Here is a 72,089-nt window from a genome sequence, read left to right on the forward strand (position 1 = left end):
CAACCAAAACGACTCCTGGATCTTTGCTCTCGCAATACTGCTGAGCAGCACCTTTGTGTACAACAGCATGGGGACCATCAACCAGCAGGCCATGGACCAGCTGCAGTATCCTTTTTGTGGTCAAGAACGGCATCAAAATCAGAGGGAGACCTGTTAAAAAACAAGCTATGTGAATGTGAATCCTGGTGAATCAAGCACAAAAAGAGAAAATGTAAAAAAATAATTCAAGGGCAAAAGAAAGATCCTAATTGCCTACTGAAGAATTGACTCTTGGGTTAGAAACAAAGGTTTTGAATATGTGGGACTAATGTGGGATGAGGGGCACTGTTCTTTTACACCAGTTTTCCTTAGTTTGCTACTCAGCTATGTGACAGAAATGACAGATCGAATACGGGCAAAATCTTCACCTGGTGCAAATGAGATTGAGGATTCTGCTGACTTCATACGCTTCTTTCCAGATTTTGTGTGGACACTGAGGGACTTTTCCCTAGACTTGGAAGCAAATGGACAACGCATCACAGCGGATGAGTACCTGGAGAATTCACTCAAACTTAGGAAAGGTGAAGGGGACTTAGAATTGGTTATTGGGAAGGACAAGACACTAGCAACTACCACTTTTTAAATTTTTTTCTACTTAGTTTTCCAATATTTATAGTTTTCTACTTCTCCTCAGCTGTATATTACTAAAAATTAATGCCTGCTTGTTTAGTACCTGAATTAGTAGATTTGACATTGAATTGTCTTTTTTCTCATTCTAAGAATAAGCTTCGCTTTTTTTTCAGCTCTCCCTGTGCTATGATACAATGAATTTTATGTCCCTGCTTAGGGCTTGTGATGCTGTAATTAGCCAATGAATATGAAGAAGAGTGGGCATTTATTTAAAGAAAATAGATTAGGCCAAGATGGAGGGATAGATACACTTCACTTCCTTGCACAACCAAAAGAAGGATAAACAACCAATTTAAAAAACAGAAAACAACCAGAACTGCCAGAAAATTGAACTGTATGGAAGTCCAACAACCAAGGAGTTAAAGAAGTATTCATCCAGACTGGTAGGAGGGGGCAGAGATGAGCACCCAGCAGAGAGGGACGTGCTGCAAAGCAGCAGCTGGTGGACCATGATATCCCACATACACGTGCAGATAAGCCAGGAGAAACAACTGGGGAGTGAGACAGACCACACAACCCATGGTTCCAGGGTCAGAAACTATAAGCCTCAAAACCTCTGACTGTAAAAACCTATGGGAGTTCCAATGGTGGGAGAAACTGTTAATCTCAAGGGGGGTCCATTTGAGGGGCCCACAGGATCCTAGAATGTACACAAGCCCACCCACCCAATGATCAGCACCTGAAAGGGCCCAATCTGTTTGTGGAAATCGAGGAAAGTGACTGAAAGCAGGGTGAGAGCCAAGCAAGCAACATTATTCCTTCTCTGACCCTTTCCCCACAGACAGCTCCGCAATGCAGCAAAGAAGGTTGCCTGGCCCTGGTGAATACCTAAGATTCTGCCCTTTACAATGTAACAGGTGCACAGAGACAAAGAAATATGGCCCAAATAAAAGAATAGATCAAAACTTCAGAAAAACAACTAAGCAATGAAAAGACAGCCAACCTATCAGATGCAGAGTTCAAAACACTGGTAATTAGGATATTTGCAGAAATGACTGAGTACAGCCACAAAATAAAGGAAGAAGTGAAGGCTATACAAAGTGAAATAAAGCAAAATATGTCAGGAATCAACAGTGAAGGGAAGGAAACTGAATTCAAATCAACAATTTGGAGCAGAAAGAAGAAATAAACATTCAACCAGAACAGAACGAAGAAACAAGAATTCAAAAAAATGAGGACAGGCTTAGGAACCTCTGGGACAACTTTAAATTGTTTCAACATCTGAATCATATGGATGCCAGAAGGAGAAGAGGAAGAAAAAGAAATTGAAAACTTTTTTTGAAAAAATTAATGAAGCAAAACTTCCCCAATCTGGCGAAGGAACTAGACATGCAAGTCCAGTAAGCTCAGAGAGTTCAAAAGAAGTTGGATCCAAGGAGAAACATACCAAGACACATCACAATTAAATTACCCAAGATTAAGGATAAGGAGAGAATCCTAGAAGCAGCAAGAGATAAGGAGACAGTTATCCACAAAGGAGTTCCCATCAGACTGTCAGCTGATTTCTCACAAGAGACCTTACAGACAAGAATGGGCTGGAAAGAAGTATTTGAAGTCATGAAAGGCAAGGACCTACATCCAAGATTACTCTATCCACCAAATCTACCATTTAAAATGGAAGGGCAGATAAAGTGCTTCCCAGATAAGGTCAAGTTAAAGGAGTTCATCATCACCAAGCCCTATTATATAAAATGTTAAAGGGACTCATCTAAGAAAAAGAATATCAAAACTATGAACTGTAAAATGACAAAAAAACTCACAACTATCAAGAACTGAACCTAAAAACAAAAACAAACTAAGCAAACAACTAGAACAGGAACAGAATCACAGAAATGGAGATCACATGGAGGGTTATCAGTGGGGAGGGGATGGGGAGAGAATGGGGGGAAAGGTACAGGGAATAAGAAGCATAAATGGTAGGTACAAAATAGACAGGGGGAGGTTAATAATAGTATGGGAAATGGAGAAGCCAAAGAACTTATATGGATGACCCATGGACATAAACTAAGGGGGAGGGGATGCTAGAAGGAGGGGGTACAGGGAGAGGGTGCAGAGCAGAGGGAGATAAAGGGGAGGAATAAAATGGGACAACTCTAATAGCATAATCAGTAAAATATACTAAAAAAGAGAAAACAGATTAAAGCATAACAGTGAACTAGTCCAGTGGTTGGCAAACTATGGCCACAGGCAAATGATGGATAATACAGCCTTCCAGCTGTCTCATAAGTGAGTTTTATTGGATTAATGCTATGCCCATTCATTTGTAGATTATCTATGGCTGCTTTCATGCTCTAATAGCCAAATTAAGTACTTGGAAAACAGACCTTCTGACTTTCAAAGCTTGATATATTTACTGTTTGGTCCTTTATAGATAAAGTTCCCAAGACCCTATATTAAGCAAAGTCCTTTTTTGTCCTTTTCCAGTTGACGATCAAAAGGATAAAGATTTTAATTTTCCTCGACTCTGTATCCGGAAGTTCTTCCCACAGAAGAAATGCTTTACTTTTGATCGGCCCACTCACGGGAAGAATCTAGGCCAGCTTGAGACCCTACATGATGATGAGCTAGACTCCGACTTCGTGCAAAAAGCTACAGTCTTCTGCTCCTACATCTTCAACAGTTCCAAAGTTAAAACACTTCCAGGAGGCATCAAGGTCAATGGACCTCGTGAGTCCTCTTCCTAGTCTTTACTCTCACTGTTAGGACCAAAGGAAGGTGAAATAACATCCACCTAGTGTCATCTGTGAAAAATGCAAATCTACTACTACTTCTGTGGTACATTCTAGATGACACAACATTTCTAATAGATTTTATTAGTCAAATTTCTTGGGTGAGAAAAGATAGGAAAGGACAAAGAAAGAAGATCTATTGCTTAAAATTGCCCTAGTAAACTGGACCTGTACTATCCTTAGCTACCTGCACTAAGGTAGCTAATGGACAAATATGGCTATCTAAATTTAAATGTAGATTAATTTAAGTTAAAGAAAATTAGAAGTTCTGATTACACAGCTATTTTCAAGGGCTCATACCTACAAAGGGCTAGTGCCTACACTATTGGACAGCACGTATAGAACACACCCATCATCACAGAAAGTTCTCTTGGACAGTGTTCTATTAGAATAAATAACATGAAGGACTCCTTTTTAATTGTTTCACAAATAACAATTTTACAATTGCTTGCCACGGACCAGGACTGATGATAGGGACATAAATGAGAGAGATACATTTCCTGTCCTAATGGTGCTTGGCGATAAAGTACATGTACTCAATAAACACACATCTATAGTATCCAGAACAGAGGTTCTCACCCTTTGATATGTATTCATATCACACAAGGATCTTGCCAGAGGAGGGTCTAATTCAGTTGATCTGGGGCAGAGGCTGAGAGTAGGCATTTCTAACAAGCTTCCAGGTGATGCTGAGGTCACTGATGCTATGAAGCAAACAAGTGGCAAAAGATTATCATCAGATTTACACAGAAGAGACTGATTCCTCACCCCAACTACAGTCAACATTATCATTTGTTCTCTTTTGCAGGACTGGAGAATCTGGTGCTGACCTACATCAATGCCATCAGCAGTGGGGGTCTGCCCTGCATGGAGAACGCGGTCCTGGCCTTGGCCCAGATAGAAAACTCAGCCGCAGTGAAAAAGGCCATTGCCCTCTATGATGAGCAGATGGCCCAGAAGGTGCAGCTGCCCACGGAAACCGTCCAGGAGCTGCTGGCCCTGCACAGGGCCAGTGAGAAAGAGGCCATTAAAGTCTTCATGAAGAACTCATTCAAGGATGTGGACCATTTATTCCAAATGGAATTAGTGGTAATTTTTTTCATTATATTTATATGGATTAGGATCTCAGAAAGTGAAATATTAGTAGAAAATAAAATGGGTTATTGTTATGAGACGGAATTTTTACTAGACTTTAAAATGATAAGAACCACTATTGTTATTATTATGACAAGAACCAATTTTATTATGATTGACTCAAAGTTTTGAAACTTTTTTTCATTCAAAAACTGATATTCTTTCTCGACTTTAATTAAGTGCATAGAGGTAACAATCAGAGCTCCTAATCAAATTACATACTTGCTGATATCAGACTGATTTAATGTTATAGCCAAAAGCAAAGGAATATGTAGTCTTAGTTATCTTAAGCAGGCTTATATTGAGCCACATTTCTTCCATATGCAATCATTGGTCCAATTTGAAAAGCAGAAGTTTATTTCTAAAGGTGTATTTGTAGGACTACAGAGCCTAGTGCTGACCTATGTCAATACCATCAGCTGTGGGAATTTGCCCTGCGGTCCTGGCCTTGGCGCAGATGAAGAATGCAGATGCAGTGCAAAAGGCCATGGCCCATGTTGATCAGCAGATGCATAGCATAAATGCTAACATAAGGATAGCAATCTCTGCCATAAACTTTACCTCCAGGGAGAAAGGAACTTCACTAGAAACACAAGATCAAGAGGATGTGGTCCTGTGAGTTTCATAGGGGCACAGACTTTATTTTTGAGAAGCTTTTCCAAAAATTCTGAGGTCAAGCTAACATCTTCTCTCCATTATTTCTACTTCCTACTTTCACATTAAAGGCCCAGCTAGAAAAAAAGGAAGAAGACATTTGTACACAGAATATGAAAGCATCATCAGATCGTTGCTCAGCTTTACTTAAGGATATCTTCAATCCTCTGGAAGAAGATATAAAACAGGGGATTTATTCTAAACCAGGAGGATATCATCTTTTTATCCGGAAGAGGCAGGAGCTAGAAAAACAATACCGTCAGGAACCCAGGAAGGGAATACAGGTAACCAACACTTATCTCTCTGTCTGTTGCTCCCCTCAACCCCACACTTCCCTCCCTCCACTCCCCCTCCACCTCCTTTTCTTAGATCTGCTTTCTCCACAGTGGGTTCATTCCCCAGCAAGCTCACCCCATATTGGACCACAGCACTAACAGCTCCAAAATTAGAGCCCTCACTCAAAGAACAGAGACTCTCCATCCATATTTATCAGTCTCTTAAAAAGGAATCTGCTTTGTAGAGTACAATGCTTGGGCAACCTGGAGCATGTGCATCATGACCACCAGACACACCAGGGCCAAGGGAAGCAATTCCCAGAGGAAAAGATGGTAGGCAAATAGGAATAGGTGCTTACAGATATTTCCTATTACTAGCTCCATTTTCTTTGGGTCTTAGAGTGAGGAAATTCTTCGGACATACTTGGAGTCCAAGGAGGCTGTGACTGAAACAATTCTACAGATAGACCAGACTCTCACAGAGAAGGAAAAAGGAGATTGAAGGTGAGGAGCAAGAGACTAGATAGCCTCGAAAGCTTTTAAAATTTCAAATAATTTGGCTGGGTGAACCTGGGGTCTTTAAACAATAGTGAAATGAGCAAAGATGCCTCTCACTAGCTGAAGTGAGCTCTGACTATGGCAGATGCAGCCAGGAGCAACAGCAACAGGTAAGTGTGCAGAGAAAAAAAAGCAACATGGTCACCCATGAGCTTTTTTTCTTCCTTTCCTCCTGACAGAGCAACGTATGAAAGCTGAATCTGCAGAGGCTGCAAAAAAAATGTTGGAGGAGATGCAGATAAAGAATCAGCAGATGATGGAGCAGAAAGAAAAGAGGTATGAGGAGATTCTGCAACAAGTGACTGAGAAGGCGGACAAGGAGAAGGCCCAGTTAATGGCAGAACGAGACAGAGTTCTCAATCTTAAACTTCAGGTATTGAATTGCTTCACCTCGAGGTTTCTCTTCTTGTTTTCTCTCCACTCTCCCTGATCTCTTTGAGTGGCTGTTAGACCATGAAGCCTAGAAGGACCTTTCTTACCCACTTATATTTTTCAATCCTATCTGTCTGCCTGTCCTGGGCCTGCCTATGTCTGGTTATTAAAAATTGTATTTGAATTTATATCACGTCTAGTCATTTATCAGTATAGTCTTCAATCAATGGTAGCTATTATCTGCTAGGCATTATAAAAAATGTCTTATCTGTATCTTTTCTTTAATATTATATGAAGCAAGAACTCTATCCCATGACTTAGGAGAAGAAATAGGGTTCAGAAAGGAGTAAATAACTTTTATAGGGTCACACAGCTTGGTAAGATATTCAAATCCCCTTCACTGTTCGAAGGAATCCACAATGACTGTTTTTCTGTCACATGTGGTATGACTTTAATTCTAAGAGAAGCTGTGAGCAGAAAGACTCCTGAACTCTCACACTGGCATCAGTCTGTCACTCCTGACTCTTTCCTCGGCCCTACTCCCAGTCTGTGTGATGAGCGATGTGCAGGAAGCCCATATGGACAGTTTCCGGCCTGGATTCCCTTATTTATATTCTGCTACCTTTGCCCCCAGTCTGTGAGGCCTAAATCCAATTCACTGATCTAAAATTCAGACACTCCATTTGATTTTAAGAATTTGTGTGTATTATATGTGTGTATATAAAAGTCTCCCTGTGTATGTGTGTATAAAAGTGTTTAATGCATAGGTAAGATTTGAAAACAAACATATGATTAAGATTGCCCACAAATGTATAGAATTAATGGGATAAAAGACCAAGACTTGTAATTGAAGCTTATCAATATATCAGAAAGTATAAGCCAAAAATCTTTCTTAGCTAAAGGAGGCTCAGAAAAAGTAATCATGAGGCTAGGATGCCCAAGAGAAAGTATAATAAAAATTAATGGAGAAAAGTTCAAGAAGAAATTAAATTCTAAAAAAATCTGTGAATGTGGAAAATAGATAGAAGTTAGGGATTTACTTACTGCTACACTTTATTCATGATTTGTCCTTTTTAGGAACAAGCCCGGTTTCTGAATGAAGGATTCAAACAGGAGAGTGAAAAACTTCATAAAGAAATACAGTATCTCCAGAATGACATGAGAAGGAAGAGATGTATCATAAGCTAAAGACTTAAGGAATAGAGCTTTCCTGTTCACTCTTTGCCGAAGGCATAACTCAAGCAGTTTTAGAATTTGGAAAAATGTCGCTATGTGGCAGGAAAAGAAAACCCCATAAAAAGCTTCTATGCTCTGCAGCTTCTTTGATAAGCAGTGCTCTCTGTAACACCTGCAAAATTTCACAATGCCTTTTGTTTTGATGTGACAGGACGTAGCTGAACAAAAGCTATTTTTAGGTAGGAGCTGGCCAGTGGCCTTTCCTAGGATAATGGCTTGTTATCTCAAGGCCAAAGCATTAACCTTCACTTCTGCTTCTGTATGCTTGCTTTAGCAATTGCTTCCCCCCTCCCTTTTTGCCTTGTAGCAAGTATTTATAGGAAACTCCAGCTTAAACTCTTTGCTCAGAGAATTTGTGTGGTTAACCCCTCTGAGCCCGTGCGTAATAAAGGATCGTGCTTCGCCATCTCCCCGCGTGTGAGTAATTTTTTCCGCAACAACTGCACTTGAGAAAAAGTGACCTTTCTTTAAGCTGATTAAAAAGAATCTACAAAAAACCCTTCACCTAACGTATTTAGTGATGAAAAACTGAATGCTTTGCCCTTAACTCAGGAACAAAGCAAGAATGTCTAGTCTCTCCAGTCCAGTTAAACATTATACTAAAAGGGTTAGTACAATATGGGAGAAAAAGGGATAAAGGCATATAGATCAGAAAAGATAAAATAAAGCTGTCTTTATTCGCAGGCATTATGATTATCCATATAGAAAAATATCAAGGAATCTAAAAATGAAAAATAAAACCTCTTGGAACAAATGAGTGAGTTTAACAAGGTTGTAAGACAAAAGACAAGGTTGTAACACAAAAAACAATTTTCAACTGTATTTCTATATAAAAGAAATGACCAATTGGAAACCAACATTTAAAAAACAATATCACTTACAATGGTTGTTTTTTAAAAAATGAAATAGATAGAAATCTAACAACACATGCACAGGATCTCTGCGCTGGAAACCATTCTAAGACCAAGAGATTGTGGATTCAAACATGACCCATCATGAATCTCCTTAAATTCCAACTCCCTTGCAGTTTTTATGATGTTCCTTTTACTCGTTGTAGAAGAGAAGATTTAAGAACCTTCTTTATAGAGTTAGCCCTAACAAAGCATGTGCCCAATATTCATTAAGTTCCACTGAGCACTAAAAATATGTCCATTATGTGTGTTAGACTTTTATCTAAATAGAAAGAGGAAAAAATATGGCCCAGAACTCAGAGTGCTACATAATATACCTACTACACACACACACACATACACACACACAAACACACATACACACAAGCACATCCCACCTGTCCCACCGAGAGTTCTTTGACAGACAGGATTTCATAGAACGCAAGACAGTCAAACTTACCCAGTTTTTATTGCGATTTTTTTCCCACCTAACTTCAAAACAGAGTCCCTAGAGAATTAGATGACCCTGTGGGAAAAGCAGTAATTGCTTAGGCTATAAGGATCATTCATTCAAAAAATATTCATTGAGGATCTACTACATACTCTCCCAAGGAGTGAGAACATAGTTGTAGTCCCTCTCTTAAGGAAATATTCTACGGTGAATTCAGAGATTAAACAAATAAGTACAGAAAACTAAATTCCCAAGAAATTGAGGGGAGAGGATTTCTGATTTGGAAGGAGTTGATCTACTCCCCTTACCCCAAGATATCTCAGAGGCCTCCTTAGTATGTTTTTAACCATATTCCCCTTAGCAGACAGTTAGTTAAAAAAGAAAAGAAAAGAAATTAAGTTGGGAGGGGGAGATCGGAAGAGAAAGAGCACCCACCACCTGGCCCCCAAAACACTTCAATGGTGTAACATGCTCACAGCATCTCTCTTTTAGAGTGGACTGGTAAGTGAAAGAAGAGAGCAATGAGCTCCATCTAGTGGCCAATATTTTTATTTCTCTTCACAGTATTTTATCACTACATTTTATCATCAAAGTTTGTTCTGATTCATTGCCTGTCTCCCCCACTACACTCTGAACTCCATCTGGGCAGGAACATTGTCTATTTTGTTCATCGCAGACTCAGCTAGAAGGGTTCAGGGCACATGGTAAACCATAAATAAGTATTTTTAAACATACGAATGAACATCTTACATGAACAGTGTATCATCCCAGCACCATTCCTGATGCTTCTCCCTGAAAGTTTAACATTTGATTATTTAATATCCTATTGAATACTACAGAAATTTTATAGTTATTTAAATTTCTGTACTATTTAGAGTAGAATACTCCTCCTCTCCCTCTCCAAAACTGATTTCATCATTACCCCTTCTTTACAAACCTAGAGAACCTACTGTTGATTTATATTCCTACCATCGCTCAGAGGAGCCACCTGACATAAAGCACATAGTACTGACCAGTAGCGGTGCCAGGGGGCATTGCACACCATGACAGATAGAGGGAGCAAGGGGCAGTCCCCACTGAAACCCTCCAGGAGCTGAGAACCTGCATAGAACCTGTAAGAGCCTCCAAGAGCTTAAGAACTCCAACATGAATGCAAATCAGGAACTCCAGAGGCAAAGCCAGACTGAGAAAGGAAACATAAAACCTTCCTCAGAAGAGCGATGCCTACCAGGCTCTAGCAGAGTGATACTCACTTATGTAGTGATATTTTCTGATACCATTAGCCAGAAGCCACACACACTTGGTCCACGTCTTGAAGGACACAATACTTGCCAGAGTTTCCACAAGGCCAATTTTTATTATTATATCCTACACGTGGACCTGATGTTTTGAAGAATTTTTTTTCCTACCAATTTGATTTGTAATGTCAAAATTCATTTCCTCTTTTTAAAAATTGTTCAGAGACTATGAAAAAAATTTCTTAGTGACTCAGGTAACCAGTGCTAAGATTAAACTGCCATAAATGCAGCATATAAATGTGCATGTGGACAGACAGGCAGGCAGCACACACAGAGATAAACAGATACATAGTCACCCTGGGCAGCCTTCCTATTGTAATTCCTATTACAATAGAAGTTGTAATTCCTATACAATTTCCATTATGATTTTTTAAATATTTAAACTAATGTTTGTACAGCTATTAGTATCTGGCTGAAAAGCATGTACTTTAATAATACATACAAACATAAATCTTGTATTTAAAATAGCTACATGGGGGCTGAAAACTGGATATAACTCTTGACAAATATAACTGTACATACTTAAAGTGTACAATGTGATGATTTTATACACATATAAACTGTAGAATGACTTCCAAGATCAACATAATTACCACAAGCATCACCTCACACAGATAACAGTTAACTTGTGTGTGGGGGTAATGAGAATGCCTGAGATCTAGTCTCAGCAACTTTCAAGAATATAACTCTTTACAGCAGGAATGTAAGGTGGGAAAGGCTTTAGGAACTTCAAACCCAGACTGAATTCCCTTTTTTCCTAGAGTAGGTATTTCTTAGTACAGCGCTAGGGTTATAAGACAAAGTAAAAATGTCCTGCCTGCCAAATTTTCACATTCTTAGTACCCAGAAGTGACAGCCACCTCCTGAGAGGCATTTCCAGAGGATGAGGCACTGCCAACATCTTCCACCTTCATCTCCTCCCTGTCACTCGTCTATTGTCACCTGGAAGGCCCCCGTAAAAGTAAAGTGGGATGCCTGTGCTAAGCAAACTAAAAGAGTCACTAAACTGCCACAGCCATACCATGACCACGTATCAAAAAAACAACAACATATAAATAAGTTAAAACAAACTGATTTCCCCCTCATGTAAGTACAGTCCAGGGCTGGAGTGGTGGCTGCTCTGCCATCTTCAGTTAGCGGATTCTAGTGGTCCAAGGCGGCGGCAGCCATCGTGTCTGCACGCGGACTGGTGGGGAAACCGCAAACCCAGGAACTGATAAAGACATACTGTACCCCTTCAAGATATATCCTGCACGCGGCATATCCAGCTTCCACGTATGTTCTATGGGCCAGAATTTAATCTTACGGCCGACCAAGCTTCAAGAGAGGCTGGAAATGCAGTCTTTCTACCAAACGCCCATGTACTCTGATGAAGTTTGGAAGGTCTATTATTATTAGACAAGAGAATACTAAATATTGGAGAATAACCAGTCTCCCTTCTTAAGATTCTTTTCCTTTTTCTTAAAAAAACAATTTTTTTAGTGCTTACTAAGAAGCAAGTACAGCTCTAAATTTTTCCAAGTCTATGAAATCAACCAATAGCAGCATAAGCAAGGTTCTAGTATCCACGTTTTACAGATGAGGAAACTGAAGCACAGATAAATGAAGTAGCTGGCACAAAGTCACTCAGCTAGAAAATTGCAGAGCTGGGATTTGAACCAGACAGTTTGGCTTACCCACTATCCTATACTGTCCTCTCTCTGCTATATTTCAGAATACTTTTAGTATTTTATATGAGGCAATGGAAAAGGCTTTATCTATCTGTAAGATAAAGTCTTTTATCTTACTGATAAAAAGAAAGTATTTTCTTTTTATTCAGAATAGAAATCAGGAGAAGATATAAGGAAAACGCATTTATTAGCTATTAACTCTAGGGAGTCACTTATATTTCTCATCAAACACCAACATGAGTATAAAGATAACACAAGGCTTAGCACATGAACAAAGCATGCAGATGCCCAGCATTTGGTCATTCCATCATTTAATGAACATGTGTGTAAACCAATAACAACAAGAGATGGCAAATTAAACACGTTTACATTCTCTCTCTACTTAAGACCCACTAGTATAACAGTAAGGAGATCTTTTAAGCCCCAGGAGAACAAAAACAGTAAGTGAAATAACAGTGGCAACAAAATTACAGAACTTATAAAGCAAATGGGCAGGCGATACTTGACAGCAGATTTAAACAAGCTGAATCCTAGACCAATCATGAAGAAAGCCAAAAAGCCAACTCAGTTTACTCCCATAGAACGCTCCAAAGGTTCAGGAGTAAATACAGAAGAATCATTTAAAGGCCTTTCTAAGAAACAAGCAGATCCCCAGGTCTCCACCCCTGGTCTGCTGTAGCCCCACCAATAGGTCCATCCTCACCTGAGCACATCAGCAGTTCACTGGTATACTCTGGAGAGAGTAAACAGACTGTCTGAATTCAGGAGAAGCTAGTGGTAAAGACAAACTGGAACTCTGAGCAAACGTCATCAGTCGGGAGGGTCTCTGGGAAGAACTAGAACTTAAGGAAGTTCTCACACAGTACTGTATTGGGAAGAACCACACACGTGAGAACCCTAGAGAAAAAAAACTCTATGTTTCTAGTAAACCTCTGTGGTTCTAACTTTCTCTGCCTTTAACTTCCTTTCCCTTTTTTAAAATACCCCTGCACTGCATCTTGGCACTCAGTCCAACGGGCTGCAACCCTCTCTTTTTCCAGAATAAGTCCTTTTTGGTGACAAAACACCTAGTCAATTATTATTTCTCAGTGGACACCAGGTAGTTGATAGCAGAGGGGAAGTGCCGAAATCAAGGAAATAAGTGCATGTCACCATAAAGAATGTTGAGCTCTTTAGCCCTCTTTCCCTCCGCTGCCAGTACCTGAGTCACCAACCTCATCTCTTGCTCTAACAAACTCCTAACAGATCTTCTTGCTCCTGCTCTTGCCAACCCACAAGTCGCACCTCCAAGGCAGCTAGACTATCGTTTTTAAATTCCTCTGCCCAAGATTTTCCAATGGCTGCTTCAGAATAAAATCCGAACTCCTTTCTGCGGTCTCCTCTGCTCTGCATGGCCTGGCCCTGCCTTCTCTCCACCCTAATCTGGAAGCACTTTCCCCTGCACCACTACATTTTACACACAGTGGTCTCTTATTACTTATTACATAAACATGCCAAGTTTGCTCCCATTTAAGGGCCTTTTTCAGCTGCTCTTTCCCTTTCCAGAATCATTTTTTTGCAAGCCTGATTCTTCATCATTCAATTCTGGGTTTAAATATTAGCTCCTCCAAAAAACACCCCCAAAAAGCAATAAGCCTTCCCTGACCATCCTCCACAAACTAGCTGCTGTTTTTACCCCTCATTGTTTCTTTATGGTACTTACCACCTTCTGAAGTCAGTTTGTATCTCTCTTGTTTCTCCTCCTGGAAGGTTTAAGACACACTTTCTCTGCCTCATTTTCCCCAGAAGCCTCAGCACCTGTCTACTCAAGTCATATTTGTTCAATGTAAGAAAAAAGAAAAGCAGCAGCTGGAATGGGGAGCTGAATGACACCCTTATGGCTGGTGTTGTTAGGAACTATCTATGGTGTGTCCCTATAAAACATAACAACCTGACACAACCCCTGCATAAGACAAAGTCACACTGTGATCCTGATGGAGTGCGACCACAGACAAGATCACTTCATAATCTTGCCTAAACACGGATAAAACAAGGTCATTCTGCAACTGCAAAAATACCAAACTTCCTCCTTTCCCAGCTGATAAACTTGCCTTTTTTTTTTTTACAAGTTACGAGTTACAGGCTTCACCTTGCAATTTTCCTGCCTTCTTCCTCGTAAGCTGTATTATGACACCCAATCTCATAAGTACCCCACATCTTGACAGCACCCAAAACAGATTGAATCTCGTTTCCTTGAATCCCACCCCCAAATCACCCAAATCCTATGTCATTCTAATACTGTCATTAAAATGACTCAAATTTGCACAAGGTGTGTGTTCTCCCTCATTGCAAGGACAAATAAACCCAATTTTCTGACTACAGGTGTGCTCCTGGTGGGTTTTTTTGTCTGGAGATTACTGACTAATGAATGCCTCTCAAAACAACTCAAAATCTAGGAGCAGATTATGTACTGTACACAATGATTTCTCCATTCACCTTACCATCTTCTGAACCTCCTTTAAGCTACGTGAACAGTAATTTCTTCAACCAAAGATGATCTTTATTCTTTCCCCTAGACATGAAAAACAATGCTACTGTCAGGCCCACACCACCTACCCTCTTAACTTCTTAAAATAGAAAGGGAAGAAAATGTAATTATGAAACTCCTTTTTTTCATTGTTTACACTATTACAGATGTTCCCCATTTTCCCCTCCTTTGTCCCTCTCCAGCCACTCCCTCCCCAGCCTTCACCACATGATTATCTGTGTCCATGGGCTGTGTATACATGCATATATGTTCTTTGGCTCATCTCTTGGAATCCTCCCCCCGCCTTCCCCTCTGAGATCTGTCAGTCTGTTCCATGTATCCATGCCTCTGGCTTTATTTTGTTCAACCGTTTATTTGGTTCATTAAATTCCACATATGAGTGAGATCATACGGTGTTCGTCTTTCTCTGGCTGGCTTATTTCACTTAGCGTAATAATCGGAATTATTATCCTTTGCATGAATGGATGAAAACTCCATTCTTAACAGCAGCTCTCCTTTCCATAACATCGCCTTCCCCAAAGGAGTTCCTTTTCTCTTTGACGATTTGCATTCTTCATTTTAAAGTGTTATGTATGCAGGTCCAAAGTCTCACATCCTCCTTTCATTCTCAGTTCTCTGATCAAACTCATTTCTGTTTTTCTTCATCCTCATCACGGGTGATAAATACATCTTTTTGCACTCTCTTTAGCATTGCCCTCTCTCCAGCAGCTTCCAACATTATTCTGACTACAATCCTCCACGTGCCTAAACGCTGTGGCCTCAGAGCTTTCCTTTCTTCCTAAACAAGCCGCCTTAAATAACCAGCCCCAGCCCCAGAAGTCACACACAGCCAATCAGTGGCCTGAGTCGAAATTTTGTACCCAATCCCGGGCCACATCTCAGTCCCGCCCCACCCCCACCCCTTCACTTAGCTAAGCCTCAATCACGCGGATCTAACCCGCCCCGCTCCTCTACCCACCTTGACCAGTTCTCACAGCCTATCGAGGCCTGAGTACACACCCCATAAGGTTATCTATCCCTTGGCCACAACCATGTGCACCTTGATCTCTACCCCAGTACTCCCCTCAGCCCTGCACCTTTCACCTCCTCCCTACCCATTCCCGTCCAGTTCCTTCCAGTCCGCGATCCCAGCCGCCTTCAGCCAATCCGCAATCGTACTCCTTATACCCGCGTCATCCCCGCCCAGGCTTCGCCCCCCCACCTCCGAATCCCGCCCCACCAGGCCCTGGATCCCTGGCAGGACCAGCTCTAGAAGCAGAGTTGTCTCGCGAAGAAGGTGAGTGAGCCACGAGAAATTCCGGTATGCAGTGAAGCTAGCGCGGTGTGCAGTGAAACTAGCGTCCGGGCTAGCAGTGTCCTGCGCGGCGAGACGGGGAAGGAGGGCGTCGCGCGCCGGCGGCAGGGAAGAAGAGCCGGTCTGGATTTCCTTAAGGAATAGGACTGTCACTCCTGAGCCGGAAGCGCGTTGGAGCTTGCGTGGGTCGGGGCTCCAGATCCAGCCTCCTGATCCGGACCCCAGGTCCCGGCCCTGGCGGACCTCCGGGGAGGCTGCAGGAGGGCAGCGCTGGAATTAACGGAGTTTCCTCTGGAAAAGGGATGGCACCAAGGTGACTGGCCTTCTAGGGTGGGGACTTTGAACCCCGGTTATCGATTGCCCTTTTTGCTCTTGATTTTGCAGTTTGGGCATTTTGAAAACAGCGTGGCATGGGTAACACCGACTCCAGTTTATCCATAATGGTATTTTTAATAAAAAGAAAACAAAGGCTGTTAACCGGCCATGTAAGTGAATCTAAAGTTTTTAGTTAAAAGAGAAAAGCAGTCCAATCTGTCACTTTTGGAGTCCGAGCAACTCTGTAAGGGGGGAGCCCCGTACCCAGTACAAAACAATTCCTCCACCTCCAGGTCATGCAGTTAGTACCTGAAGCAAGAACTGGGGCTGCTTGCTCACGTCCACACCAGGCACCAATGGTGCAGACCAGCTATTAGAAAGTTTTATCTCACATTGTGCTAAAACAACTCACACCAGCCAGCTACACTTGTCTCAAGAATTTATAATTACACGAACCCCATTTTCACAGAACAGCCCATTCAACAATCCCAGGGTTACGTCTTCTTAAGTATTGTGCCACCTAAATATAGTTAATATTTTCCACCCTTGTTCCAATGACACGACTTTGAGTCTTGTTCCCATTGCACTAAACCAGCCAGTACCTTGTTCACCTCCTACATGCCCTCTGCTGTGTCATTGCACCTTATAGCAGTGGACTAACAGTGGACTAGCAGTGGACTAACAGGTAGAGCAGGAAATGCAAATGATCTTTTCCTTTGGTCAGACTTTTGGCACTAACCTTTTTTGCAGTCACCTCACATCAAATCTTTCTTGAGCTTTCAGTTAACCTGAATGTTCTTATTTATGTCAAATTAACTAAATCTCTCCCTACCTCTCATTCCCATATACAGAGTGGTTATAAATTGATCATTTGGATCTAAGACCAGAGCTTTCATCTTTTCACAATTCATTTTGACTATCTTGCTTACATTTTAGCTCTTAATTCTGCCCCCCAAAATTTACCAACCTTCTCAGCTTCAGGTCATCCCTAAATTTGCCACACATAATTTCTGTATCTTCATTTTAAACAACTTACTCCAATGAGAATGGTTAAATTTTCTGTTGGCCACGCATATTTGAATATGGAGTGTAACTTATGTGTAATATCTCATATTCAGGTTTTCTAGATTACCCTGACTCACAATTGCCTGGTTTTCTTCACAGAACATTGTCTTAAAAGGAGAAAACTAGAAAAAACATAGTGAAAATATTGTTTAGAATTAAAGCTGTATGCCTTTTTGATCCCCCCCTCCCCACTTTTCAAGGCCATCCAAATTTATTGATTTATTCATTGATTTGTTACTTATTCAGCATACATGTGGAATGATAATTGCATTAGAAAAGTGCTGCTTAAAATGTGTTTATTTAAAGTGCAGAGGAAAAATATCAGAGGTTCTGAATCTCTATCAGCCTGCTTAGGTTTTGGAGTCATTTTTTCACCCATCACTCTCACAATTCCTTCCACAATGAGATTACCTAGTGAGAAGAGAGCCCAGATCTGTATATGGAGGAATTCCATCATTTCGCAGCAGGTTGGGGACAGGTAGAAGGAAAATGAAAGGTGGTACTATGTCAAGAGCCAAAGGAACATGGTGTTTCTAGAAGGAGACATGGCTTGACTAGCAGTACTGAGGCCTTGCCGCCAGAGAGCAGGGCTCACCACCTGGGGTGAAATCTCCCAAGAGCTACCATCTGAGCTCAGGCATGATCAGCCAGGGACTTACCTTCTGAGGTTACCTTCAAACCAAGGATTCATTTATTCATCTGTTTTGAAATATGGGAAAACGGAGGCTCCACAAGAGTCAGTGACTTGTCTAACAGCAGACCCCCACTCTTTTTTTAAATAGATTAAGGATTAGAAGCCAGGTATCCTGATTCCTAGTCCTGTTCCCCCATTTTATCCCAAGAAAGTAAAAGAGGTTTCTCTCATTTCTCTACTTGCAAGAAAACATTTTGCTTATACTTTGCTTAATACCAAAGAACTTAGGCTGAATTTAAATAACTGGATGTTTATTTGCTGAAAAAAAAAATTGTCCTAAATCAAATAACGCCATGATACTGAATGAAGATTGCTCCTGTTGTTTGATAAGTTTTCAGTAAAACTATCTCTACTGCCTAACCCAGTTGATATTTTTTACCGTTGATTAGAACAATTAATGACACAAGAATAGGCATGGTTTTTTAAAAAAAAGATTTTATTTATTTTTTTAGAGAGGTGAAGGGAGAGAAACATCAATGTGTGGTTGCCTCTCATGTGCCCCCTACTGCGGACCTGGCCCACAACCCAGGCTTGTGCCCAAACTGGGCGACCCTTTGGTTCTCAGGCTGGCACTCAATCCATTGAGCCACACCGCCAGGGCAGTATATCTTGATATAAGAAAACCTGATCGTTGACTTGAAAGGCATAAAACACAAGGGATAATTTGAATTTTGCACTTTGCAAAAACACTTTGCAAAAAGAAACAATATTTTCTAACAGGACTTACAAATATCCATTCAAATTATTAATTTATGTGATTTTATGTATTCATTCAGTCATTTAACACTTTTACTTATCAAATACCTACTATATACCAGAGAATACAGTAGTGAACTATACTATTATAAATTCGTGAATGAGTGGCCAGCCACACAAACACACGAAAAAAGTGCTTTGCAGAGAATTAAAATAAGCTGATATGATATAGAATGGCTAAGAGACTCCTATTTAAGCTGAGATTTTAATCACATGATGGTTAGGATTTTATAGTCCTCTTTTTTAAGAAACATCCAATATATTATTTTTTATATATAAAGCTTTCTGTAGCCTTAACATTTGGTAGCTTCAGTGTTCTTTTGAATTCTTAGGATCTCTTTTTATAAAAATTTGATCAGAGGTGCAGGAAATGCCATCCCGATTCAACATTTGCAGAGCAAAAAGCTCATGAGAAGTGTCTGTTTGGTTTAATGTCCTTAGAAAGCTGAGTGTTCTCCCACTTCCACATGGCATTATAACAGACTTTCATTTTTCTTTGATCTCCCTCCCCCATAATTGATAATGACATCCTGATAGCTATAGAAGTAACTTAGAATTCATGCTGGTTATGCAACTCCTGAAATGACTTGCTAGTTATGGAATTGTTGAGGGAAGTACCATCTGAGAAAATAACCTAAGAATCCTTCATGTATTTATATTTATCAGGGACCAGATATGATCCTTTCTAAATAACCTTTTTTTAATAACTTTACTGTTATAGATTGTGCTTTTACTAGTAACTTATTCAGACAAGTCTGAGTAGGTTTTAGACTGAAATATTCTGGATTTTATAGCTACCAGAAATGAAACATTTACTTAATGCTCTTGACTAAGTTGGAGCCCTATACTTTTAATTAACAATATCCTTGCAGATGTCTGGTTTAAAATAACATGAATAAATTTGTATGAGGATTTTATTAGAATGATTACATTGATTCCAGTGATAAGAAATTATATCATAGAGAAAAAAGTAGCCCTGGCTGGTGTAGCTCAGTGGATTGAGCGCGGGTTGCGAACCAAAGTGTCACAGGTTTGATTCCCAGTCAGGGTACATGCCTGGGTTGCAGGCCATGACCCCCAGCAACCACACATTGATGTTTCTCTCTCTCTCTCCCTCCCTTCCCTCTCTAAAAATAAATAAATAAAATCTTTTTTAAAAATTATATCATAGAGAAAAATCTATCAAAACTTTATATATATATATATATTTGATATAAACTTACCAGTTAACTGTCTGACAGCAATGTAAATAGCACTCTCTTTAAAAGTTTTTCTTTTATTCTATAGCATGTTTTGGGCCCAGAGGAGACTCTGCTCCCTTGGCAGTAGAGCTAAATTCCTGAAGATGATTTATTCTCCAAAAATCTTCAGACTCTCCACTTCTGCTGTAGGTATTGCTTAATCTTACAAATTATTGTACATATTCTCTGATGTCAAAAAAGTATAACTTTTCAGATACTTTATAAATGTTTTGAAAAGAGTATTTCCATTATATAAGCTAAAGTCACTGCTTGTCATTGGTGAGAACTGATATTCACTGAGCAACTGCTTGCCTGTCTGTGTATCAGGCACAATATTGGGCATTGTGTATTCAGTATCTCATTTTATCTTTACAGAACTCTTCAAGTTATTGTTACATTCCTATCCTATAAATGAAAAAGCAGAGGCTTAGATAAGTTTGGTAACTTACCCAAGGTCACACAGCTTTCATAACCAGGATACCATACTCACCCGGCTCTAGCTTTGGCACAGTAAAGGATAGGCTCTGTATACTCAAGAAATGATATACTGACTATAAGTACAGACACAGTGACTTCAAGATTACAGGCAATATGGCAGACTGAGGTCCAGACTATATAACATCATGGAAGAGGACACAAAGCTCATTCTTACACCATGACTGTCATAACCCAGGGTAAATAAATGACCCAGTTTCTTCAAGTCAGTGGCATGAGATAAAAGAGGGGTGTTTTGGAAGGACTGCTCCGGAATAAAGAGGCTTAAGAACCACAACCACCAAAGCAATGTGTTCACCTTGTTTAGGAATTCAATTCAATCAATCAAAATGTAAAAAGATATTGTTAAAGACAGAGAAGTATGAATGTGTATTGGGTATTCGATGGTACAGAGGAATTATTGTTAATTAGGTGTGATAATCACAATGAAGTTGTATAAACTTTTTTTAGGGATATATGCCAAGTATATATGGGTAAAATGACTTAAGGTCTAGGATTTCCTTTAAAATTACTCAGCAATAAAAAGTAAAAAGGAAAAGAAAGGGAAAGATGAAGCCAATAAGGCAAAATCTTGATAATTACTGAATCTGGTTAATATGTATATGAGTGTTTTAGATTATGTTGAATCATGAAATTGTCCTTCTGTAGGTCAAACACGGGTGAATACTGGCAGTTTTATATTGTTCAAGCTAATAGTAATCTCTCGACTTTTATGTAAGTTTGAAATTTTCATAAGAACAATGGACTTCTCCCTCTGTTTGTAAATACTATTTCTACCTCATGAATGTCTTGGGTTCTAGCTCTCATCTTTGTTAGCGCCATGACTACCTTAGTTGAAGCTCTCCATGCAGAGGCTGAAGCTGAGGGAGTGGGTACGATCACTCAGGGCGATCAGATAAAAGCATGGGATTAAATTAAGGCTGTGTGCGCAGAATTATTATTTATCTGTCAAGCTCAGTTAGAATGTCCATGCCCAGGACCCATCCTGAGAGAATCTTGTTCTGTAAGTCTGAAATGTATTTTGAAAAAATTTTCCAAGTGATTCTAATGTACATCCCGGGTAACCACCACTGACAATACTTTTACTCATATTTACAGATTATCTGGGATAGAATTCAAAGCTTTTCATCTTTAACAATCACATCAGAAAGGTCCCTACATTTCACCAAGGCCTTTGCAGTTAAAATGGTCACACGGATAAATGTGTTCTTCCTGCTCTTGGACACAGGACAGAGCGGACTGAACAGCGCAGTGGCGCTGTAGTGTTACTGCACTCAACCAGCAGGGGTCCAAGGCTCCCCGCCAGAGCAAAAACTTTGGAGGCAGAGTTCAGTGGAAAAAGGAACGTTTTATTTAATTAGCAAAGTATCCGGCAAAACAGCTGTTTACATATTTGTTATTACAACTCCTACATAGATTCAAGAGCTGAAAATAACAGAACAAAAATCTGTGCAAAAACTAAGATGTTAAAACTATATAGTACGTATTTCCTAAAAAGCAAGGCCCGAAAAGAAAGGAACCGTTTTTTAAACAATTGTATGCCCCTTCCTCCCTTCCTCCCGTTGCTGATAGCCCACCGAAGGCTGCGGCACCTGGCGGTGGACAGCTCCGCGCGGGCCTGCAGCCCGAACCTCTTCCCCTCCCCGCCTACCTCCTTCAGGCTCCGGCGTAATGAAGCCGGGGAGATGTCCGCCCAAAGCCGGTTCCCCGCCAGGCTCTCCCCTCTGCAGCTACCTGGAGACGCTGTGCAGCGCGCCAGCCTGCATGCCCACGCGGCCTTGCAGCACCCCCCTCCCGCAGGCTCTGGCTCTTCACCCGTCGCCTGCTCAACCGTGTGGCCTCAGACTTCCCCCCCATCCCCTCCAGCAGGGGATGTTCCGTGCGCCCTGCCCCGCCCTTCCTGGGGCCCCCAGAATCCTTTGCGCACCCGCAGGCGTGGCCCTGGTTGCCAGGGTGATGCGCGCCTGGCAGTCTTGAGGAATCTAAATCGAGAATGACTTACCAGAACCAGCCTGACTACTTACTATGAACCTGTTTTCACAAGAAATTCCTCCACACCATCATTTGTATCAATAAAATCTTGATATATAGGTTACCTCAGAGGAAGGAAATGTGAACGGCGATGGACTGTACTTTATCTGGACTATCTGCTTTCTTTTCCTAAAAAACATTTGTATTGTTTTTGTAATTTTAAATAAATAATATTTTAAATTTTAAGGAAAAGCATTGCAGTTATACAGCAAGAAAAGAACCAAGATGAACCCAAGATGAAAATCACTATCCTCTGTTTTAGCACCGAAATCTTAAAGGCATAGAAACTTGAAAGATTACATTAACCCTAACCCTAACCCTAACCTCTGGTGCTGGAAAACCAAAGAACAAAACTAGTAGATGAGAGAGAAAGCCGGGTGGATGGGTGGATGGATGGGAGATAAGAATGAAGGAAGGAGGAAATAATTGTTCATGAGAGGACTTATGGAGCACCAACTCCTACTGCCTAATAGTGTCACCCTTTGTTAGACCAGTCTTCAGTTAAGGCTTAGACATTCAGATCGCAATGTGTGGCCCATTAATAACCTATTATCTGCTTGTCTTCAAAACAGCCTTCCTAAGTGGGACTTCTCAGGGAGACTATTCTGTATGCTGTAAGCTCTGATGTGTGTAACACGCCAGGGGTGAAACCTAATGTGAACGTCGGACATCTGGTGAGGTGTCCGGGCTGGCTATCAGTTGTAACAAATGTATCACTCTGATGGGGATCCTCGTTGATGGAGGAGGCTGTGTGTGTATGTGGAGGCCGGGAGTGTATGGGGACTCTCTGTACTTTACACTCTATTTTGCTACAAACCTAAAACTGCTCTAAAAACGTCTATTTTTTTAAAAAAAAAGGCTTCTAAAATTTACATGCCCATGAGAGAAGCACAAAAACGGTTTTTATAGTAACTAAGATAAAAACTTCCCTTCTTCAGCCTTTTCTCCCCCAAAGAAATCATAGCTCTCTTTTTTGATATGAAGTCATTATCTATTGTACATTTAATTTATATGCAACAATTGTCCTAACACCCTGTGGTATAAAGTTCCTTGTCCTACTTGTGTCAAAGAGAATCTTTTCTACCTTTTGAGTGGGCACCATATGGTATATACCAAGAACTTTGCTTTTCCACTGTGGATTTAATTCATTTAATCATCATAGCAATTACACAGGGTAGGTATTCATTTTCCTTTTTAACAAATGAGGAAACTGAGTTTTAGAGAAGTCAGGTCATTAGGATAGGTAGCTAGTTAGGCATGAGCTGGGGCAGGCAAAGGAAGGGAAAGGGGATAGATTATCCTCATGCATTCCTGCACATCAACAAGCCCTAAGGCAATTCTTTAAATATTGTTACATATATCAGGTGCATAGGTTCAAGGTCATGACTAGCTGTGCATTTGTACATGACTAATGTTAACCCATAATGTTTAAGCCATCAGTTTGAGTATAACACATGTTTCAGAAGGTGTGTGATGTTTGACCTATGCTGTGAAGTTTTTTGACCGTGACCTCCACAGGGTTAAGCTGAAACAGGCTTCGCCACACTTGAGCTTGTGGTCACCAGATCTCTGATTCAATCTTAGGACATTGTTCAGCCTTATAGGTCACCAGTTTCAGTCACATAGCTCATGCATAGATAGCTAAGCTAGATGGGGGAGCTAAAGAGACAGGAGCGAAGAAGTTCAGGAAGAAAAAGCCCATAAATATCTGAGTTCTGTAATTGATTGGGGCGCTCTCACTCTCCTGAGTGTGCTTCCATAAGCAAGAAATAATTCTTGCTTATTTCACTATAGTTTGTCTCTTGACTGAATTCTTTCCTTCAAGAAGAGAAGGGCCACGCTCTCTTCATTTCACCAGTAACAAAACAACCAACCTAGTATCACATAGTTAATATAGCTTTGATGTTTAAATTTTGAACTAAGATCGATCTGCCTTGAAAGCTCTTTACATTAAACAACCTTAGAATTTTTTATTAGAACATAGGCATATATTACAGGGCACAGAGCTTGGCAGGGCTGTGAGGAGCTGTGCACAGGCTTCCCCCCAGATCTAGCTTTCCATCTCTTCTGGTTGTGAGTGCCCGGAGAAACTACCTGTCTCAGTCTCAAGTCCAAATTTCCATGAATTGCCCTGATGGGTTTAACCTGACTCTATCACATGGAGATGGAAAAACAAATGTTTGCTAAATAAATGTTTGGTAGGTTGTCTTTAACAGTTGCATACAGAGAGGATTTTATCAAAAAAGCCTTGCTAGGTTTCTCCCTATCACATTTACTTTATATTAAATTATAGGTTTTTTTTATTATATCTCCCTTCTTGAAGGAGATCCTCTATCTAAATGGTTTTAAGCAGTTTGAGAGAAGGTGGAAGGTTTTTTCCGAAGTCTTTCTTTTCTTATAAATATTCTGAATCAATATCCCAAAGACATCTTGGGGGGTAGCAAATGCTGCCTTCTTTCACTCAGTTCCTGGTACTCCAGCTATGTACTCACCTGCTCTGTCGGCTGTCAGGTTTAGAGAAACCCTCATTTTCTACTAGCTTGTTTGTCTAAAGGTATTGTTGAAAGGCAATTTGCAGAAAAAAGGCAAAATTATGACTCATACAAGTATAAAAATGAACATGTACTAAAGACTTTTATTTATGTAATGAGAGAGAATGAAGCAGAAGTTATAACCAGTTCAAAGGAAAAGTCAAAAGCACAAATTTTTATGTAGAAGAGGAATTGCATTGCAAATGAAGTCAAAACCACTTTTCCACAGATTAGAGGGAGGTCGATCAAAACTCTTGGACCAGAGTTTGATGCCTACCTATTACCTTCAGTTTAGAAGATGCAAAATATCTCAAAGCCCAATTCTAGCCCTACTAGAATCAGATTTGTGAGGCTGTACTACATCCCCTGCATATTTTCCTTTAGAGTACAATTTTTTCTACAATATAATATCACTTTGAGGGAATCTAAATTCTTTTACTTTCACTCGCATAGTCAACAAATATCAAAGAGCTACAACATATCAAGCACAAGTAATTGTAAAATAAAACACCTAAGTATATATTGCTTACAAGTCCCAGTTAAATGTGTGTGTCTTTGAGTTCATTATAATGGGGGTTCCCCTTGTGTGCCTTAAGTCAACTGCCCCTACGTTGCATTCGCACATCAGTTTTCAGTTCTTCCACCTTTACAAGAACATTGAGTGTAATTTGTCAGTTTTTTAACTGTGTTTTCCTACCTTGGAAAACATCTAAAACTGAGCAAATTTTATTAGGCAGCTTACTTGAGGAGCATTTTGTCCAAATGGAGAAAGAACACATGATTTCAGGATACCCTGGCTACTCTTAATTTTTTTTTCATATTTAATAGAACATTTTTTAAAGCATTTTAGGTTCAGAGCAAAATTAGGTTGAGAGTTCTTGTATCCCCCCACTGAATCCTAACATGCATAGCCTCCCCCATTACCAGTATCTGCCACCACGGTGGTACGAGACAATGAAGCTACATTGACACATTCTTGTCCCCTAATGTCCATAATATACACTAGAGTTCACACTTGGTGTTATACATTCCATGGATTTTGACAAGTGTACAATGACATGAATCCATCTTTATAGTATCATACAGAAATACTTTCTGTGCCCTAAAAAATCCTGTCTTCTGCATGTTTATTTCTTCTCCTTCCCATCCCCAAGCCCTTGAAACCACTGATCTTTTTACTATCTCCATGATTTTGCCTTTAAGATTTCTCCAGGTATGTTTTTTGCTTGGTAGTTTATTTCTTTTTTAGCACAAATGGCATTCCTTGTCTGAATATTGCACATTTTATTTATCCATTAATGTACTAAAAGATATTTTGGTTGCTTCCAAGTTTCTGCATTTATGAATGAAGCTGCTATAAACATTTGTGGGTGGGATTTTATATGAACTTGGTCTTTCCACTCCTTTGGGTAAATACCAAGGAGAGTGATTGCTGGGTTGTATTTAAAAGTGTCTTTAATTTTTATAAGAAACTACCCTGGCAGCTTTTAATGTAATTTTATTTTATTTTATTTTATTTTATTTTATTTTTATTTTATTTTTATTTTATTTTGAATTTACTGGGGTAACATTGGTTAATAGAATTAAATAGGTTTCTGATGTACAATTCTATCATCGTCATCTGTATATTGTATCGTGTGTTCACCACCCCAAGTCAAGTCTCCTTCCATCACCATTATCCCCCCCTTTACCCTTTCCTACATCCCCCCCCCCATCCCCCCTTTCCCTCTGGTAATCGCCATACTATAAACTCTGTTTTTTTCTTGTTTTTTTGATTTTTTGGGGGTTTTTTTTGCTTAATCCCTTCACCTTACTTACCCAGCCCTCCAGCCCCCCTCACTTCTGACAGTTGTCAGTCTGTTCTCTGTATCTATGAGTCTGTTTCTATTTTTTTGTTAGTTTATTTTTTTTATTAGATTCCACTATAAGTGAAATCCTATCATATTTGTCTTTCTCTGCCTGGCTTATTTCACATAGCATAATACCCTCCAGGACCATCCATGCTGTCACAAAAGGTAAGTTTTCCTCTTTTATGGCTGAGTAGTGTTCCATTGCATAAATGTACCACAGCTTTTTTACCCACTCATATATGATGAGCATTTGGGATGCTTCCAAATCTTGGCTATGTTCACTGCAGTATAAATAATACTGCAGAGAACATAGGGAGTGCACATATTCTTTCAAATCAGTGTTTTGGGCTTCTTCAAATATAGTCCCAGAAGTGGATTCATTGGGTCATAAGGCAGTTTCATTTTTAATTTTTTGAAGAAACTCCATACTGTTTTCCCCAGTGGCTGCACCAGTCTGCATTCCCACCAACAGTGCACGAGGTTTCCCTTTTCTCCACATCCTCTCCAACATTTATTTGTTGATTTACTGATGGTAGCCATTCTGGCAGGTGTGAGGTGATACCTTATTATGGTTTTAATTTGCATCTCTCTGATGATTAGTGACGTTTGGCATCTTTTTCATGTCTATTTACCATCTGTATGTCCTCTTTGGAGAAGTATGTTCAGGTTCTTTGCCCATTTTTTTAAGTGGATTGTTTGATTTTTTGGTGTTGAGTTTTATAAGTTCTTTATAAATTTTGGATATTAACCCCTTATTAGATGTGCCATTGGTGAATATGTTCTCCCATTCAATGGGTTTTCTTTTAATTTTACTGATGGTTTCCTTTGCTGTACAAAAACTTTTTAGTTTGATGTAGTCCCATATGTTTATTTTTTCTTTTGTTTCCCTTGCCCAAGGAGATATATCAAAATATATATATATAATATTACACATACTTATATATAATATAATATAATATAATATAATATAATATAATATATAAAATATATGTATATATGGCTACCGGAATTGTCTGAGATTTTACTGCCTATGGTTTCTCCTAGGATTTTTTATGGTTTTGAGTCTAACATTTAAGTCTATAATCCATTTTGAGTTTATTTTTTGTGTATGGTATAAGAAGGTGGTCTAGTTTCAGTCACATAGCACATGTATAGATAGCTAATATATATGTTCAATTATCTCAGTCTCATTTATTGAATTGACTATCTTTACTCTATTGTATGTTTTGGCCTCCTTTGTCAAATGTTAATTGACCACAAAGACATGGGTTTATTTCTGGTCTCTCTATTCTGTTCCATTGATCTATGTGTCTGTTTTATGCCAGTACCATGCCATTTTAATTACTAATGGCCTTGTAGTATAGTTTGATATCAGGTAGCATGATTCCTCCAACTACATTCTTTTTTCTCAAGATTTCTATGGCTATTTGGGGTCTTTTGTGGTTCCATATAAATTATTGAAATATTTGTTCTAGTTCTGTGAAATACACCATTGGTATCTTGATAGAAATACATTGAATCTATAGATTGCTTTGAGTAATATAAATATTTTAATGATATTAATTCTTTGTATCCATACCATAGTATATGCCTCCACTTATTTGTATATTCATTTTCTCTCTTCAAGGTCTTATAATTTCCCGAGTACAAGTGTTTTACATCTGTGGTTAAATTCATTCCTGAGAAATATTTTTAAGCAATTGTAAATGACATTGTTTTCTTAGTTTCCCTTTTTCATAGGCCATTTTTGGTGTATAGAAATGCAACTGGTTTCTGGATATTTATTTTGTATGCTGCTATTTTACTGAATTTATTTATCGGTTCTATTTGTTTTTTTTTATTTTATTTTAATCATTGTTCAAGTACAGTTTTCTGTCCTTTACTTCCATCCCAGCCCACCTACCCATCCCTCCCCACTTTCCTCCCATTTCCACCCCTCCTAGTTTTTGTCCATGTGTCCTTTATATTTGTTCCTGTACTATTTGTTTTTTTGGTGGGGTCTTTAGGGTTTTCTATTTACAGTAAAAGTCATCAGCAAATAATGACAGTTCTACTTCTTCCTTTCCCATCTGGATGCCTTTCATTTCTTCTTACCTGTGGCTAGGACTTCTATAACTATGCTGAATAAAAGAGGTAAAAGCAGACATCCCTGTCTTGTTCCTGATCTTAAGGGACATGCTTTTAGTTTTTGCTCATTGAGTATGTTGCTTGCAGTGGCTGTGTCATATATGGCCTATATTACACTAAGGTATGTTTCTTCTATTCCCACTTTGCTGAGAGTTTTTATCATAAATGGGTGCTGGACTTCATGAAGTACATTTTCTGCATCTATTGATATGATCGTGTGGCTTTTACCTTCATTTTGTTTATGTAGTGTATCACAATGATGGATTTGTGGATATTGTACCAACTTTGCTACCCAGAAGTAAATCTCACTTGATCATGGTGTATGATCTCTTTAATGTGTTGCTAATATTTTGTTGAGGGTTTTAGCATCTATGTTCATCAAGGACATTGGCCTATAATTTTCTTTCTTTGTAGTATCTGTATCTGTTTTTCGGAATTAGGATAATGCTGACCTCATAAAGTGAGCTTGAGAGTCTTCTCTCCTCTTGAATTTTTTGGAATAGTTTGAGAAGGATAGATTTTATTTCTTCTTTGAATGTTTGGTAAAATTCTCCTGTTAAGTCATTTGGCCCAGGAATTTTGTTTGTTTGAAGTTTTTTTGATTAATGCTTCAATTTCAGTGATTGTAATCTGTCTATTCAAATTTTCTGCTTCTTCCTAATTTAGTTTTGGAAGATTATATGTTCCTAGGAATTTGTCCATTTCTTCCAGATTGTCCAATTTGTTGGCATATAATTGTTTGTAGTATTTTCTTACAGTCCTTTCTATTTCTCTGGTGTCAGTTGTTACCTCTCCTTTTTCATTTCTGATTTTATTTATGTGAGTCCTCTCTCTTTTTTTCTTGTGACTCTAGTTAAAGGTTTCTCAATCTTGTTTATTTTTTCAAAGAACAAGTTCTTGGTTTCGTTGACTTTTTGTATTTTTTTAGACTCTATTTTGTTTATTTCTTCTCTGACATTTTTTATGTCCTTCCTTCTACTAACTTTGGGCTTTGTTCATTGTTCTCTTTTCTAGTTCCTTTAAATATAAAGTTAGATTGTTTATTTGATATTTTTCTTGTTTCTTGAGGTAGGTCTGTAGTACTATGAATTTCCTCCTCAGGACTGCCTTCATCATGTCCCATAGATCTTTCTGTTGTTGTGTTCTTTTTTTTTAAATCATTGTTCAAATACAGTTTTCTCCTTTTTACTCCCAATCCAGTCCCCGCTCCCATCCCTCCCCACTTCCCTCCCATTACCACCCTCCCGTATGACCATGTGTCCTTTAAGTTTGTTCCTGTGAACCCTTCCCACTGTCCCCTTACATTCCCTCTACTCTCCCCTGTGGTCACTGTCAGCCTGTCCTCTATTTCAGTGTCTTTGGTTACATTTTAGTTGTTTCTTTGTTTTGTTGTTTAGGTTCCTGTTAAAGGTGAGATCATATGGTATTTGTCTTTCACTGCCTGGCTTGTTTCGCTTAGCATAATGTTTTCCAGCTCTTTTTTGGAAGTCTATTTTGTCTGATATGAGTATTGCTACTCCCGGCTTTTTTTTTCCTGTCCATTTGCTTGGAGATTTGTTTCCAGCCCTTCACTTTCAGCCTGTGTAGGTTTTTTTATCCTGAGGTGGGTCTCTTGTAGACAGCAGATATGTGGGTCATTTTTTTCTTATCCATTCAGCTATTCTATGTCTTTTGATTGGAGCATTTAATCCATTTACATTTAAGGTTATTATTGATAGGTACTTATTCATTGTACTTTATGTACGTGTGTTCCTGTCTCTCTCTCTTTTCCTTCCCTTCCTTAAAGCAGTCCCTTTAGGATCTCTTGCAGAGCTGGTTTGGTGGAGGTGTATTCTTTTAGACTTCTTTTGTCTGGCCTTATTTGGCCTTCTATCTTGATCGAGAGCCTTGCTGGATATAGTAACCTTGGTTGCAGACCTCTGGTTCTCATTACCTGGAGTATTTCTTGCCATTCTCTTCTGGCTTGAAGTGTTTCCATTGAGAAGTCAGCTGTTAGCCTTATTGGGGATCCTTTGTATGTTACTTCCTTTTTTCTCCCTTGCTGCCTTTAAGATTCTCTCTTTGTCTTGAAATTTTGCCATTTTAATTATGATGTGTCTTGAGGTGGGCCTCTTTGGGTTCCTCTTAATTGGGACTCTCTGTGTTTCCTGGATTTGTGTGACTTTTTTCTCTCATCAAATTAGGGAAGTTCTCCCTCATTACTTGTTCAACTAGGTTTTCGATCCCTTGCTCTTCTTCTTCTCCTTCTGGTATCCCTATTATACGGATATTATTACGTTTCATATTGTCTTGCATTTCTCTTAATCCCTCTTCATTCTTTCTGAGCCTCTTTTCCTTTTCTTGCTCCTTCTGGATGTTGTTTTCTACTTTGTCCTCCAGCTCGCTAATCCTATCTTCTGCTTCATCAATCCTGCTTTTCATTCCTTCTACTGTGTTCTTCAGTTCAGAAATTGTATTCTTCATTTCCTCTTGACCTTTGTTGAGAGTTTCTATTTCCTTTTTCATGTTTATATAGTTTGCAGTGAGATTGATGTAATTTCCCTCTAATTTCTGAAAGCTCAATGTGAGTTCATTGAACTTCCTGATAATCATTGTTTTGAACTCACTATCTGATAGTTGAGTTGCCTCTATTTCATTTAGCATTTTTCCTGAGGCTTCCTCATTTCCCTTCAGTTGGGGGGTTGTTTGTTTGTTTTCTCATTGTTTGTGTGTTTCTTCTTTTTTCTTCTTGTTTGTTAATTTGATCTGTTCTGATTCCCTGTAATTATGGTGTCAACTTCTGTGGTTGAATATTTGTGAGATTCAGTGGTGCAATCTCCTTCATGTATCCTGGTGTTCACAGCTTCCCCCTACTCTTTTTTGTGATCAGTTGGAGAAATAAGGCAAAATGGTTTAAGACAGCAAGACAGTATACTATGATATTTACATTAGCAGCCAGTAGAGAAGAGATGAGTTATCCTTTGGCTCCTCATAGTGTTAACCGTGATCCTCCACCCCACTATCCACGTTTTAGAAAGGGTGGAAAGAAGGTAAGACTCTTATTGGGGATGAGAGGATTGCTAGTTCGATCTAGAAAGCTGTGAGGCTGTGGGAGGTCAGATTCTAAGGTAGGGTTGGAATAAAGATTAATAAATAGGAGTAGTGTGTAAAAGAATAGAGACAACCCCACAATAGTATAGTTCAGAAAATTGCAAAGTGGGGTGAGATCAGGTAGGGGTATTGAGAAGTATTTACAATTGTATAGACTAGGCCTTACCAACAGTAATCGTAAAGTGACAGTCTTGTGGCAGAATTGATGAGGTCTAGATAACAAGAATAAAGGGTATAGAACCTTGAGAGGTGTATTAATGGAACACAGATGAAGGATAGTAACTTATCAACACCTTGTGACTGAGATACCAGGGGGAACCTATCAAATGACAGTATAACCAGCCAAGCAATGAAGATTATACAGAAAGAAAAAGAATACCAAAATATTATTAAAATAAAAAATGTCGGAAAAGTGAGAAAAAGATAATACAAATTTACAGTAACTTGCAACATTTAAAAAAAAGGAAAGAAAAAAGGAAAGAAAAGCAGAAGATGTAATGCAGGAGAGAAATTTGGAGTGGAAAGAATAATATTAGGATGAGTGGAAAAGAAACAAGGGATTGCGAGATAAAAATAATAAGAATTGAAAAATAAAATGTCACATAAAACACAAGATAAAATCAATCAACTAACAACAGCCACAAAAACCAAACCAAACCAAACCAAACCAAACCAAACAAAAAAAGAGAGAGAAAATACAAACAAACAAACAAACAAACAAACAAACAAACCTCTTGTTGGTTTCTAACTGTCCAGACCAGTTTTTTCTGATCTTGGTGGATTCAGCTGGCTGAGGGACCTTTGAAATGCTTCCCTCTCTCCCAGCCCAAATCTCAGCAAGTCTGTCAGGTACCCTGGGCGTTCCCGAACACACTGGCTCTCTGGATCTCACTTCCACGTTCTTCCGGACTTCAGGGTCCTGCAGGATTCCAGCTCTATGATCTCAGGAGGCATCTGCGACATTTTGGGATTCACTGCGCCCTTCCTGGGAATCATAAAAGGGTGCACCCCTTCCCCAAACTTTTGAAATATGGGGTCTAGGATTGCCCTAAGCGTCTCGCCGCACCCCTTCCAGGTTCACAGCGAGCGCGAGACAGTCTTCCTGATGGTGCGCAAGTTGAGCCCTTTCCAGCTCCGTGGTCCCCTCCGAACCGCACTCCGACTGGGTGTTGGCATCTTTTCCGGCTCCCCCAGTCGGGCTGGCTGGAAATTTCTGAGCCACTACTGTATGAATGCACCAAGCGCCACGTCCCTCCTGGGATCACGGTGCGAGATTCAGGCCTCCCTATGGGGCGTGAGCCGAGCTCGGCCCGACTCTGTGCTCTTCGCCGATCTGCACTTCCACCGGGCTAGGGGTGCGGGCGCTCTTCCAGGCTGCCCCTGGTCCTGTAGGCTAGAGGCCCTCACTTCTCCCCGGTCTCTGGGTGGGTGTTCATAGTCCCTGGGTGATTTTTTCCCAGTCCAACTGGCCAATCTGTTCCTTCTAGCAACACGTTCTCCCCTGAAGTTGCTCACCCCCGTATTTGGGGGAGGGAGCAGTGACTCCCCTCTCCTGGGAGCCCTGAGGGAGACCCCGGAGCACCGGGCCTGGAGACTGCACACCCCTAGTCCCCGCACTGATCCCTGGGCCCCTTTTGTCTTGAAGAAGTCTCCTTACTGTCTGGTTTTTCCATGATCACGATAATTTTTGATGTCCTGCTTTCAAAGTGATTCGGTAACCTAGTCAACTTGCTCTGTTTCTCCACCCATCGGTGAGTTTCCCTCCTCTTCACAGAAGCTGAGGAAAACACTGCCTAGATCAAAGCCGCCATTTTCCCGTCCTGACTAACTGTCCAAGTCTCTTCCAGACCCCACATCGCTCACAGCCACTCCAGAGGGCACCAGCTAGCCCTGGACGGTGGCAGGGGCCTGGACGCTGCTTTGAGAGGCACCGGGCAGGCGCCCCGGGCGAGGCTGTCCTAACGGTGCTTCTCTGACCGCTTCCCCTGTTGTTGTGTTCTTATTTTCATTTGTTTCAAATATATCTTTTGATTTCTTTCTTGATATTGTTGTTAACCCATTCATTGTTTAATAACATATTATTTAGCCTCCATATCTTTGTATGTTTTCAGGGTTTTTTTTTGTGTGATTGATTTCCAGTTTCATGCCATTGTGGTCAGAGAAGATGCTTGATGTGATTTCAATCATTTTAAATTTATTGAGACTTATTTTGTGTCATAACATGTGGTCTATCCATGTGCACTTGAAAACAGTTTATATTCTGCTTTGGTGTGAAATGATCTGAATATATCAATTAAATCCATCTGATCTAGTGTATCATTTAAGACTGTTGTTTCCTTATTGATTTTCTGTCTGAAAGATCTATCCATTCATGTCAATGGGGTGTTAAATTCCCCTACTATGACTGTATTACTGTTGATCTCTCCCTTTATGTGCATCAAGAATTTTTATAGATTTAGGTGTTCCTGTGTTGAGTGCATAAATGGTTGCAAGTGTTATATCCTCTTGTTGGATTGTTCCCTTTATTATGCCATGTCCTTCTTTGTCTCTTACTATTGCCTTTGTATTAAAGGTTTGTCTGATATAAATATTGCTTCTCCAGCTTTTTCTTTCCTTTCCATTTGCATTAAATGTCTTTTTCTATTCCTTTACTTTCAGTCTGTGCGTATCTTTTGTTCTGAGATGGGTCTCATGTAGAAAGCCTATATGTGCATCTTTTTTAATCCATTCAGCTACCCTATGTCTTTTGACTAAATTATTTAAACCATTTACATTTAAAGTGATTATTGGTAGGTAGGTATTTTTTGCCATTTTATTCTTTTAACTATGTTCCTCTGTATTGTTTTCTTTCTTATTCTTCTTAAAGAATACCCTTTAAACTTTCTTGTAATACTGGTTTGGAGGTAACAAACTCTTTTAGCTTTTGCTTGTCTGGAAAACTCTTTCTTCTTCGATTTTAATTGATAGCCATGCTGAGTAAAGTAGCTTTGGTTGTAGATTCTTGCTTTTCATCACTCTGAATTTTTCTTGCCCGTTCTTTGTGGCCTAAAATGGTTCTGTTGAGAAATCAACTGGCAGCCTTATGGGAGCTCCCTTGTAGGTAACTGTCTTTCTCTTTCTTTTAGAATTCTGTCTTTATCTTTTGACCTTTTAATTATGATGTGCCTTGATGTAGGCCTCTGTTGATTTATCTTGTTTGCGACTGTATGCACTTGCAAGATTTGTGTGTCATTTTCCTCACCTGGTTAGGGAGGTTCTCAGTCACCATTTCTTCAAGTAGTTTCTCGATCCTTTGCTCTTCTCCTTATGGAACCCCTATGATGTGGATGTTGGTACGTTTTATGTTGTCCCCAGAGTCCCTTAAACTATCCTCATTTGTTAAAATTATCTTTCCTTTTTGCTGCTGTGATTGGCTGTGTTCTGCTACCATGTGTTCCAAATTGCTGGTTCAGTCCTCTGCTTCATCCACCCTATTGTTTATTCCTTCTAGTGTAGTCATCATTTCAGATACTCTATTCTTCATTGACTGGTTCTTTTAGATGGTTCCTCTGTCTTTTATTATGAAGCTGTAGTTCCTACTAAGTTCCTTGTAGTTCCCTCTAAGTTCCTTGAGCATCCTTTCTTGTGAAGTATCTATCTGGTAAACTTTGCCTTCATTTCATTCAGCTCTTTTTTCTGGAGATTGCTCCAGTTCTGTTGTGTGGGGCGTGTTTCTTTATCTCTCCATTTTGGCTGCCTCTTTGTGTTTATTTCCATATATTAGGTAGATCTACTATGATTCCCAGTCTTGGTAGGGTAGCCTTACGTAGGAAGTGTTTTGTGGGACCCAGTGGTGCAATCTCCTTGATCATCTGTGTTGGGTACTCCAGGAATTTCTTTTGTGTGACTATAAGGATCAACCCCAACCACACAGCGTGAGCTGCTGTGCAGGTGCTGACCACATGGAGCAGAATTTGCCTCAGCTGGGTCTGGTGTTTACTGAGATCTTCCTTTGGATATGCTGCTTGTGAAGCTAATTTGATTCTGATCTGATGGTGTCTGAAGCTGGCCACTGGATGTGTTTGTTCTGGGTCCTCTTGGAAGGGACTCTTGTGTAGGCCAATGTCAGACACTGCCTGTGACTGGCACTGGGCAATCTGTTTGGGGCTACAAAGTGGTTCACAGTTTGTAGCTGTCTACTGGGCTTGAGGGTGTCCCAGCAAAGATCAAGCTGCACACCAAGGATAGGCTTTACTAGCAACTGCCCTAGGGGCAGATCAGCAAAACTTTCAAGGAACCCTGAGATTTGCTTCTGCCTACCTCTGTCTACTGGCTGCCTGTTAGGCTCAGTCACTGAAGAGCCTCTGGCGGTACTCTACTTGCATGAGGTGTACTCTTAGTGAGTCACCAGATAGGAGTGAGCAGTGTTCACCAGATCTATACAGGTTCAAACTTGATGCCAGTGCTGGGTTTGAGGCTACTCGGCAAATATCCTAAGGTATACTAAGTTTAGCTGCCACCCACTGGGTGCTTGTATACCACTATTGTTGTGCACGGTCTCCAGGAGTAATCAGGGTGAGGCTAGCAGAGTTTATCAGGCTGAAACAGACCAAAATTTGGCCATGAGGCAGGAGGGCTCTGTACCAGTCAAGCGAGTGAGGGGAAAATGGCCCTCGTCCTAGAGCCACATAGCTCAGTCTATCCCAGCTTCTGCCAGAAGCCTGAGCTCAGCAGCTTGGGGCCACTTGGTTGGGAGGGTGGGGATACTGGATCTTCTTTGAGGGGGAGTGCTGGTCAGCCTTGGGGGAAGGAGGGAGGAATGGCCCCTGTCTGAGATCCACACAACTCAGTCATTGATATCCTTGAGTCTGCCAGGATCTCTTTACCCCTGCCTAGGCAGCTGACTCCTCAGCAGGGTGTGAACTCTGCAGTGTGGGGTGACAGGGAGTTCAGGGGGTGGAGCTATTGCATTTCCCCAGGCTGATAGTTTAAGGAAGAGATTGCTCCACCCAAGAAATATGGCATGTGTGGTGCAGCAATGTGACTCAGGGTAGAGGTCTCAGTGGCTGTGCCCCCAGGTCTCTCCCCAGAGCCACAAACCCTGGTCTGTCCTCACACGACTCTAGTCTACTCTGCCTTTCCTCCACTGGAGCCCATGATGATGGTGGCTGCAAATGAGATTTTGCGCTCTGACCCTTTAGGAGGGTACCTGTGTTTCTAGCAGATTTCCTCTCTCTCCCTGGCAGACAGAATCCCCACTGATTTTCACAGCCAGATGTTATGTGGGCGCACCTGTTCCCAGCTTTAGTGCTCTGGGTTGGGGAGCCTGGTTTGGGGGCTGAAACCCCATGCTACTTAGCAGGAATCTTTGCAGCTAAGCTATCCCTCCAGAGTCTCTGCCACCACCCATGGGAATGGGGCCAGCCCCTTTTTGTATCTCCACCCTTCCTACCAGTCTCAGTGTGGTGGCTTCTATAAATCCTTGGTTATAAAACTTCGCTTCAGCTAGTCTTTAGTTGGTTATTCAAATTGATTGCTCTATATTTTAGTTGTAATTCCAGTTTGGTCCTGGGAGGAAGGAAATGTAACTTCCACCTACTCTTCTGCCATCTTGGATCCTCCTGGCAGTTTTTTAACATCAGCTTTATCAAGGAACAGTAAACTACATCCGTTCAGAGTGTAACACTCAGTGATTACACCATGAACCCACCACTACGGTCAACCTGCAGAACTTTCCCATCACCCTGAAAAGTTTATCAGGTCCCATTGCAGTCCATCCTTCACTCAGTTTATTTGCTCTTCATCACCATGGATTAGTTTGCTTTTTAAAAAAAATTATATAAATAGGGTCATGTATATCTCCTCTTGTTTATGTTTTTTTTCACTTGCATAATGCTTTTTAAATTCATCCATGTTTTGATGTATCAGTAATCCCTTCCTTTCTGTTTGTATGGATATACTACTTATTTATTTATTCATTCATCTGTTGATGGACTTTTGAATTACTTCCAGTTTTGAACTACTGTGAATAAGGCTGTTATGAATACTTCTGGACAAGCCACTGTGTGGACATGGGTGTTCATTTCTCTTGGGTAAATACCTAATGGAGGAACAGTTGGGTTGTGTGGTAGATCTATGTTTAATTTTCAAGTAACTGTGAAGCAGTTTTCCAAGGTGGTTTTACCATTTTACACTCCTATTAGAAATGTATAAGAGTTCCAGCTGCCCCTCATCCTTGCCAACACCCAGTATCCATAATTTAGCCATTCTGATGGGTTTCTAGTGGTACCTCATTGTGGCTTTAATTTGCATCTCCCTGATGACTGATGATGTTGGGCATCTTCCATTGCCTCTTGGCCATTCCTGGTCTAGGCAATGGCTATCAGGTGTTTTGCCCATTTGGAACTGGATTGTTTGCCTCATTGAGTTGTAAAAGTTCTTTCTACGAGTATATTCTAAATAAATCTTTTGTAAGGTGGAGGTGTTATAAATATTTTCTCCTGGTCTGTGGTTCACTATTTAGGAGATATTTGAGCCAATGAATGATATTGTAGGGGAAGAACAAATACAACTTTTATCTCCACCCTCCTGGGTTTTCTGGCTGAGGCCCTGCAAATTAGACTGATGAAAGTCAGATTAACAAGAGTAAAACGGTTTTACCCCTATTATATACTATTAACATGTGCCTGGGTGCATACACACAGTAGAACTCAGTGACGAGTAACTCAAAGGGGTGGTTAGTGGCATTCTGACAAAGAACAATACATTTGTAGAGAAGTGATGAAGCAAAGGAAAGGGGGCTTCGGAATGGAAAATGAGGGCTGTCTGTTATGTAGACTCCTCTGGTGCTCCAGCACTGTCTCAACAGGGACGTCCCTGTCCCTCTGGTAGAGGGGGGCGAGGGCAGAGAGGTTTTTTTGTACGTCTATTTCTTCTCAGTTGCCTTCAATTCAAACTGACCCTACTGTCAAAGTAGCGTATTTTGGAGTGGCTTTTTCTGGTTTTCTGTAATGTCATATCAGATTGTATAGGTCTTTAAAGTCAAACAATAAGCACTCTTTGAGCATTTACCTTGTGTAACTGTCCTATATTGTAAGTACTATTTTTATCTCTAATTTACTGAAAAAGAAATGTATTTGGAAGCATTTAGTAGTAATTTTTTGAGCCATACTGTTAATGTCTTTACAAATACAAAGTATCTCCCTAAACAAAATTATTGTTAACTCAATATATATATTTTTACTGAGAACGTAATATACTGATATAAAGATGTAGATGGACCCAGCAATGTATATATACTTTTTTTTCTAGGCAATATGTGAGCTATAAGGAATGAGACAAAGTTCAGGTTCTAAGAGAAAAATTTAGAAAAGACATAGATACATATACCATAGAAATTGTCCAAAGAAGAGAGGTCTAGGGGGAGAATAGGGAAAGAAATGGTTAATCATAAGAGGGTATCTGAAAACATTTCTTAGAAATCCGGTCTAAGTTATATCCTGTCAGGTAGATTGTGTTTAAATATTACACAGGTAGATGTATTACTTTCCTGTGGCTGCTGTAACAAATTACTACCAACTTGATGCTTTACTACAACAAAAATCTATTCTCTCACAGCTCTGAAGGCCAGAATCCAAAAGTGGCATCACTCGGGCAACATCAAGGTATCAGTAGGACCACACGTCCTCCTGAGGTTCCAGGGGAAAATTTGTTCCTTGTCTTTCCCGAGCCTCTGGTGGCTGCTGATATTCCTTGGCATAAGGCCACCTTACTCCCATCTTCGTGGCCAGCATCTTTAAATCTCTCTCTGCTCCATCTTCACATGTCTTTCTCCTCTGTGTGCTTAATCTCCCTCTTGTAAGTATCCCCGTGAGTAAATTTAGGGCCCATCTGGATAGTTCAAAACTATCTCCCTCTCTCAAGATCCGTAGTCATATCTGCAAGGCTATAATGATATATATTGCCATTCACAGGTTCTGGGGACTAGGATGTGGTAGCTTTGGGGAAGTCATTTCTGAGCCTGCCACGGTGGGGATCATGGAGAAGATCATATCAAACAAGGAAAGAACTTGAACAAAAGCATGGGAAACAGAAATATGCTGAATGCATTGAGAAAATAGCAAGGAGTCCTAAGCTATTGAATCACCGTATTTGAGGGAATGGATGGCATGGTGGGAGTGAAGGCTGGAAATAAATTAAGGGGCCTTAAATACCAGGTTGAAATTTGAATTACCTTCCATAGATTAAGGAGAGCCACTGAAGATTTTAGAGCAAGACAGGAGCATCCCCTGATTTGTGTTTCAAGTACGTACTCTGAAGCACTGCACATGATGGATTAGAACCCGTGTGCCACTGACGTCATTCAAAATGAGGATTGCCTTCATGTGTTCAGAAAATGCTTTTGAACATATTACCAGCCTTATACCATTTTAGGTAGTAGAGACATAGCACTGAACAAGATAAGTCCTTGTTTTCTGAGTTTTTCATTTTAGTCAGAGACATAATTAACAGGTAAAAATAAATAATATGAAATAGTAGTGAGTATCATAAGAATAATTAAGTAGAGAAGAATGTGAAAACTCATGATGCTGCTAGGGAGAAGGGAGTTGGGTGACCAGAAAAAGCCACTCTGGGGCCCTCTATGGCGGTGAAATTGGGAGGTGTAACTGTTCAAGCTCATGTGCAGAAAAGCAACAGACTGACACTGGGTAGACACATGGATGAAGCACAGCCCTGGTGAGGTTCAGCTTCTGGTTTCAGTTACCCTTGAGCCTGGCTTTGACGCTTTCTCATGGTTGTGTGAACTATCCAATAGATTCCTCTTTTTCTCATAAACTGTTATCAGATTGAGTTTCTGTCTGTGCAACTAAGAGATCTGATTAATATTGCTGTGGAGCTTCAACGGCATGTATGCAAGTGTCTGTTTCTCATCCTCAAAGCTGGGAAAGAGTATAACAGTTTCTTTTCAGTCAGGTTGGTGAGCTCTCAAATTTCTAGCAGACTTTCAAACTGGTAATGTATCAATAAATTATCTTGCAAAGGGGAAGAGGCACAAAGTTGTTTTTTTTAATAGGTCTGTATTTAAGCAAATAGACTTTAGGAAGTCATATCAGTGCTAAGGAATGAAAGGAGAGAAAAAAAATCTCTCTGTATAAAGTTTGATTATGTATATATACATATACTCACACACATGTGTGCACACACATATATATATATATGATACATGATGAACCTGAAATATTACCTACCAATTAAAAATGAAAAATTTTATGGCTAAGAAAATATATGTGTCTTACATTATATATTAATATAAAATTGCATAGAAGTAAGTCAAAAGTTATCATGTTTGGTTAATTTAGATTGAACTAGATGACTATAATATTGAACATCTGTGTCATCTTTCTTGTGGTAATTAGTACTTGTGTTACAACAGGGCATTCCCTGTCCACATCAAACTGTAGAACAAAGGGAACAGAGCAGGCACCGTGTAATTAAATGCACAGTAGATACACACGACCTGCAATTGCAAAACTCTGGGAAGAACAAATGCCCCAACAACAGGAGAATGGAGGAGCAAGTGTGGTACATGGTCCACCTGAAATACTACCTACCAATTAACAGTGAAAATTTTATGACTAAGAAAATTCATAAAATGTTTATGATACTTTTTAAGAGAACAGGCAAAATATTTAAAAAAAATAAGTGATTACAACTATAAATACTTAATTCTTAGAGCTAAAAGATAATAGATGTTTTGACTACACCAGCAGCCAGGCGCCACATTAAAGTGGTCCCCCATGACATGGGTGCTTGCTTTCTGCTGCGGCCTCACTCCTGATTACTACTGTCACCTCACTAACCATTAGCTATGTTATTTCTGTTTCTGGACTTTTCTTGCATTCTGTCTTTCTTATACTTGACTCATGGCTCCTTCTTTGTTGCGCGTGGGTCACCGGCCAGCAGTGACCACGGAACACTGTGGATGGCTGGACAATAAACACGCGAGAAATAACAGCATGCACAGAGACAAACTAGTTTCTGTGGGGAAGTAGGGACGAAATGGCCACCCCCCCTAGTGGGGAGCGCGCTGATCCACCGTCCATACCTGCTTTTATTAGGCTCATCCTGCATAATAATTCAGGTAAAGTACAGCACTCATATAGAAAACAAAGAACTCTGCCGGTCTATTGAGTTGGGGGTCAAAGAGCTGTAAGGCTGAGGAACAAACTAGCTTCCTCCTAAGACCCTCCTCATTCAACTGAGAGCATTCTTGAACAAAGAAGGTTTCACAGTAATTTACATGTTCTTTCTTAGGCCTGATCACCCCGGGAAATCCGCACTTCCCAGTACCGAGCTGTGCTTCCCCGTCATTGTTTCAGGCTTAGGTGGAGCGTGGGAACTAAGGCCACCAAGAGATAAGGAGATTTTCTTCCGGAAGCTGAGAACTCAGACTTTGTCAAAGCCGAGGAGTGAGGGTCCATCACCCCCCTTTTGCTGCAGCCCCCCCAAGTCCTTCTTTTGGGGGGCCTCCCAAAGTGATCGTGCCTGGCTTGGGTTGTTCCCCCGTGGGGAATCTTACCCGTCTTTGGCTAACCGACCAAGCTTTTTGGGGGTTCAGCAGCCGAAACAGCATTCCTGCCAGAAAGATAAGCTTTTGTCTCCTTGCCGGCTCACGGTTCCAAGGGCGTTCCCTTAGCCTTAGCTAGGCGGGGGTTTCAGCTTCTAATACCAGTCAGGGCGGTTCCCAACATATCCCCCTTTTTTAGTTTTTAAAATCAATTGTGGTTGTTAAGCCTGTGAAACCTACTTTTGCTGTTTTCGAATGCAAATCAGAAGAAAAGCAACATCTACATACATCATAAGGCAATAATAGAAATATAAAGCAGAAACTAAATTCTATGGGTGGTGAATACCTAAATTTCTAAATTCAGTGCAAGAAAACATATTAAGGGAAAAACAAAAGTAATAGGTCTGATTACATTTCCATCTTTGTGAGAAATTACATAGATATCAGGAAAGGCAAATCACATGGCAGTTTGAGCATAATGCAAGCCTGACTTCTTACGAGAGGATTTCTTAACAGGTGCAGTTCTGCGCACCGACTCATCACCTACTTTCTTACATGGGTGTTGAGTTTTAATTTTACCCCTGCCAGAGTGGTTTCTTATACCTTCTCCCTTGTTTTCAGTTAGGACTGCTAAGGGTTCCATAAAGGTGGCTACTTGCTGGTCTCTGATACGACCCTGGGAAAACAATTTGCAAATACACCGAAGTACACAAATCAATATCACAATCAGTAAACAACCAGCAGCTCCAAAAACCCAAATTCTCAAATTAATTCCATCAAACCATGTTTTAGGATTCAGCCAATTAATATTTTCATTAAGGGCTCGAAAAATGTCCTGTTTGGTTAAACGTTGAATGTCCTGCAGCTGATGATGTAACTCCAACTGCAATTTATCAATTTGTCCTTTTAAGTTAGTGGAGAAAGCTCCCCTCAAGCGATGTTGTATATCAGTCCAATTATGTTGGCTGGAATTCCACTGTAGTGGTGTGACACACAGTCTGGAGAAACCAGGGTCACAGGTTAGGTGTTGACGAATCACGAGAGCGTCCCTGGCGTTCGCCAATCCAGTCCAGTGCTGATTCAACTGCAGAAAGGCGGGTCAGGATCTCCTGATCTATTTGCGCCTGTTGGACTAATTCTGAAGTAGCATTGATTAAACAATAAGTGCAACCAGGTGTTAACAAACTGTCGGACTCATAAGGAGAGCAGTGCATTGTTAAATGCTATAATGCCATTTGGATTCATTCATTTTCTGGTCATATTCTGGAGATAACAGATTTGGAAAGAGTTGGAAGACACAATTAAATCATAACCACTATTAACGACTGGTCTTGTTAGATTTATGCAAAGAAGCCTTATGTCATTACTTACTCCTTTAGAATGCCAAATTCTGGAGGGATCAGGTAGGGAGAAAAATATAAAGTGTGAAGGAAAATCCTTTTCCTTCTGATATCTACCAGGCTTCTTAAAACTTTTACTTCCACAGACCCTCTGCAACATTCACAAACTCTCTATTCTTTTTCATACACTTTCTGATATCCACCAAGATTGTATCTCCATGCCTTAGACCTTCCATTACTAACACACACCACATAATTCTTTCTTAAAACATTTACTTCCACAGACTTTCTGAAACATTCACAAACCTTCTAATTTTTCTTTCATACCCTTTCTGATATTCACCAAGATTGCATTTCCATGCCTTATACCTTCAATTATTAACTAACATCACATAACTTCTTTCCTAAAACATTTACTTTTCCATTTATCTTTACAGTTTCCCATTTACATTCCTAGAGTGTGAAGTTTCAACCTTCCCTGGAATCCTCAATTTCCTTTTCAGAGCAGATACAGAGCAAAATCCATCCTTCTCCGTGGGGGTGAAGGTGGGGCCTCCGTGATCTGCTCACTCAATTTGCACACCGTTTCACTGTCAGAATCAGATTCCTCCTCAACAGTCTAGCTCTGTTTTCTTTGTCCAAATGAACTCGAGAGAATCCCTGACAAGCCTCCAGGTTACAAAGGTGTGTACACCAATAGATATACCATTGTTTTGCAAAGATTTCAACCTTTCACCCACTTTTTCCCAAACATCAATGTCTAATGTCCCTCTATCAGGAAACGAAGGACAATATTTTCTTATAGATTGCAAAAGCTGAACCAGATGCTTTTCTTTCTTATACTTTGTTATACTTTGTTATACTTTCTTATACTTTGCTTCTTTAAGAACTTGTTGTAATATACGCAGAAAAGATTTCTGCCCTTTAGTTAAGTTACAACCTATGTTTACCTTCCTTCTTTTTTTTTAAAGAAAAAAGCTTACTTTTATTTACTTTTAATTGGCCAAAATAAATCACCTGATTACTTTTTTCAAGGCAAATCGTTTGTTTTTTCAAACTTGAGAATTAAATTACTATTTACCCAATTATAGGCGGTCGCGAAGAGAGAAACGACCTAGAAAAGAAAGACCTACTTCCCTGAAAATTCAACGCATCCCACGACATGCCCGAGAAAGAGTTCGGGGTCGTCAGCCCTTACCTGGGCTGTTAGCGCGCAAATCCACCCGAAGTTGATGCGTTGTCCACAGCGACGGCTCGTAGCCGCTGGTTCCAAGTGGTCTCGAACGGGATCCCACCTCTGTGGTCCCGAATCGCTGCCCCACGTTGGGCGCCAGCTGTTGCGCATGGGTCACCGGCCAGCAGTGACCACGGAACACTGTGGATGGCTGGACAATAAACACGCGAGAAATAACAACATGCACAGAGACAAACTAGTGTCTGTGGGGAAGTAGGGACGAAATGGCCACCCCCCCTAGTGGGGAGCGCGCTGATCCACCGTCCATACCTGCTTTTATTAGGCTCATCCTGCATAATAATTCAGGTAAAGTACAGTACTCATATAGAAAACAAAGAACTCTGCCGGTCTATTGAGTTGGGGGTCAAAGAGCTGTAAGGCTGAGGAACAAACTAGCTTCCTCCTAAGACCCTCCTCATTCAACTGAGAGCATTCTTGAACAAAGAAGGTTTCACAGTAATTTACATGTTCTTTCTTAGGCCTGATCACCCCGGGAAATCCGCACTTCCCAGTACCGAGCTGTACTTCCCCGTCATTGTTTCAGGCTTAGGTGGAGCGTGGGAACTAAGGCCACCAAGAGATAAGGAGATTTTCTTCCGGAAGCTGAGAACTTAGACTTTGTCAAAGCCGAGGAGTGAGGGTCCATCACCCCCTTTTGCTGCAGCCCCCCAAGTCCTTCTTTTGGGGGGCCTCCCAAAGTGATCGTGCCTGGCTTGGGTTGTTCCCCCCATGGGGAATCTTACCCGTCTTTGGCTAACCGACCAAGCTTTTTGGGGTTCAGCAGCCGAAACAGCATTCCTGCCAGGAAGATAAGCTTTTGTCTCCTTGCCGGCTCACGGTTCCAAGGGCGTTCCCTTAGCCTTAGCTAGGCGGGGGTTTCAGCTTCTAATACCAGTCAGGGCGGTTCCCAACACTTCTTCCTGGATATCAACAGCCTTGATTTCCCCAACTTCAACCTACCATTTGAGAAGACTTCATATACCTGTTCTATCCTACCTAAATGCATCAGGTTTTACAGGCAGAGCCCTCAAAATATACATAAGGTAAACTCCAGTGTGCTCGGGTCGTAAAGAATAGGTAATATTTTTTCTTCATTCCAAGCTTCCTTGTCCCAGCACCATTGCAGTGAACAGTTAAAGACTTGGTAACAACAAGGTTTCCTCACGTCTGCCAAGATTGGCAGCTAGTGCTGATTTTACAGAACTGCGCATTTCAGCCCCCCGCCCCCCCCCCACCAAAAATGCTTGTTGTTTCACTGGCACTTTGTATTTATAACATGGCAGAACGGTATGTATATGCCAGGTGTTAGTCTGGGAACAGAATCCACTTCATGGAATTATCTAGTCCATAAATTATACAGGCCTTATGGATATTCTATCATATAGCTGGGGCTCGTAAATAATTCCCCACAGGATTCCAGGTTTAATTTCCTAATATTGGATTTACTCTGGAAAGTAATTCTTAGGCTGTGTTTGTGCCTACTGGTAGATCTTGATGTCTTTGACATTGTGGGGTGTCTTACACATTTTTACCACTGTATTAACTTCATCAGGCTTCCTTAACAAAGCATCTTAGACTAAGTGGCTTAAACAACAGAAATTTTTTAACTCACTGCTTTGGAGGCTAGACGTCCAAGATCAAGGTGTTGGGCAGAGTTGGCTCTTTCTGAGGAATGTAAAGAAGACTCTGTTCTTTGCCTCTCCACTTGCTTCTGGTGGTTTGCTGGCAATCTTTGGTGTCACATGACTTGTAGAAGCATCACCTCGCTCCCCACCTTCACCTTCATGGGGCACTGTCCCTGTGTGCCAGTCAGTCTCCAAATCTCCCCTTTCTGGAAGGACATCAGTCACACTGGGTTAGGGTCTACCCTAATGACCTTAGTTTATAACAACTGCAACGAACCTATGTCCAAATGAGTCACATACTAATATACTGGTGTTAAGATGTTAATATATGAAGTTTGCAGGAGATACAATTTAATCCGCCACAACTACCAATCTCATGATAACTCCAGACTTCATTTCTGCCATGTTGGTGTCAGGGTTAGTCATGAAATTGCTTTGGCCAATAAAATGTGAGTAGAAGTAATGTGTGTACCTCTGAGCAGAATGTGAGAATTTTATTCCCTCTGCTATCAAACTGGCAGTACTGCAGATAGAGGCTATTTCATCAGCCTGTGTCTCAGAGTGACAGTGACATGGAACAGAGCAGCAGCTGACCTTCGTGTATGTGTACATGAAAAAGAAATAAATCTTTATGGTCTTAAGCCACCACAACCTTGGGGTCCTTTGTTACTGAAACAAGAATTAACTTAAACTAACTGACACTCTAAGTACCTAATTGAAGCTAAGGAACACCATAAGCTCACTCCTAATGTATGGGTTTTTCATTCATTTATTAGGTACTTGTTAAAAATGCTATGTGGCAGGCATAGTACTGTGATGGCACTGTAACAGTTAATTTTATGTGTCAAATTAGCTAGGCCACAGCACCCAGAGATTTGTTCAAACACCAGTTATATGTCTCTGTGAAGGTATTTTTTCAGAGGAAATTAACATTTAAATCAGCAGACTTTAAGTAAAGCAGATTACCTTCCATAATGTGGTGGGCCTGATCCAATCAGTTGAAGGGCCTTAAGACACAAAACACTGAGGTCTGCTCCTCCACCCCCCCCCCAGGAAGAAGGAATTCCATCTGCAGTTACCCTTCAGACTCAAGCTGCAGCCTCAACTCCTCCATGGGTCCCCAACCTGCAAGACTGTTCAGCAGACTTTAGAACTTGCCAATCCCCACAAATTGCATAAACCAATTTCTTAGTATTGGTTTTCTAGAGACACAGAACCCATAGGGTGGTCCAGAAGGTATCCAGCCATGTAATATGAAAAATAGATATTTATTGAAGGAGATACGAGATACAAGAAACATTGTATGTAGGACAGTAATGTCTCAGTCCCCTTCGAAGTAGGCACTTTGGAACCTCACACAGTTCTCCCAATGTGCCATCAGCTGCCCTTTGTATTTTCCTGAATCTCATCAACGGTCTGAAATCTCTTCACTTTCAAAAGTGATTTTAGTTTTGGGAAAATCCAGAATTTGCAGGATGCCAAATCTTGGCTGTGGGGGGCTGAGTCACCTGGGTGATTTGATGTTTTGCCACAAAACTGCACAAGACGTGATGCATGTGTGTGCATGTTGTTGTGATGAAGCTGCCAGTCACCAGTTGCCCACAGCTGTGGCCTTCTGCAATCATCCAAATAGTTTCCACAGAAGAATGTTCAAGCTTAATGCTAAATTTGATGCAGACTCATTGCTCTACTCACTCAGTCATTTTGAATGTGATAGCCACACAGTACACATGCTCACTCAACAGCAAATACCACTCCCATTGAGTAGTACAGTGAAGTTGTCATTGTTCACACATGCACATTCCAGTCCACTCTCCTTGGCTGCCAGGTTACATCGATGTTGCACAAACTGTTCTCGTTATATTATCAGTGGTTGAACTTTTTCCAGACAGACCTGTTGATTCTGTTTCTCTAGAGAAACCTGATTAATACATACCCCCATCAGTGAACAATCTAGCAATAGTTCTCATAGATCTTACAGTCTAAAGAAGGATACAGACAAGCAGAAAAGTTACAGTGTTATGTAGTAGATCCTGGGAAGTACTCCATTTAATAGTAGGAGTGCCTAACCTTGACTTGGGGTGTCAGAGAAGGCTTTCTTGAGGAAAGAAGTCTAATTTGGGAACTGAAGGTGGCAGGTGGAATAGGAGTTATTGGCTAAGTACAGGGATGGGGTAGTGGGGGCCAGGGATTAGACTGAGTATAGAGCATGTATTCTCCACAGGGATATTATTGCTCCAAAGGGGAGAAAATTGGTGCCCAACAGGTGAAATAAACCTTAGCTATTACAATGTTGTGACCATGCAGAGTTCAACTCTATGTGACAAAATTGTATTCCTTAATACTCAGTGAGGAAGTAGGGGAGATGGTTAGAACAAACATCTAAATTGTCTCCTTGGGTGGGGGGCACTGATGAAAAAGATGTGGAGAAACATTGGCATGGAAAGACCAGTTTGGGCAGATGAGTGATCACATGTGGAGCTATGGAAGTGAGAGAGAACAGGGAATATTTGAATTATGGCAATAGTTGAGGCACAGAGTCAGGGAAGGAGTGGACGTAGGGAGAGTAGCTAGAGGAGGCTGTTCTCGCCACACATTCTAAAGAAAATTAACTCTGAGAAGGCGTTTGCCCTCAATTATCTAAATAGTTGAATTAAAATTAGACTTTATGTCAAAATTATCTGCTGCAGACAGTGCTTACTTTTTAATATATGAATCTGTACTTTGTGTTTATAGTCACGTACTGAGTGAATCATTAAGTTTTAAACATTTTTTAGAGATGGCAAAGGACAATTGTTAAACTGTCTTTTTCTATCTATCATTCTGGGACATTTTAGTTTTATAATTATAGTCTCTAGAATAGCATCATGTTCCAGTGGGTACTTAATCATAATGCTGTTCTGGAAGGCACATTAACCTCTGGAGAATTTGCATGTGACTTTACCTCACTGGAGCTTCAAAGATTAAAAAACATGAGAGTAAAAAGGTATTTTTCTTGGCTTCATTATTGGGAATAGAATGAGAACAATGATCTATTTAATAACCATTATCATTATCTTCCCCACAAATTGAATTAAAATTACTTTAATATTCTATTAGGGTAATCTTTACAAATACACTGCCAATCATATTTTTTATTTCCAGCAGCTTGTTAACATGAACTCAAAGCTAATTCAATCCTTTTGTGAGATAATATGAACTTAATTCTAGAATCTAAAAATCTAAAAAATTGTATGCTGTACTATAATTTTGACCTTGAGTGTTTTTCTTTGATGTTCCCTAGCCTGCTTAACGTTAAGTAGAACTTATCTAATGTCAGATACAAATTTTTTTAAGAAGCAGTATTCTAATAAATATTTTTACAAGGTCTTGTTATGAATAGTCCTGAGTATGTGTTCTCGAATCAGACTGCCTGGGTTCAAATCCTGAGCTGTATCCAGTTGGGTTTAAATGTAACTAGCTTTTCTAAATTTGGGCAGATGTGTAAAGTTATGTGATCTTTTTCTTCTCTGTACCTCATTTTCTCATATGTGGAGTTGCAAATACTATGTGAGTTAATTATGTAAAAACACATAGAACTGTGCCTGGTACATGCCTAGTACTCAATTATATTAGCTATTATTATTGTTACTATTACTGTCATTATTTGAAACCCCTTATTAAGTGTTTTTAAAAGCATTTGTTGAGTGCTTCCTGTATTCCATAGGAGAAACTGTTAGTAAATCTTACATAAAATGACATTCAGACTCAAAATATTTTTAAAACTTTTTAATGATTATTATTCTCTTTGGTACATTTCAGGTCTTTAAATTGATTTATTTTTTTTAAAACGAGGATGATATTTTGGTTCTTATGTGAGAAGATAAACATCTAAAATTTATAAGAAAAAGCATTCCTTGGCACAGTAGGTAGGAGATGAATTCCTCTTCAGAATTTTTTTATTGAAGCCTAGCATCTACATTTATGGTGCTGTTTTTTTTTTCCAGGTCAACAATAGGGTGAAGAGTTACCCATGATTTTCTGGCATTTTTGAACTTTGATTAAAGAAATTTAAACACTCTTTTAATATTTATACCTTTCAGAGAATGTCTTTGAAATTTAAAAATGCCAAACGAATTGAAGGCCTTGACAGTAACGTGTGGTGAGTACCTGAGAACCAGCAGTAGTCACGTGGCGAGTTTTTGTCCTGCACATTGTTCTATCCAGACTGGGGAATTTTTAGCCTTGTCTGTGGTCTATCAACAAATCACCTTATTTTAATTCATTCATTAAAGTGGAAATGGAAGGATAACTTCCGTCAATGGAATGATCCATCCTCTGATTTGTTCATTGAGCAAATGTGCCGAGCCCTGTGCTAGTCATGGGAAATAGGCAGAGGAAAGACAAAGTTTGGCTGATGCCGTCATGGAACTTAGCTTCGAATCTCTTGCTATTAGCTTCCGTCCCTAACAGTCCATTAGAGAACATACCAGGGCTGGTGTGACTGAGAAAAAAATCTATGATTAAAATTTGGGTGTCACAGAATTGAGATTTGTACGAAGCATTATTTGTTCATCTCTCATTTCATTAAGTGAAGTCATTTTGTAGATGGTAAAATTTTTTTGATAACTCATGTTTTTTTAATCTGTTGGACTACAGCAGGCCTTATTTTTGCAGCTTTATAATTAAATTATGAAGTATAAAAAGGTAGTGTTGTAATTATAGTGCCTATTAATATTAGTATTTTTTTTATCTTTAGGATTGAATTTACCAAGTTGGCTGCAGAGCCCTCTGTTGTGAATCTTGGCCAAGGCCTTCCAGATATCTCCCCGCCTGAGTATGTGAAGGAAGAATTATCAAAGGTTGCAGCTATGGATAGCCTGAATCAGTATACACGGGGCTTTGTAAGTACAGGAGGGCCGTGTGGGGCATGAGCTTGTACTTGATGTTGTATTATGTGTGAACATACTTTCTATCACCTTTGTGCAATTGGCTTTCTGGGACCAATCTGATAACCAAGGAACATTACCTGTTCCCTTGGCCCCTAGGATGAGCCGCCATCCTCCACTTCTAGCCCCTGCACAGTCCTGTTTTGGCCCTTCCTTTATACTGTTGTTGGAGAATGGCAGCGGGGGAGGGAGATGTCTTCCTGAGACACAGGTTTCTTTCCCACTAACACTTGTGCAGCTTTATCACTGCCTCTTAATTATCCTTTATTTCCAACTAGTTACTTTCTTCTACTCTACCTCAGCCCAACTCCCATTCTTCTGTGATTAAATGTTCAGGATATCCACAGATTTCCTAGATTCTTAAAAAAAAATTACTAAGTAAATTGAGCAAGGTTGTAGGATACAAGGCCAATATACAATAATCCAAAAATCAATTGTATTTCTTTTTTTTTAAGATTTTATTTATTTATTTTTTAGAGGGGAAGGGAGGGAGAAAGAGAGGGAGAGAAACATCAATGTGTGGTTGCCTCTCACACGTCCCCCCCTACTGGGGACCTGGCCCACAACCCAGGCATGTGCCCTTGACTGGGAACAGGACCAGTGACCCCCTTGCTTCACAGGCCAGCACTCAGTCCACTGAGCCACACCAGCCAGGGCTCAATTGTATTTCTATATACTAAAAATAAATGGTTAAACTATAAAAAATTTTTAAATACCATTTGCAATAACATCCAAAACCATGAAGTATTTGGAATTGAACTTTTAAAATAAATGTAAAATCTGTGCACTGAAAATTGCAATACATTTCCTGAAAGAAATTAAATAATACCTAAATAAATGGAGTGATGTATGATGTTCATGGGATAAAAAGACTAAATATTGTTAAAATGACAATTCTCCCTCATTGATTCATAGCAGAGTTTGTCAATTTGATGGCTTGTGGCTAAATCTGATGCACTCCTGATTTTTTTTTAAATAAAGTTTTATTAGAACATAACTGTGCCCATTCATTTGCATGTTTTCCAGTTTTTGTAAATATATGACTGTATGTGTATGAGGAGGGACCCCCTAAAAAACCATAATTATCTTCTGGAGGCTGGGCCCCTTATAGTACAGGCTTCCCCCACTAGGTGAGTGTGCTAGAAACCCACCTGTATCAGTGTACCAGCTGCTGTTGTGAGAGGCTGCATTCAGCTTCAGTGAATTTTTTTTGAGACTTAACTTATTTGCCCGTTTCATGATAGGTGATTATTTTTTAGCACATCTGCCCACACTGTGCTGAGTGTTCGGCAATGTTTGACCAAAAATGGCATGACCCCTCTACCCCCACCTTCCCTATTCACCAGATGTTGCTCCAAGCAACTTTTTTTTTGTTTCCCTGGATGAAAAGAAAGTCCTCCAAAGGGAAAGATTTTGCTGATGTGGAAGAGGTAAAACAAAAAAATAGCAGAAGCACGAGAAGACATCAAAATTGAAGAGCTCAGTAATTATTTTCAGGAGTGGGGGAAAAAGCCTTTTTTTAAATATATTTTATTGATTATGCTATTACAGTTGTCCCCATTTCCCTCCTTCACTCCCCTCCACCCTGTATACCCTCTCCCACCCACTTTCCCCCCACCTTTAGTTCATGTCCATGGGTCATGCTTATAAGTTCTTCAGCTTCTACATTTCTCGTACTATTCTTGCCCTCCCCCTGTCTATTTCCTACCTACAATCTATTCTACTTATTCTCTGTATCTTTTCCCCCTCTCTCCTCCCACTCCCCTTGTTGCTAACCCTTCCATGTGATCTCCATTTCTGTGGTTCTGTTCCTGTTCTAGTTGTTTGCTTAGTTTCTTTTGGTTTTGCTTTAGGTGTGGTTGTTAATAATTGTTAATTGTGAGTTTGCTGTCCTTTTACTATACATGTTTTTTTTTAATCTTCTTTTCTTAGATAAGTCCCTTTAACATTTCATAAAATAAGGGCTTGGTGATGATGAACTCCTTTAACTTGACCTTATCTGAGAAGCACTTTATCTGCCCTTCCATTCTAAATGAAAGCTTTGCTGGATAGAGTAATCTGGGATATAGGTCCTTGTCTTTCATGACTTGGAATACTTCTTTCCAGCCCCTTCTTGCCTGTAAGGTCTCTTTTGAGAAATCAGCTGACAGTCTGATGGGAACTCCTTTGTAGGTTACTATCTCCTTATCTCTTGCTGCTTCTAGGATTCTCTCCTTCATTTTTTACCTTGGCTAATGTAATTATGATGTACCTTGGTGTGTTTCTTCTTGGGTCCCAGCTTCTTTGGGGACTCTCTGAGCTTCCTGGACTTCCTGGAAGTCTATTTTCTGTGCCAGAATGGGGAAGTTTCTCCTTTATTATTTGTTCAAGTACGTTTTCAATCTGTTGCTCTATCTCTTCCCCTTCTGGTACCCCCTGTAATTTGGATGTTGGAACGCTTAAAGATGTCCTGGAGGTTCCTAAGCTTCTCCTCATTTTTTGTAATTCTTATTTCTCCATTCTTTCCTGTTTGGTGGTTTCTTTCTTCCTTCTGGTCCACTCTATTGTTTTGAGTCCCAGTTTCCTTCCCTTCACTATTGGTTCTCTGTGCATTTTCCTTCATTTCTTTTATGGTAACCTGCATTTGTTCATCTAATTTGTGACCAAAATCAACCAATTCTGTGAGCTTCCTGATTACCAGTGTTTTGAACTGTGCATCTGATAGGTTAACTATCTCTTAGTCACTCAAAAGGATGAGTTCTGGGGCACTGATTTGTTCTTCTGTTTGAGCCCTTTTTTGGGGGAGAGGGGGGTTCTGGTCGCTCCTGCTGTAGGGTGAGGGGCGGAGCCTTAGGTGTTCACCAGGGCTGGGCACCCCAGTCGCTAGATTGTGACGTTGTATGTGAGGGTGCGGAGGGAACAATGGCGGTAGCTCTGTTCAGTCCCTTCCCGGTATCCTTGGTTGCATGCTCTGCCCTGCTCCACACTCGCCGCCTCACTGGGTCCGCCAGCTGCCGCTTGCATACTCAGGGTCCGCCCTGCTGCGATCTTGTGCTCCCCAGATGCCTTATGTGCTCCCGGTTGCCTTCTGCACCCAATTCTGCCTGTACTCCGCCCAGCAACCCACACCTGGCTGCTTGTCTCTGCCCCTCCTACTGGTCTGGATAAACGGGTCTATTTCAAGTTCTTGGCTGTCCGACTTCCATTCAGATTAAATTTTCTATCAGTTCTGGGTGTTATTCTGCCTCTAAATTGTTGTTGTTTCCAATCTTGGTTGTGTGTGGAGGTACGGTGTGTCCACCTATGCCTTCATCTTGCCAGAAGTCCCCGAAAAAGTCTTGATAGGTGTATTGCATCAAATGGAAAGTAGTTTGAACGTGACTGAAATTTAAACATGTAACAATAAATACATAATTTTTTATAAATAAATTCCCTTTTTTGGGAAGTCCCCCCTCATATATTGGTATAAGCACTGGCAATGGTATTTAACTAGTACCAGGCTGAGGACATTACACCTCAGGGACAGGGAAGAAAGTGAGGTTGAGGAGAAATCATAATTTTTTCTACATGTCTTTGCCTAGTGTAATTACTATATAAAGCATGAATTAGTTTTGTAATTAAGAATATTTCCAATCACAGACCCTTATCATTCTGAGAAAAGATGGTTAGTGTTTATTATAATTGCCTTCAAATCTCCCTTTGCTAGAATTTGTTAGGCCTGGTATTAAAAGGAAACTTTGGATTTCTGGGAATAGAGACAAACTTCTGTTGCTCTTTCCATAATTTCTGTGTATTTTTTAGAGCTTGAATTTATGTGGTCTTTTTTCTCGCTATTGTTTTTCAGTTTATTGCCTATGTTCTATTACCTCTTCTATTATTAATTATTCCCAGGTTCTCTAATATTATGGTATCTTCTAATTTCAAAATATGAAAAAAAATGTACTATAGCTTTATGTTTATTTTTTAACTCAGTGAAGGTTTGACACATACTAGTCAATAATTTCAAAGGAATAAAAAAGGTGACAAATAAAGTGCATCTTTCACCCCAGAAATGCCTGGTTTTCTTCATTTGAACTGGGGTGGACAACGTACAAGGAACCTCAGGCCCTTTTACCCTCACAAACCCGGGGTGTATCCAACTAGCCTCCCTCTTCCAAACCACGTTTGTTCCTCCAGAGCACAGGAACTTTCCACACAAAAGCGTATTACCTGCACTTGGACGCTTATTGACATGTGACTGAAAATCAGGGTGGTTCCCCAAAAGCAAAACAGGAAAGTAAATGCTGGATAGAAAAAAAATAAATATTGACTTTAATACCTAAAATCACAAGGAGGGGGAAAGAGAGGGAAAAGAAAGAGAAGGAGAGAAGGGAACAGAAGAAAACGGAATAGAAGACTGAGGAAGGGCTAATCAAGAAGTCAGGCCTCCCCACACCTCAGACTTCGTGCATACACAGTCCCCTCGGTCCCTCGTGTTTCAAGTGTTCTCCTGGGTGACTATTGCTCTCTGGGCTGTCAATAGGAATAGTGTTCCACTTCTCCCTTGCATCTGCTGTTAGCACATTGACACTAATGTGCATTGCTCTGGTGAATTTGCTTTGTCCCTTCTTAGTCCATGGGTTTGAATAACCCTCTCTCCTGCAACCTGGAACAACAGAATCAAGTGATACATAGTTAATACAGGTTTTTGGCTCTGTTTATCTGGGAAAAATATCTAACTCCATTCAATATGACTTAATTACTGTCAAAAAGTCAATGTGCTCTGATTACTATCAAAATTTACTATCTATACCCCCAAATATATTTGATGTTGAAGTCAATTTTTTTCAAAACAAATAATTTGATATTTAGTATTCTAAAATCAGTCACGTCATAGGAAGTTTTCAGTCATTGACAAGTCTTCATAGTCATTCATATGGGAACCTTTGAATGTAGGAAAAAAAATTTTAATTAACTGCCAATTAAAAGTACATATCTTCTTTGGGTATTCATAAAACCTGTATTTTTAAAAAATTCTTGCACATTTAGAACTAAATTATTTTAAAGAATTAGGTTCCATAACTCAAGTTTTTTTCTTCTGTTTTATTCAACAGGGTCATCCATCACTTGTGAAAGCTCTGTCTTGCTTATATGAAAAGTTTTATGAAAATCAGATCGATCCGAATAAAGAAATCCTCGTTACAGTAGGAGCCTATGGGTCTCTTTTCAATGCCGTTCAAGGGTTAATCAATGAGGGGGGATGAAGTAAGTGTGTTAACATGATCATTTGCCTGTTTTCATCATTATCATTTGTCCTGCCTTTGAATCTTTTACTTATTTTATGCTCTCTTATTTTTTAATTATTTTTTGAAGTATAGTGCATATGCATCAAAGTTCACAAATCTTAAATGTACAATAAATGTTTACATGTGTGTGAGTTTATTCCCATGTGACCACAAACGAGATGAAGATACACATTTCCTCGCCCCTTTGCCCTCTCTTTGTCTATATTCCCCCAGAGGTACTCACTCTTCTGTCTGCTATCACCTGCTCTTTAACTTGATATAACAGAGTCATAGGGTGTGTATTCCTGAATCTGGATTTTATGTTGTCTGTGAGATTCATCCATCTTTGTTGTACATACTTTATTTTTTTATTTCTACAGCTTATTTAGATAAGAGCAGGTGGAAGGGGCCAGCAATGATGAGGAAAATTAATCTTAGTTTTCACTGCTAAAACCACCTTTAATCTGAACTCAATCAACAAGTATTTGGTTACTGTCCTTTTGAGCCAAGTATCATTAGCAGGATAGTGTGAGGAATGTATAATAGGAAGGGTGAGTACTTTCTGCTGTTTAGTCTCGCGATGTAAGATCCTCTTTGGCACCAAGCTCAGTCAGCTCTGCCCCTACTTTTCCATTATCATTCCAATACCCCTGGCTTCAGGATTTTCTGACCTCTTTCACTTATTCAAAAAGTATTAAGGATCTCCTCTATGCTAGGCACTATGGGAAAGGAGATTTTTAAAAGGCAGTTTATACGCGGAAGGAACTCTGTGTCAAGTAAAGGAGACAGACCTATAAACAGATTAAGAGGAATGCAGCATGATTGTCAGTAGCGGTGCACTGAGTTGTAGTGGTGACAAAGGGAAGCGATCAGCTCTGCCACGTAGATCTGCCAGGCTCCAGAGAGGCGTTGCTTAAGCCGGGCCTGAAGGATGAATGCTCACCATGATCTATATTGTTAATTCCTGTCTTTGAATTCTCATAGCACTTTATCTGTACTTTTTTCATTAAAAAAAACATCACTATTACTTTGAGTTATATTGTTTTATATCTCATTGCCTGTATTATGCTAGACAATAAGCTAAAGAGAACATGTTAAGAAAGTACAGTCATAATTTTATATAAAAAATATCCTTTACTCCTATAAAAGAGTTGAAATTTCACCTCAGACCTTGACATCATTAATCCTTTGTTGCTTCTGCTTCTCTGTGCCCTGTTGGAGTGCCGAGGCTCAGACCCTCTGCCTCCTTTTCTCTAACCCTTTCTTCCCTGATCACTTTATCTAATATTTTGAAACCACACACAAAGTTACCCTCTAGCATGTTGACCTGTTTTACTGTCTTTATAACATTGAATACTATCTGAAATTATTCAATTTACTTCCTCATTTTCTTGAGTATTATAAGTCTCTCTCAGTAGAACGTGAGTTCCAGAACTGGTTTGTTGCTGTACTGCCAGCACCTAAAATAGTGAGTGTTCAGGAACTATTCTTCACAAAGGGAGGGGATTACTTCCATTGTAACAATGAAGAAATTATAGGGAAGTGTGTAAGTACCTTTTCTCAGTTCTACCTCAGTTCTGCCTCCCAATGTAGTTTCCTTTCCTTTGAGCTCTCCTTCCATATCAGGCACTCTGTTTCTCACCAGGGTTGCAAAGATAGGTCATCTTAGTTTCTGAGAATTTTCGCAGACTAATTAAAAACTTTGCAGTCCACTGGAGGGAAAGATCATTTCCTGGTTCATCTTTGTCCTCCACAATACACCACCTCAACATGGCACATGAGATAGTAGGTGTGCAATGAAAGCTGAATGACTAGGACAAGCAAAGGGGCGTAAGAATGAAGGGCCTCTTTTGATGCCAAAGAGAAAAGAACTTGGACAGGTATTTCACATCATAGGAAATAGAAACAGTAAAAACTGCAAATTTAGAACAATAATTAGGGACCATTAATTTAACCAACATAAAGTTTAGTAAGACATCTTTGTGTTGACCTGTGAAATTATAAATAGTTGTTGCCAGATTTTTTCAAAAGCAGTTTGGCTGTATATAGGAAGTGCCATAAGGGTGTTTATACCCTTTAATCTAGCAAAACAATCTTCTGAATTTATTCAGCAAACTATTTTAAAAAAGAGAAACTATACTTACAAATGGACATAGCATTGTTATTTATACAAGCAAATGATAAAATTCTAGAATTCAATAGGCTCTCAAATTGCCATTAAAATAATAAATACTAAAACTAATAATATGAAAATCCTTGTGAAATATTGCTAGGGTTTAAAAAAAAGAAAGAAAAGTTGAATGTATATAATGGTTATAAAGTGAGTATTCAAGCTCTCCTTATAGAAAAGCAAAATGTCAGGATGCTAGATCCAGGCTGGCAGATTGTGGGAGGGATGCTGGCTGGCCTGACGGGATTGGCTCACTGACCTGACCATGAGTGATTGGGAGAGAGGTCATGCAGGGGCCAAAGGGACCAGGAGTGCATTCCAGGGACTAGGAAAGAGACAGAATCCAGATATAAGTCATGGGAAGATATGGTACCCAGATCATAACGATGGTATCCTAACCAGTCCCCCCTGCATCCACCGTTTCAAGATGCTTTTGAGAAAAGAGAAGCATCTTTAATTTCAAGAAGTTACTTATAAATTAGGACTCCACAACAGAGAGCATTGCAGTGTTCTCTTTATCACCTGGTTTCTGTCACCCTCTGGTATTTTCTTTTTCTTTTTTTTTCCTTTTTTTTTAAAAGATTTTTTATTTATTTATTTTTTAGAAAGGGAAGGGAAGGGAAGGGAGAGAGAGATAGAGAGAGAGAGAGGGAGAGAAACATCAATGTGCAGTTGCTGGGGGTCATGGCCTGCAACCCAGGCATGTACCCTGACTGGGAATCGAACCTGCGACACTTTGGTTCGCAGCCCACGCTCAATCCACTGAGCTATGCCAGCCAGGGCTTGGTATTTTATTTTCTAACTTGAAAGTTAAATAAACTCCATGTTTTTGGCTGGAACATCCCTTTGAGAATATGATGAGAGCTGTGGCCCTTTCCCCCTAAAAAATCTACCTATGCACATAAAAAGCTTTGCATACAATTCCAAGGGTCCCTTCTGCAAGCCTATCTATAAATCTCCCTAAGAGATCAATGACTCCAATTAAGGCTCCAGATAAGTTTATCCCCAGGGTGTCTTCCACTCCACGTTAGATTCCCTGAAGGCCAAGCCTGCTTTTTTTCACTCTGCACCTTGGCATGTAGTAGTGCCTCATGCACAGTAGTTACACAGTCTTGTTAAATGAATCAATGATGGATATGTTGTGTTCTCATTTGGTTTTATTTCAGGTCATAGTGATAGTACCTTTCTATGACTGCTATGAGCCCATGGTGAGAATGGCCGGAGGAACAACTGTTTTTATTTCTTTAAGATCTGTAAGTTCGTCAGTACCATTCACATGCTTTAAGAAATTTTGAAAATACCAATTACTTTGTTGCCAATAACATTTCTACTTTAATTACATTTTGGTATGTAATATATTATCTCTACTTTGACAGAAGTTAGTCAATGACTATGTTAAGAGGGCGCACATTTTATTGCTTTATCACATGTTTGCCATGTGTGTCTGTTACATTAGCATCCACATGCATGTAGCACTGTCTTTCGTGTTTCATGTGTCTCCCCCACTGACTCAGCACCACCAGGTAGAGCCCACTTCGGACTCATGTTTATAGCACTGCTCCCCAGTGCAGAGGGATGCTGGGTGCTCAGTAAATGCTTGTTGAGTTCTGAACAAAGTGACTTTTTCTTGTTCTACTGTTACCTTTAGCAATGTAATAAAGTATAGTACCATTGTCTTTTTTAAAAATCATATTAAAATAAGTAATACACTAAGGTGACTCCTAGAATTTCCTACTAGTCTTATAGTATGAGACATGTTAACCATGGTTATAGCTGTCCCCTTTGAAAGAATATAGGCACCTTAACAACTATTAGTATTGACAAAGTTCATTTTTCTGTTTAACAGGTGTGAGCATGAGATTCAAGTCCTCTTGGGCTCTGAAGGCTTAGTTATTTTTGTTTATTTTTTGTTAGTCATTTATTCAGTTATATTTGGCACACTTTTCTCTAATTTTTTATTTATTAAGTTATTTATTCATAAAACAGCAAACATGATTTAATTTAATTAAATCACATCTTCATTCTTCATTCTTAGAAACGTATTGATGGGGAAAAAGTGGTCCAGTTCTGACTGGACATTGGATCCTGAAGAACTGGCCAGTAAATTTAATTCCAAAACCAAAGCTATTATACTAAATTCTCCACATAACCCCTTTGGCAAAGTAAGTGAGTTTTATAAACTCCTTACGTAGTTTTCTGATCCAGCATTTGCTCACACATTGAGTAATAATTGCTATGCTCTTGTTTGTTTAATATGTACAGGTGTACACCAAAGAGGAACTCCAAGTAATTGCTAACCTTTGCATCAAATATGACACGCTCTGCATCAGTGATGAGGTTTATGAATGGCTTGTGTATACTGGAAATAAGCATTTAAAAATAGGTACTGATCATTACATGGAGACACAAATGTGTTTGGGCGTGTGTGGGACAACTATTGGAAAGGATCCCAGAACAGCTTTAAAATAATCTTTGTAATGTGTACCTGTCTGTGTGAGTACTTAAAAAATGAGATTTGAATAAATGGTGCTCAAGTGAGTTAATGAACTGAAAGATTGAAGGCCTAATAGATATGAACTTAAGGGAGGAGCTTTTGTATCACACCATGAAGCTATGAAACCAGAGCAGTGGTGTTGTAGGTCGGAATCAGGCTCTTCCATGGGACGACGAGGAAAACACTCCAAGGATCCATGCACCAGAGGTGGTGACGTGGCAAGGTTTATTCAGGTGGGAACAGAAGCTGCCCCTGGGTTTCTAATTTCCCATCTCCCTTTGTCCCACCATGGAAAAAGGTTCAATCTCAGTCTTCAACTGGGGCAACACAAAAGCCAGTGTCCAGAGTTACAGATTCATGCTAAAGTTTAGCCCATTTTGAGCCCACACCATCTGCTGTGGGTCCCGACAGCTGCTGGACCCACATGGTCACGTGCTCCTGGATGAGAGAGAGCATGAACGTCCAGGGTGTGTATGGTACCCGTGGGCTAGAGAAAGAAAGAGAGGCTGAGAAAGCTTCTTGGTTCCCCTGGGATTATATTAGCTTGGGTTTGGGATGGACTAGGTAGGTAGTTTTTCAAAGGAACCAATCAACTCCCCAAGATTTCACAAACATTTGATAAGTTTACACTCCTTCATTAGAATGATAGGCCTTTTTGGTCAAGCACCTCTACCTGCACCCCCACACCCCACCATTCGGTATCCAAGGGGGGGAGGGAGGAGTGTTAATCCCCTTGGCAGAGCAGTGCTGTAATCCCCTGGGGTGTGAAGCTGTAGCTTCCCGGTGAAGCAAACAGGCTTTATGCTCCCCAGTTTATTAAACTCAATGTTTAATTTTCTTTGCCCCTCTTTCCTTTGTTACTAATTAGATAAAACGAGCAGTAGCATTAGTACTGCCTGTATCATTAGCTTCCATCAAGAATCCAGCTATAACTTGGTCCACAAGACTCAGGAGCTTACTTGTTCTTGAACTGGACTTTCTCCTCAGAGAAAGTTGCCAAAATGTCAGGTCAACAGGAGGAGATTACAGGGACAGTAAACTGTTACTGCTTGGCCCTTGCCTAGGATTTTGCCACTATTTCCGGGCCATCTCACAAAGGCCATGTTGCCTTCCAGGGTAACCCACCTTTATATCAGCTACTTTGCACTTGCCCCTCCTGTGCCTGCAGATGCTTTTCCCCCCAGATGGACACAGAGCTCAGTCTTTCCCCTCCCTCGGGTCTTTATTCAGGTGTCCGTTTTTATGACCACAGTTACACCTCTCCTTCCAGCATTTGCTTTGTCCTTTTTTCTGTTCTGTTTTGTTATTTTTTTTTCCTTTGTAACAAATATCAGGATCTATATATTTTACATCTAACCTGCAAGAAGGAAAGGGGTTTTAGTTTGTTTCGGTCTCCTCTGAATTCTCAGTCCCCAGAATAGGGTGTTGCACATGGTAGATGATCAAAAAAGTAATTGTTGAATAAATGAACGGGAGGTGTGAAAAGGCTAAGGGAAGGATAACTAAAATCACTGTGGCAGGAACCAATACATTTAAAAAAAAAATGAGTGCACCTACATGTACATGGCTGCTGCCAGTGTGATGATTATCCACACGGTGCATTGCAAATTGTTGTAGAGACACAGGGGAGACAGCAAGTATTTAAGGGGCTCAACAAAGGAGTGGGCAAAAGACAGAATTAGCTAGGCAAAAAAATAGGTAGAAAACTTCCATCAGACAATCTGATAGGTACTAAGGCAAAAAAAAGCCTGAAAGAGCAAGGTAAACTTAGAAAAATAATTGGTTTATAGAGGTGTGTTGTAGTAGCTGATAGATGTGAAAGTGGAAAAGTAGGGTGATTCTGAAGGACATTGCATATGAAAATGGAGTATGACTTTGTTGAGGAGTGTTAAAGACAAAACAGCCTTTCCAAGTGAGAGGCAACAAGCTTTATAGAGGTCAGTATGGATAGCTACACTGGAATTCTTATTCAGGTGAAAGCCCAAATCATGTTCTGATTAAGACACAAAAGCAATGAGTATTTATGAGAAAGGGAAGGGGGATAATTACATCAATAGAAGAGAGGAATTTCTATTGGTGCATATAACATGCTAATTTTAAACAATGTTTTAATTTTCAGTCTAGTAGTCATTAGTCCAGCAGTCTTAATATCTGCTTTCTTGTTACCTTTGCAAACAGATTTTTAGGACACCAGTTTGCTTAGTCCCCTATCCAAAGGTTACTTTGCTCTGTTTTAACATCCAAAGATTTGAGGCAGAAGACATGCAAGGTAGTTTCTTCTGTCAGGGCAGCTCTGGCTGCATTTACACGTGTTGTTGTTTACAGGAGGTCAGTGGTGCTGAAGTTTATTTTAGTGGTAGAGCACCTCAAAGCCTTGATATTTGCATCATGAAATAGTGATAGCATTCCATCCTGAAACTAGAAATAATTTTCCTGACAGAAAATGAAGTAAATTAGAAGTCAATATAAAAATCACAATTCTGTGCATAGTTTTTCTCAACAAAGAGCTATTGAAATAAACACATCTGAGTTTTCCAGATTTTGCCATTAGTAATCACTTACTAAATGCTCATTTGTTTCACCATTGAGAGCATTCATTATTAGATGAGTGGCAGCGTTTATCTTAAGTGCTTAAGAAAATTTTGTGGAGGATAATTTAGTTGATCTTTTTAAATTCTATACATTAATTTGATCACCAGAGAGAGTACCAGTGAGCATACTTTGAGAACTACTGCACAAGGTGTGACAACGCAGGAGAATTGATTACATGATTGGATATGTTTCATGAAGGTAAGAACCAGCTGCAGGTGAGGCCTCAAGCAAATCAGATGCCCCGGCAGTGGAGATGGTATTGCAAGCTGTTTACAAGGAGAAACTGAGGCACAGAGTACATCAGTAGAAGGCGGGAAGGGAAGAAGCCAGTATGACTCTGAGAGCTCCAGCCTGGCCCCTCAGCAGTGATGAGACCCTTACCCAGAGACAGAGATGTGGAGAGGAGGAGCAGATCTGTGGGGAAGAGCTGAGCCAAGGAAATTCTGGCTGCTCGTGCTTCCGTCTTGTTAAATTTCACTGTCTATGAGACACAAAAGTCTGAAAACAGCTGAAATTACAGGCTTGATGGTCAAGAGGAAATTACAAGGGAGAACGTATAAAGAGAGTAGAAGGCCAGAGGTTTTCAAGGTGTAGTGCCTGAAGGCAGTAAACTGTGGTTCTGCGAAACACTGCATCAGAGTTCACCTCCACATGTCTTGTGGATGACGTGCCTCTGTCTTGGGTCGTTTGAACTATTCCCCAGTGGAAAATCAGGCCAATATGGACAATTAATTTTTTGGTGTTTTTTACATTAAATTTTATTAAATTACTATGTATTTTAAAATATTTTAAATTCATTTGCTTTATTTAAAATAGTTAAATATTTTTGAATAAAATAACTTTAATTGATTGAATTATTCTGTTACATTTATTACATTCTTTTAGATTAAGCACAGAGGGAGAGGCATCTATCTATAATGAATAAATACGATTTTACATTCTACCTACAGCATATGTTCATGCCTGTGCAAAAATGACTCAGAGCTTTAGAGTTTTAGCTCAGTTTAGCAATATTCTTTCCAAAAGATTACTTTAATAATCTTGAAATTATGTTTAAGCCTGTATCATATTTAAACCTTGTTATATTGTAAGCCCTTCATGGTAACAGTGTAACTGATAATATCATTTACAAGAGATAGCAAGACCCATATTTTTAAGTCAGATTCTCTAGTTGTTATAACAGCCCATAAAGTTAAAACAAGAAAAAAAAATGAATTCACTGTTTCATTATTTAGAGAATGCAATTTGGTTGCATGAAAACTTATTCTGTCAAATAGAGTGGCCTTTGTTACATGAAAGAAGATACAAAACAATCTGTAGAGTGCAATAGTAGTTCTTTAATATAATACAGTACAGCCCTTCCAGCCACACATCATGAAATTAGCATCATCTTCCTGTTGTCACAGAGGCAGTTTTCCCTGGTGTGGGGCTCTTCATCATGCCTCTAATCTCCTCCTGACTTTATCGAAGCCTAAGTCGCCTGTGAATAACTGTTACAGCTTGGATGGCTGATTTAAGGACCATCATGGGTCACAAGTGAGGAGTGCAAAGACCAGTTGCCTTTCAGATGTACTGCAAGCTGAAGTTACTGATACTGGACATAGTTTTTAAGTAATCAGACCTGCCAGTATGTTTCTTTTACTCCAGGTCACTGTGGTCATAGCACTGTGATCACACATTCTGCCTGTCTGTTCACATCAACTTCTGTGGCTCCCCAAATCTCTGAGACTGAGAGGATATGAACATCTGGGTGCTTCAAAATTACTTCAGACCCTTTCTGCTGAAATAGTAGAATTTGTTCTATTGGATCAGATTCTTGACTCAAATAGTATCTCTAAGTTTTCAGTAAGAAAGCTTTTAGTCAACGAAAAGAAACCCTCTTATAGAAGAGGTTTCTAATACACTGGTATTTGTATACTAATCCATTGATATTTGGAAAATTAGTATAAAATTCTTTGCAAGCTATTTATCTGCTCAGCTTACATCCACTTTTATTTTGCTCAAGTAACCATCAACAAATTGGTCTTTCCTTAAAATATTAAATTAGATTTGATAGTTTGTGCCTGAAGCCTACATTTGACATGAGTACTTTAAATTTCTTTCATATGTAACTTACCATGAAAACATTTTAGGATTGTATTAGTTTCTCTGGGTAATTTTTATTTTCAAAGATGTTATTTCCAAATATTGTTCTTACTAATAGGCCTTTCTGATTTTGGATATGTATTATTACTTTGAAGGGAGTGATCCTCTGCATTATACAGAGTCAAACAGGAGAGTGGCACATGGGACGTGGTGTTTCTTTTGGAATACTTTGGAAGTCGAGAAATGTCTCGGAATGTGAAGGGATATAATTATTTATACCAAATATTAGAATATTCCTTCTTTGAATGGACCCTCTGAATATTTTCCCCATTTATCTTTTCAGGTTTTTTTTATACTCCACAAAGAATATCATTATAACTTTTTTGGTTTATACAGTTTTTGTACCTTTACAAATATTGTCAGGTGCTTCATGATAGACTGAAATTATGTATACATTCATTTTCGGAAATTTCTTTAGCTACCTTACATTTTAGTAAGCACTTGACTTGCTTATCAGAAGATTACTTTAAGCAAACAGCTTGCCCCCTCTCCCAGTATTTATTTTTGTGTGTGCCAACACTCTTTAGAATGATATGAGAGCATCTCTTTTATCTACTATACCTCCAAAAACCAAGTGAAAAACTTGTGGGATTGCATGTAAAGAACTTCACAACTGAATTATGTGAGGAATCCAAAAGGCAGTGTTGTAGGTAGCATTCTCAGAGGATTACAGAGAAATAATGTACCACTGTCCAGCAAAAGATATAAACTCTTGCATTTTATACCTCCAAGACTTTGTTTTTACACATTCCCTTTGCCCCAAATTTACCTTTCTTTTCCCTTTCCCTGCCTGGCAGACATCTTCCAAGTCTCTGCTCGAGCATCCCACCCTCTGCTACCTTCCATCCTTGCATAATCCTCTGAGCCAGTCGCTATTACAGTGTCTCACGGCATTGCAAGTGTTGCCTTACTCATCTCCCACCCCCACTAGACATTAAGCTCCATGAAGATATGAACTGTATCTTTCTCATCTTGGTTCCTCTAGGCTTAGCTTAGTCCCTGGTGCCTGATCATTACTAATAAATGTTTAACAAGTGGATGAATAAATGATTTTATTAAAGATACAAATCAACTTGAAAGCTTTCCCAGTTGTTGCTCATTATTCATGGAATCTATATTTGTGAATGCACCTACTCACCTACAGATAAAAGTATATCTGTAACCCCAAAGTCACTGGAGTGCTTCTTTCTCAGACATCTGCAGAGGGGTGAAAAATTTGTTACCCGATATGCATGTTCCCCATTGGGGGTCAACAGGGCAACCCTCTGCCTTCTTGCTTTAGCTCGTACTATAAGTGAGTGTCCTTCTAATGGTGACTTTGCTGCTTAGAGTGTCTTCTATGTGTGGGGCTGAAGTACTGTCTAATGTTTCTAAGTGCAGGGAAGGCTGCTGTGCATTACAGAGGAAATACTTGGCATTAGATAAGCTCCTCTGAGGCACAGGTTCTAGTGCTCTTGGCCATGGGGGATCCTAGGGGCTGACATCTAAAAGGTGTGGAGCTTCTTTCAGGGTGAAAAAAAAGTTCTAAAGTTGATTATGGTGATGGTTGCCCAACTCCATGGGTATACTAAAAACATTGCTTTGCACACTTTAAATGAGTGAATTATATGATGGGGGGATTTATATCTCAATAAAGTTGTTAGCAGAACATATATATGCACACACATGCCCAGGCACACACAGATTGCTAGGGCCCCCACCTCCTGAGTTCTTGACTCAGTAGGTCTGTGATACAGTCCAAGAATTTGCCTTTCTTATAAGTTCCCCAGTGTACTGACATTGCTGGTGTAGGCCAAGACAGAGGTGAACTAAATGGTAGCCAGAATCACAACGAAAATATGCCACAGAATGCTTGCCTTGACCACACAGCCACTGCCAGCAGAGTGCTGGGTGCCACAGCCTGTGTGGCCGCCACACTGAACCAGCCCAGAACACTGCCTACTGGCACCTCTGCCACTCCCGCCCCTGGAAATCATGTTGCTACTTAAAATTATTCAATACATTACCTATTATTTTGGGACAATATTACAGTGTTTACAAACATTGCAGCATTTTCAACTATGCTTGAGTTCAAAGTAGCATTATCTTTTTAAAAACCTATTGAAGCCCTGCCTGTTGTGGCTCAATGGATTGAGTGCCAGCCTGTGGTCTCCAGTTCCATCCCACTCAGGGCATGTGCCTGGGTTGCAGGTGTGCAAGAAGCAAATGATTGATGTTTCTCTCCCTCTCTTTGTCCCTTCCCATCTCTCTAAAAATAAATAAATCAAAATCTTTTTTTAAAAAACCTATTGAAATAACTTTACTGATCACACTATGATACATTTGTTTTTTAGATTGTACCAAATGTAGATTGATTGAAAGCAATTATTTAAATTTTTTGTGTGTCTGTTCAGCCACCTTTTCCAGGTATGTGGGAGAGAACAATAACCATAGGAAGTGCTGGGAAGACTTTCAGTGTGACTGGCTGGAAGGTAAGACAAAGAATTTAATTGCTTAAAAACAAGCATGTACAACTTACTTCTTATAATAAGAATTTAATTGCTTAAAAACAAGTGTGTAACTTCCTTGTAGAGTTTTTGTATATTAAATGCACATATAGTTCATTTACACAGGTGTTTATACTTGCTGATCTTTTGCTTATTATTTACTCGCTCTACTTTCACGTTGGCCTTTATTTTCTCTGAGAATTAATCATTTCTTTAAAAGTAAGAAAACTAGGTAATTTTTCATTTTACAAGTAACCAACTAATGACACTTTTTCTTGACAAAGAATGTTCAGATTGCTGCCCATTAGTATAAGAGGAGAACAAATAATGAAAGCAGTATTTTGGCACTTATACTATGTGCGGGGTTTAGTGCTGAACCTGTACTGGTTCCCTCCATCCTCATAACCGCACTAGGAGGTGGCACAATCTGTTACCTCCATCGTCCAGACAGTAAAACCAAAGTACAGAGATCTTAGGGAACCTGCCTCAGGTCCCACTGCTAATACGTTCAACGCAGGGGAACGCAGGCTGGCGTGTAAGTCCCTGCCCTGAACCACTGAGCTCTGACCCACGATTTATCAGGTTGAAACTCAATTATCTTCAAATCTTGCCTTCTAACCATGACTGAGAAGCAGGGATTATCAAAAATGAGGCCTGCAGAGCCATAATGGAAGATCCCTCAGGCCCTCATTCAGAGTTACTTTCATCTGTATGTAATTCAAACAAGCTTTGGTGCCGTTTCTCACAGCTTCAGAGCATCACAAGCAGTGAACTAACAGGGAAGAAGATAATGATTGCAGGTACCTTCTGAGAGCAGAGTTTAGTGACTCCAATTGGCAACTTTTACACAAAAAGAAGTGTTGAAATAATTCTAAAACTGAACTCCCTTCATAATATGAACACTTTAGAATTGAATATATTTAATAATTGCATTAAGCTTACATACTCTAAACAGATTTGGTACATACGATTAGATTGATATTTGCTTTTATCTTTTTGTTCTTCAGCTTGGCTGGTCCATTGGTCCTAATCACTTAATAAAACACTTACAGACAGTTCAGCAAAACAGCATTTATACCTGTGCAACTCCTTTACAGGTAGGTGTTACAGTAACTTGGGGGTTGAAGCGTGGTCTTTGGTGAAGGTGTTATATTTCTGTTGTGTGTTTGAGTTGCTTGGTTCTCTCCTTCATGCCCTCACTGAGTAGAGCTTCTAGTATAATTTGGGAATTTCAGGAGCAGACACATAGTCATTGCTATTAAGAATAGTTTGGTTTTTTTTTAAATATTAATACATCAAGTCTTAACTTCAAACACTCCTCCTTTTCTGGTGGGTTTAAAAAGCACTATAAAGTCTCCAGAGGACAGTGGCAGCACCAAGCCAAATGAGAGATGTGCGTGTGCTGTGAAGCAGCACTCTCTCCTGGGAAGTTGCTCTGTAACTATTATCTGCATGTGTAAGAAGCCCTGTGTGCACAGCCATTTACTGCAGGAGAGAGGGGAAAGTTATTGTCCATCTGCAGGCAGTTGGTTTAAGTAAACCATGTCTATCTATCTAAACATTTAAATAGTGTAGGACTGTATTAGCATCCTATTTCTCTGTAACACATTACCACAAACTTAATGGCTTATAGCAACACAAATTTTGTATCTTACAGTTCAGGGGGTCAGCAGCTGAAATGCGTTTGTCAGGGCTAAAAGCAGGGTGCCAGCATGGCCACGTCCCTTCTGGAGGCTCTAAGGCAGGGTCCGGTCCTTGTCTTTCCCAGCTTCCAGGGGCTGCCTGCATCCTTGGTGCTCGGTCACCTCACTCCAGCCTCTGCTTGCGTCAGCAACCCCCCCCACAGGGCCGCCCCCTGCTTTCCCTTAGAAGAACCCTTGTCATTGCATTAGAGCCCAGATATCTCCAAAATGATCTCTCCATCTCAAGATCCTTACCTTAAACACTATTTACTACAGATCACTTTACCAGACGAGGTAACGTATCAGCAGGTTCTGGGTATTAAGACATGGACATCTTTGGGGGCCATTATTCTGACACCGTGGTTGTTTAAAAATTAACAGTAGAGAAAGGGGAATAGTGAGGAAGCTGTATAATTACTGATATGAAAACATTTCCAGAATATAATATAAAGTACAAAAGCAAGATACAGAGCAGTGTATGTTTATGCTACATTCTGTATAAGAAAGGGGAAAACTATTTGCTTAAATGTTCTTAAAGGATCTCTGGAAGGATCCAAAATGAAACTAGTAAAAGTGGCTATTTGTAGGAGTAAGGGGAACAGGTGAAATTAATGGATAGGGACAGGGGTGGGTGAAAGAAATTTTAATGTATATTTTTCTATATTTCTCTTTTTAAAAATATTTATAAAGTGCCATCACTCTATGAATAATCAGAACACTGAAAAAAAATTTATTTTTCTGGAAAGCAGTTAAAAGGCCAAAGAATGAAATATGCAGTCACTCTAAAGTAATACCATGATAAAGGCTAGTTGTGACATTTGCTTTTATTATATAGTATTAAACTCATTTTATCCTTTGAAAATAAATCCATTCTTTTAATCAACCAATATTCACTGAGTATGGAAGACAAGCAGATAAAGATTCCTGCCCTCATGGACCTTATAGCACAATGGAGAGGCATAGATAATAAATAAATATTTTAATAATATATTTCAGATGTTGATGGATGCAATGGAGAAAAATAAAGAAGGGAAGAGGAAAGATATGAAGTGCTAAGGTGGAAATATACAACACTAAGTATAAGTGCAGAGGCCCTGGGGTGGGCAGTCTGGTTGTGCACATCAGTGAAATGAAAAGCACCGAGGCTGAAACAGCATGATCAGGGGAGAAGAGCAGGAGGAAGTAAGTCAGAGAGGCAGCTGGGGGCCAGGTGAAGAAGGGGTGTGTTTGTCAGGGTGAAGACTGAGTGAGATAGGTAGCCACTGGAGAGTTTAGAGCACAGGAGTGACATGATCTAACTTGTGTTATCAAGGGCACTCTGGCTGCTTGGCTGAGTTAGAAGAATGCTGACACGATGAAGGAGAGAGATAGTGATGGACTGAACCAGTGTGGGGATGGTAGAAGTGGTGAAAAGTGACTGTGTTCTGAATATTTTTTGAAGGCAGATGCTGATGGATTACATGTGGGTTATGAGAAAAGAGAAGAGCCCAGAATAATTCTACAGTGAGGACATATGTTTATCTCCTGGGCTTTGAGTTTTCTAGGGTAGGATCTCCTGCTGTAGGGAATAAATGTTACTGAGGAAAAGAAAGATTCGGCTAAGAATCTGGAACACCTTTTGAGAACCACCTTACTGTCCATTCCAGCTAAGT

The 72,089-nt window shown here is 39.9% G+C and overlaps 2 protein-coding genes and 1 long non-coding RNA gene across 5 annotated transcripts in view; 2 read left to right on the plus strand and 1 right to left on the minus strand.

Moving 5' to 3' along the window:
• The window catches only part of LOC123825883 (guanylate-binding protein 1-like), a 14,985-nt gene extending 6,952 nt beyond the window's left edge, over window positions 1–8,033 (plus strand). The window contains 9 exon segments of the mRNA XM_045849533.1: window positions 1–105; window positions 364–560; window positions 3,094–3,336; window positions 4,207–4,487; window positions 5,258–5,470; window positions 5,862–5,951; window positions 5,953–5,965; window positions 6,199–6,392; window positions 7,469–8,033. The exon segment at window positions 1–105 is cut by the window's left edge and continues 5 nt beyond it. Coding sequence (XP_045705489.1) covers window positions 1–105; window positions 364–560; window positions 3,094–3,336; window positions 4,207–4,487; window positions 5,258–5,470; window positions 5,862–5,951; window positions 5,953–5,965; window positions 6,199–6,392; window positions 7,469–7,579 — 1,447 coding nt within the window. The 3' untranslated portion in view covers window positions 7,580–8,033.
• LOC123825885 lies at window positions 14–13,725 on the minus strand. Of its 3 annotated transcripts, XR_006786976.1 has the most exons (4): window positions 13,639–13,725; window positions 12,640–12,801; window positions 3,978–4,102; window positions 14–150 (listed from the first exon to the last, which is right to left on the minus strand). It is a non-coding gene; the product is annotated as an uncharacterized LOC123825885 (long non-coding RNA). The 3 variants fall into 3 exon arrangements; XR_006786978.1 differs by lacking the exons at window positions 12,640–12,801; window positions 13,639–13,725 and adding an exon at window positions 8,978–9,030; XR_006786977.1 differs by lacking the exons at window positions 12,640–12,801; window positions 13,639–13,725 and adding an exon at window positions 5,094–5,251.
• Window positions 13,726–15,664: 1,939 nt separating this feature from the next.
• Window positions 15,665–56,847, plus strand: LOC123825887 (kynurenine--oxoglutarate transaminase 3-like). Its single transcript, XM_045849537.1, has 5 exons — window positions 15,665–15,739; window positions 19,875–19,974; window positions 50,780–50,838; window positions 51,436–51,580; window positions 56,698–56,847. The coding sequence occupies exons 2-5, from the start codon at window positions 19,876–19,878 to the stop codon at window positions 56,845–56,847; spliced, it is 453 nt and encodes a 150-aa protein (XP_045705493.1). The 5' UTR covers window positions 15,665–15,739; window position 19,875.
• Window positions 56,848–72,089: the final 15,242 nt, after the last annotated feature.

The sequence above is a fragment of the Phyllostomus hastatus genome, unplaced genomic scaffold (genome assembly GCF_019186645.2).
Source record: "Phyllostomus hastatus isolate PE091 unplaced genomic scaffold, TTU_PhHast_1.1 phas_contig_67, whole genome shotgun sequence".
Classification (NCBI taxonomy): Eukaryota; Metazoa; Chordata; class Mammalia; order Chiroptera; family Phyllostomidae; genus Phyllostomus; species Phyllostomus hastatus.

Bases quoted from the DNA above. Each gene is read 5' to 3' on its own strand.
- LOC123825887 (XM_045849537.1), top strand. From the start codon at position 19,876: ATGTTTTGGGCCCAGAGGAGACTCTGCTCCCTTGGCAGTAGAGCTAAA. The intron at 50,839-51,435 runs GTGAGTACCTGA...TTTTATCTTTAG, and splicing joins GGCCTTGACAGTAACGTGTG to GATTGAATTTACCAAGTTGG. The intron at 51,581-56,697 runs GTAAGTACAGGA...TTTATTCAACAG, and splicing joins ATCAGTATACACGGGGCTTT to GGTCATCCATCACTTGTGAA.